Source organism: Macaca fascicularis, chromosome 13, assembly GCF_037993035.2.
Source record: "Macaca fascicularis isolate 582-1 chromosome 13, T2T-MFA8v1.1".
NCBI classification, from domain to species: Eukaryota; Metazoa; Chordata; class Mammalia; order Primates; family Cercopithecidae; genus Macaca; species Macaca fascicularis.
In genome coordinates, this window is record NC_088387.1 from 68,286,417 (window position 1) to 68,358,505 (window position 72,089).

Genomic DNA, 72,089 nt, shown 5'->3' on the forward strand with positions numbered 1-72,089 from the left:
TGGTTATGGCATCCCTAGAAGCAAATATACCTGCTACTCTGCATCATTTAGAAGTATGATATGAACTCAGGAACTAAAAGGAGATTCATTTTAATAAGATACTTTTAGATTCTTAAAGAGATGTTAGAAAGGGATTTTGGACTGTTGGTTCCTTGCTGGCTATTAAAATAGTGTGACTAACCTTACCAGTTTGCCCAGGGCTGAGCAGGGGATCAGTTTCGTTACACTTGTGTTTCCTAGTGCCTATCAACCATGACAATACTTGTAAGAACTATGCTAGCTTGGAACTCTGATTCTTGAATGAAAACAAATATTGACTGACTTATCTGTGGAAGAAAGGATCTGCTTTGAAATAATAGGCCACTCATTCCCTTCAATGGAAACAATACATTTTTCTTTAGTTAGAAAGTATTTTCTAATAGCAAGAGGCCCATGCATTCCAAAAGAATTTTCTAATAAAATATCTTGTTCAACTGGGTTATTGTCAAGAAGCAATAACAGGGTTACCTGTGCAGGAGCTGCAGGCATAACTGTGGGTATCAGGATAGGACAAAATCCATCCTATTTTTAATGTTGCACATTCTATGCTTTGGTCCAAAATGAACTGATATTTTGATAATGTCATTTTAAAGAGCTATCACAGAGTATTTCACAAACTCTTTGTAGAGATTCATATTTTTGGTCAAAAGTGTAAGTTTGATCAGGACTAGGGGCAAGCATTCTTGAAGGTCAATATATATCTTTATTCTCTGTATATGTATTCTCTTTATTCCCCTCAAATACAATAAGAGTAATAGCATTAATTTAGATTCTGAACAATATTCTGAAGACTGGCTAATAGCTATTGCATACTTTTCATGTTAAAAATAAGAAGCATCTTTAGTGCAGAATATTAACTGGTGACATATAACTTCAAGGCACCAGGTCATAACTATCCCATTTAATAAATGAGACCACTCTTGCCTTTGAATTGAGCTGAAAGCTGCACTGATATTCACACTTGTGTCCATTGTTTCCCTGTTGTAATATGTGACTCTAGAGTATGCATCTCTTTCTCACATGACAGAGACATGTCTGTCTTAGTTCTTTTTTTGCTACTGCAGTAAATTGGGATGTACTGACCATCAGCCTTGTTAGGCGGCATTCATTGCTCTAGACACCTGTGCTAATGTTCTACTGACCTCTATGTTTATGAAAGAATGATTGATGCGATGTCAAAAGGCTATAAAATATCATCAAATTCTTTCCTTTTCTGGGCAAAAGCTCATGGTGAAGGCAATGTTTATGTCTCTGATTTTCCAAATTCTAAGTCATAGCCAAAGCTCCCAAAGTTACTAAGTTTAAGATTCCATTTGAACTTGGCTTTGTACAATACAAAACTACCCCATATTTAAAAATCACTGTCACAAAGTAATAGATAAGTCCGAAGCAGATAATCCTCCCCTAGCACACAACTTAATAAATAAGCCATGCAACTCCCTGCATAGGCATGCATAAGAAATCTATTCTATTCAGTCTTTTAATTTCCCCAGTGTTCACAGCCATGCTTGCATTTTCAAGAGATAAGCCCACATACTTTTTCCTTAGGAAAAAAAAAGATTTGACTAAAGCAAAATGTGTTCTGTGGTAAATCATTATTTTCAAGCAGTGCCTTTTGTTTACTTGTTTTTCATATTATCAGAGGGATAAATCTTAATCCTGTGTAGAGCATGGCTGCTGATCATGCAAAACTGGAGCTGTCTTAACATGAACAACTGTCCTCCCTCTAACGCCAGGGCTGGCCTTTGAGCGCCATCCAAGAGGATTTGGGGAACCCCAAGTCTCCAAAGCAGAAACAAAGGGAAACACTTGCCCAAGATTACTTTACTACCAAGCATTTAATTATAACTTGAATTTGCACAATACTCTCCCTTTTAGCAGTGATTTCACTGCTAAAACCAAGTGGTATTATTTAAAAAAAAGTTTCCCGCTGCCTAAGTTCAGAGGGTAACCCAGGAATGGATGCGTTTGCAACAATGAACATAGCATCTCTTTTTTGGCAGAGCCTCTGAAGGCGTGATCTGGGGAGTTAAGTCTTCTTTGGAGCACTTTTTTTTTTTACTTTTTTTTTTCAAATGGAGTTTTGCTCTTGTTGCCCAGGCTGGAGTACAGTGGCATGGTCTCAGCTCACTGTAACCTCTGCCTCCCAGGTTCAAGTGATTCGCCTGCCTCAGCCTCCTAAGTAGCTGGAATTACAGGCACCCACCACCACACCCAGCTAATTTTTTGTAGAGGTGGGGTTTCATCATGTTGGCCTGGCTGGTCTCAAACTCCTGACCTCAGGCGATCCACCTGCTCAGTACTTCCCAAAGTACCGAGATTACAGGTGTGAGCCAACCACACCTGGCCTTTTTAACTTTCTTTAAGCAAGGATATTCATACCCCTTCAGTGGTTGGTATTGAATTCTTAAAACTGTCAATGACAATCAAAGTTACCTGTCAGAGCAGAAAGAAACAAAAGAAGGCCGGGCGCGGTGGCTCAAGCCTGTAATCCCAGCACTTTGGGAGGCCGAGGCGGGCGGATCACAAGGTCAGGAGATCGAGACCACAGTGAAACCCCGTCTCTACTAAAAATACAAAAAATTAGCCGGGCGCGGTGGCGGGCACCTGTAGTCCTAGCTACTCAGGAGGCTGAGGCAGGAGAATGGCGTGAACCCAGGAGGCGGAGCTTGCAGTGAGCCGAGATCGCGCCACTGCACTCCAGCCTGGGCAACAGCGTGAGACTCCGTCTCAAAAAAAAAAAAAAAAAAAAAAAAAAAAAAAAAAAAAAGAAACAAAAGAAAAAAAAAACCAAAATCTTACATTATGCATTATCTTTTTAAGAGTGGGCCTGTGGCGGCCAGGCATGGTGGCTCAAGCCTGTAATCCCAGCACTTTGGGAGGCTGAGGCAAATGGATCACAAAGTCAGGCAATCGAGACCAGCCTGGCCAGCATGGTGAAACCCCCACTCTACTAAAAATACAAACATTAACCGGGTGTGGTTGCACTTGCCTGTAATCCCAGCTACTCAAGAGGCTGAGGCAGGAGAATCGCTTGAACCTGGGAGGCAGAGGTTGCAGTGAGCCAAGATCGTGCCACTGGACTCCAGCCTGGGCAACAGAATGAGACTCTGTCTCAAAAAAAAAAAAAAAAAAAGAGTGAGCCTGTGGCTGAGGCTGGCATGTGGGCATCAGTGGAGGTGGAAGTATTCATGTTAAAAAAAAAAAATTTGTTTTTTTTTGAGGTGGAGTCTCGCTCTGTCACCCAGGCTGGAGTGTGGTGGTGCAATCTCCGCTCAGTGCAAGCTCCACCTCCTGGGTTCACACCAGTCTCCTGCCTCAGCCTCCCGAGTAGCTGGGACTACAGGCACCTGCCACCATGCCTGGCTAATTTTTTGTGTATTTAGTAGAGACGGGGTTTCACCGTGTTAGCCAGGATGGTCTCAATCTCCTGACCTTGTGATCTGCCCACCTCGGCCTCCCAAAGTGCTGGGATTACAGGTGGGAGCCACCGCACCCGGCCGGTTTTTCTTTTTTTTAAGACAAGGTCTAGCTCTGTCACCCACACTGGAGTTTAGTGGTACAATCTCGGCTCACTGCAACCCCTGCCTCCTGGGCTCAAGTGATCCTCCCGCCTCAGCCTCCTGAGTAGCTGGGACTACAGGCCTGTGACACCACACCCGGATAATTTTTGTATTTTTTTGTAGAGACAGGGTTTTCCCATGTTTCCTAGGCTGGTCTCAAACTCCTGAGCACAAATGATCTGCCCACCTCAGGCTTCCAAAGTGCTGGGATTACAAACGTGAGCCACTATGCCTGGCCAGGCAATTTCTTATAAAGTTAAGCCTTAGGATTACCTTATGACTCAGCAAGTCCAATCCTAGGTATTTACCTATGAGAAATGAAGTGTATGTTCACCTGAAGACTTATAGTTATCATGGCCTCAAACTGGAAAAACACAGAGTCCATTCCCGGAGGGTGGTAAATAAGCTGTGGTAGTGCTGGCTGCAGCAGCACAGATGCTAGCATCGGAATGATACAGAGAAGATTAGCACGGCTGCTGTGCAAGCATGACAGGCAAACTCGTAAAGCATTCTTTTAATTTTTTAAATAAAAAAAGAAAACACAAATTGTGGTCTATCCATATAATAAACAAATAAAATATGGATAAACACAGCATGGATGAATCTTGAAAACATTACGTCAAGCGAAAGAAGTCAGATACAAAAGAGTGCAAGTTGTATGATTCCATTTCCATGAAGCTTTAGAACAGGCAAACCTACTCTATGGTACTAGGAATTACAACAGTGCTTGCCTCTGGGTGGTGGTGGTGAGTTGACTGGGACACACGGGAACGTTTAATGCTGATGGAAATGCTTTCTGTCTTGACCAGCATTGTGGTTACGTGGATATACACATTTGCCAAAATTCATCACTCAAAGCCTATGCATTTTATTGTATATAAGTGATATCAATGTGAAAAGAGGAAAAACCAAATTAAAAATAGTTCAGATTTTCTATTCTTTAAGTTCCCTAATTGATTAATGTGTGGAGCAGTCAACACATTAGTGAATCACTATAGTGTGGAAAAATTTTGCTGTCAATCTAATGGCTTGTTTGTGCTCACCAGGACTCTTAATCCATCAAAAAGAATTTAAGACCCTAATAAATTAGTTGTAGCATTAGAAGAGGACACACAGCTACAATTCCTTACTTTGCCAGGATTGACAGATGCTAGTTTGATAAGCAAAGGAGCCATCAGTTCAAGTAGCTGGCCATTCATTAGACCAAAGTAGGGTTTAGGTGAGTGGCATCTTCTAATTTGTTGAGAGTTGATAGGCTGGCAATTTCACAAACATTTTTTTTTCTTCACTTTTCATCGACACTACTTCTATATCTAAAATCATGGAAGCATTAGATGTGTCTCCAGTACACTATGCGTTTTGCTTCTGAAAGCCATGTCTGAAAACTCTACTGCAGGTGCTTTGGCTGGTAGGAAAGGCACAAGACATTTGGTTTCTCCTTGAACAGATGTGGTGAGTAAGTGATCCTCTTAGAGTCATGAGAATTAAGGAGATCTAGGAAGATAAAACCAGAACAGCGAGCAAGCTCCAGCTGTGTTTAAGTTATAGGTTTGTGACTCTGGGAGTCTCAGAATCCTAAAAGAAGACCTGAAGATACATATGAATTCTGATCTGTGGAGATGAACTATAATAAATAAGGGTGCTTTCTCTTTAACACTTAAAAATGTTTCAATTCCTTATTTAATATTTGGCTACATTTGTCACTGAAATAAAGTCATATATTTGGAGACGATTGGGCTCTGGAAGTTTTGCTAGGTTATGTTCTTTCCTGTTTATTTCATTAAAGCACTTGTCAGTCTGTTTGGGGGTTTCATTTGGAACCGCAGGTGTGTGTTGCAAACCAGACATAAACTAAATTACAGCATAGGCAGAACTGATCCCTTACAAATGGAAAATGCATATTTTCAGCTGACCTGCTCCTCAGGTAACAAGATGTGGGAGAAAAATATTTATTGGAAATGATGTAATTGCCACCTTATTCTTTTTAAAGTTGCAAAATTGTAATCAAACGGCATTGGTGGGAGAGAATAGCAGAGAAAGAGGAGGGGAATGTAAAGATCTGATCCACAACGCAGCTCCTTGAGAAACACGTGAAAGCTCTGGGGAGGTCAGATGAACTTTCCTTGTTGTGGTTGATGGCTAGGGTGGGAGGGGAGAAGCGAAAACACAGGAGGTGAGGCTAACTGGAACACAGAGCAGTAGTCAATGGGATGGGCAGAGGCCATGAAGCCCCAGAAACACCAGCAGTGTCATGCTGTGTGTAAAATGAAACCATTGTGGTGATTGGTTGCACAACCAACTTGCAATTTGAGGTTATTCAATTTTTTTAAACAATAAAAGCTAAAAACACTTGAGCAGTAATTCAAGGGGACTTAACGAATTACAGTGAGAAAAGCCATAGATGAAAACATTTGTGTAAGTAACTCTTAAAACTTAAAAGTAATTGAAAACATGACATCTATACAATAATTTACAATAGAGTTAAAAGCAAGGTTATGATTTTCCTGGGTGGAGCTGGTTTACATTTGGTTGCATACTGACACTTGTTTTTATTACAAGACCTGGTAAGAAATAATGAAATACCTGTTGAGAATTTTAACATGATGAAAGCAGTGTGAACAGTACAATTTAGTGAATTGCATAGATTTCAGAATGAAGAGCTTCTCTTATGAAAGTGTAAGTTATTGAAGACTAATTCAGTATTCAACATTATGTCAAGTAGGAGGGTGAAGAATGAGTGTGCATGTGTGTGGGTTGTCAAACTTTTTTTTAAGGCAAAATATTTAGTGTAGTGGAAAGGAGTTACCAAACCTTTAAAGTACAGATTGTTCTTTCTTGTTAAATAATATTTCTTTTGAAAAGTGAATTTAAAACAAGGTGTTTATACACAGGAAAATTCTCTAACCTGAAATATAGTTTGATGAATTTTTGCATACATAAATATTTATATAATTATCACTCCAGAAAGTTCTCTCATGTCCCTTTGTAGTCAAAACCCCTTTGTATTCAAAAGTTACCTCTCTTTGATTTCTATCATCATAGATTAATTTTGCCTTTACTTGAACTTCGTAAGAATGGTGTCATTCAGTTTGTACTTATGTTCCATATGATGCTTTCAGAATTCATCCATATTTTTTGCAAGTCTCAGTGATTTGTTCATTTTATTGTTGTGAATTATTTTATTAAATTCCCAATTTGTTTACCTATTCTCCTGTTGTTTGAAAAGCTGATTTGTTTTCAGTTCGGGGCTATGAGGAATGGATCTATATAACACAGTGGTATAAATCTTTTGGGGACATATGTGCTCCTTTCCAAGTCCCACCCTGTGGGGACTTGGTTCTTGCGCCTTTTCCCCCATGCTCCACAACCTCACATTCCCTTCCTTTGTGATTCTGGTTAGACTTGGGAACTTCCACCCAAGATACCAGGTGCCAAACATAGAATACCATTCAGGGAACCAAATTACAAACTTGAAAATGAAAAATCCGCATAAAATGTGATTCCGCAAACTGAGAAGCTTTATTTTATTTTAATGACCACCAATGGATAGCTGTTTGGCCAGTTTTCCTGCAGTGGCGCTCAACTTGCCCTCTTCCCTGTATTGCAGAGCGCTAATACACATTCTGAAGCTTCAGTCTGCCACAATGAGGAAGGAAGATTTGCTGTACTTCCCGCTGGGAAAGGCAGTGCCCAGTCAAAACATCTCGATTGTCCTCTTTCCCATGCATAATTTCAGATGACTCTTCTGATTTTTGGCAAACAGCTGCTGAGGCCCCTTACTGAGCTCGCTAGACTTGGGAACTCTTTGTACGTCTTAAAGCTGCTAACAGCCTTTTGTCATATGTGTTTTCTCAAGAAGTGGCCTCCCAAGATACGAGTTCTCAAGGCCCTCGTTTCCCCTGTTATGCAGGCAAAACTACAGCCCTCATCTCTGGGGCCCTTCCAGGGCATTTTCCGATGCTATGGCCAGGCCTGGGCTAGCTATGCTCAATGAAGGTCGCTGCTACTCCCAAATCAAGCCTCATTCCAAAATCAAGCTGAGGAACCATTTCACTTAGGAGACAACCTTCCGTTTTATCTCTATGAGGAATGACACTGAAGTTTTGAATGTGATACCTGGACACAGATACTTTCTAGTTTCCCTCATTTTTGATAAAATCCAGCTCTTTAAAGGGCTGCTTTTTTTTTTTTTTTTTTTTGTCCCTACTCGGAGAACTTCTCTGTGGACCCGAACACAGAGTCTCCCTCTGTCGCCCAGCTGAAGGGCAGTGGCGCAATCTTGGCTCACTGCAACCTCCACTTCCCAGATTCAAGCGATTCTCATGTGTTAGCGTCCCAGTATCTGGGTCTACAGGCGCCCGCCACCACGCTCAGCTTATTTTTTGTATTTTTAGTAAAGATGGGGTTTCGCCCCTGTCTCTACTAAAAATACAAAAAAAATTAGCTGGGCGTGGTGGCGGGCGCCTGTAGTACCAGCTACTCGGGAGGCTGAGGCAGGAGAATGGCGTGAACCCGGGAGGTGGAGCTTGCAGTGAACCGAGATGGCGCCACTGCACTCCAGCCTGGGCGACACAGCGAGACTCCGTCTCAAAAAAAAAAAAGAGATGGGGTTTCGCCATGTTGCCCAAGCTGGTCTTGAACTCCTGTGCTTAAGCAATACATCCACCTCGGCCTGCCAAAGTGCTGGGATTACCGGCGTGAGCCATCGCGCCCGGCAAGAACCTCTTTGTGGACCTGTACCTTTTTGGTTGTAGAAAATAATTCATCTGTCTCAATTCAAGTAAGGAAATAAATGGACATTTCTAGGTTCTTCTAATTTTCTTTTATCTACTCAGTATTCTGTGGGATTACAATTTGTCTTTTACTGTGATGAAACATTAAAATTTTTCTTAAGATATTTTTCTGACCCAGTGTAATTTTCAAATAAACTGACGCATTGCATTTCCTCCCGTTCAGATGGTCAAATTCAAAACTGTAGTGTTACTTCTCTTAAAGATAAAAAGGGAAGGCTCTCTCTTAAGTGAAGAGGTCCCATAATATGAAGTGGTCCTTTGGAATTAATTGAATCAGTAGCAGCAACTTGAGGCCTGACCAAAGGAAAATTGTAAAGTGGCTAGCGTCCACTGCTTTTTGATTCAGTGTAGCGTTTTCTCCCTTGAAAAGGTAACACTTCCTCACAAAAAGATCTGATGCTTATTAACATTAAGCTGCAAATGACTGAGAACTTTGACATATAGTTATTTTGGAGCATTTTGCATTTTAACACTGATCATACCCAGAAGACAAGTGGGAGGATGCTGGTTGTCAGCCAACATGACTATTCTTAGGTCAATGGGAGCTCTATCCAATAATATGCATAGATGTTGGAGTTGTGAGGCCTTTTGTAGTATGCCTGCTTAGTTACGACTTCACAAGAATGTTCCAGGCATTCTGGATTTCAAAACTTTGGGGCAAATATTCTATTAGTGCCGTTTGGAGAAAGAATCTATTTTCAGACTCAGTCATTTGCTTTGAAGTTCACTGTTCGTACTTGCAGATGACTGGTGGATGTAATATTTTCCAGGCATGGAAGAAAACCCAGTCCTGAGTCTCTAATGAACCTCAGTACAGATAAATGAGAAATAAGAATTGGATTGCTGACAAACTTGGGTTTCAGTCCTCGGTTCTTAGTTGGGGAGCTGGCCATTTTAATAGATGGGGGGGGGGGGGAAGACAAGGAAGTATCTGAGGAGCAAATTCTGTGTTCATTTTGTGCTTCATTGCTCACCTAAATTCTGGGTCACCAGAAGTGAAATGCCTCAATATCCCTCCCACACCAGGATTATATTCTGTTTGCCATTTCTACAGAATCTGTCTTTTCTCTGAGTTTTCAGTCCCTTATTTCAACTCGGGTAGTGCCATAAAAACGTTATTAATATCTCTAGTTTGCAGATGTGAAATCCAAGTTCTTTTATTTTGGGGTCCAGTTTGTTTCCCGTCACTGTGTGTTCTTTTTCAAGTAGTGGTATAAAATAGTTAGACATTGTATAGTACCTTAAACTTTAAAAATCACTTTTATATTGATTGACTGTTGATCGCTCAAGATGAGGAAAAATGAGACTAATGTTAAATATCCAGCCCAATGTAACACAAATCATATGTCAGGCTCCACTAAAGTGTTGGTCTTCCCACTGGGCACCTGTCTTTATACTACAGATAAGCAGGTCTTCTCTGTGGTAATCTAGGTTCTTTGAAAGTTCTTTATGAATGTGCATACAGATAAAAGTGTCAAAAGATGAGATCTGGGTGTTGAGGAAAATAAAAGATGGAAAAGAGAGAAGGAGGGGCTGATCGTTTCAAGAGGCAACTGAGTATAGTGAAATAAACACTGGTCTGGGGCTAAATATTAACAACAGGAGCTATTATATATTGAATGGTTTCTATGTGCTAGGCAGAATCTGAAGCCCTATGTTGATTTTCTCCATGAATCTTAATAGTAAGCCTGTGATGAAGATCCTATCACCATCTCCGTTTTACAGATGAAGAAACTGAGGCTTGGAGAAATTAAATAGGCCATCCACGTTTACACAGTTAAGTACTGAAGCCAGGATTAAAAGCATCATGCTCTATTGCTTCTCATTATTTGAATCCCATAAAAAAGTTCTTGGTCTTGGTCCATGTTTACTAAGCAGAGGCTAGGCTGGCTAGAGTTTATCACTTCTTTGTAACACTTATATTTGAAATCATAAATCAATAAACTACTCCTCTGATTTAATTAAAAATAATAGCTAACCTCTACTGAGTGCTTACTAGGTGCAAGGCTTGGTTCCAAGCACTATACACATTTAATCCTCACAACAGTTATCGCTCATTTAATCATCACCACAATCTTTGAGGAGGTTACTACCTATTAATAACTCTATTTAACAAACAAGGAAATATAGCCCAGAAAGGCTCTGTCCTTGGCCCAAGTTTGCAGAGCCAGCAAGTAGTAAAGTCAGTCTGAATCCAGGCAGTCTGGCGTTCATAACCACTCTTCTGTACTGGCACTATCTTTATTTTATTTTATTTTCTCCTTTTCACATGGTTATGAATTTTCTGAGGTTAAATCAGGATGAAGAGAAAGGCCCGGCATGGAAATAGAGGTGCCTGAAGGCCAAGACAGGAAAGAGTCACTTTCCCACCTCCCTCTGGGAAGATCTCACTGAGTCTGTGTATTCAGTGGGTGTGTCGCCTCTTACATTTACTGTTTATGACAAATGACCAGAGGATCTTATGGGCCTGGGTAAGGTAAGTCTTTCCTAAGAAATAGTCTACTCATGGTATGATGGCCCATTTGATGTCTGAGCCTGCAAGTCCAGGAGAGAAATTCTGAACCAGGAAATATTTTTTAAGCTAATGAATGTCACCCTCTAAGGTGTTTTAGGAGATGGCCTGCTGATTTCCCTGGAGATACTCTGGGCCCACAATTGGCCATATTTTAAAAGATTCCCCATGTGTTCCGTCAAATATAATGAAGTACAAATTTTGTCGTGCAGATGTGATGCTACAAGATCTCAGAAGGCACGGAGTGTCAGGTGGGTTAGTGACAGCTTCAATTATATGGAGGCATTTGAATGGAAAGGGAAGGGATGAGGCTCGAGTTGAAGATGAGGCAATGGTGGGTGAGGGTGGGGGACACAGGCATAGAGAGAGAGGTCGCCTCTAAGGAGACGTCTCTGCTTGGGAGCAGTGAGAACAGGTGAGCAGATAAGGAGAGGCTAGATGTTGGAGGGAATAGAGAGTTCACAATTAACATTGGAGAGAACAAGGAGCCAACATCAGGATGAAAGGGGTGTTCAAGGGAGATGATTCCAGTAGGAGTGTCTGGTGGTGTATTTTTGGAGGGCAAGTCATTTGTTCCAAGAGACGTTCGTAGAGTAAATTTAGAAACCTGAGAATAAAAATTGAGATTAGAAGGCCGGGCACGGTGTCTCACGCCTGTAATCCCAACACTTTGGGAGGCTGAGGCGGGCAGATCATAAGGTCAGGAGATCGAGACCATCCTGGCTGACACAGTGTAACCCCGTCTACTAAAAATACAAAAAAATTAGCTGGGCATGGTGGCAGGCACCTATAGTCCCAGCTACTCAGGAGGCTGAGGCAGGAGAATGGCGTGAACCCCAAAGGTGGAGCTTGCAGTGAGCCAAGAGTGTGCAGCTGCACTCCAGTCAGGGCGACAGAGCGAGACTCTGTCTCAAAAATAAATAAATAAATAAATAAATAAATAAATAAATAAATAAATAAATAAAATATAGGGACTGTCTTCATTTTATTTTATTTACTCTTTTTCGATGTTGCTTCCAAACATCCTGCTCACCCTCGTCAAGAACTTTAAGGGCAGAGGCCAGGTACACCAGGGGTTGGAAAAACCACACTAGGCAAAGAACTTGCATCAAAATCGGGACTGAAATACATTAATGTTGGTGATTTAGCTTGAGAAATCTGATCATCGGATATCATGGAGTCTGGCAAGATGGCTTCTCCCAAGAGCATGTCGAAAGATGCACAGATGATGGCACAAATCCTGAGGGATATGGGGATTACAGAATATGAGCCAAGAGTTATAAATCAGATGTTGGAGTTTGCCTTCCGATATGTGACCACAATTCTAGATGATGCAAAAATTTATTCAAGCCATGCTGAGAAAACTACTGTTGATGCAGATGATGTGCGATTGGCAATCCAGTGCCGCGCTGACCAGTCTTTTACCTCTCCTCCCCCAAGAGATTTTTTATTAGATATCGCAAGGCAAAGAAATCAAACCCCTTTGCCACTGATCAAGCCATATTCAGGGCCTAGGTTGCCACCTGATAGATATTGCTTAACAGCTCCAAACTATAGGCTGAAATCTTTACAGAAAAAGGCATCAACTTCTGCGGGAAGAATAACAGTCCTGTGGTTAAGTGTTGGTTCAGTTACTAGCAGACCAAGTACTCCCACACTAGGCACACCAACCCCACAGACCATGTCTGTTTCAGCTAAAGTAGGGACTCCCATGTCCCTCACAGGTCAAAGGTTTACAGTACAGATGCCTACTTCACAGTCTCCAGCTGTAAAAGCTGCAGACTTTTCCTGCAACCTCAGCAGTTCAGAATGTTCTGATTAATCCCTCATTAATTGGGTCCAAAAACGTTCTTATTACCACTAATATGGTGTCATCACAAAATACTGCCAATGAATCATCAAATGCATTGAAAAGAAAATGTGAAGATGATGATGATGATGACGATGATGATGATGATGATGATGATGACTATGATAATTTGTAATCTAGCCTTGCTGCATGTAACATGTATACTTGGTCTTGAATTCATTGTACTGATATTAAACGTGCATGCTGGATGTTTTCAAGTTGTGCTTTAGAAAACTTTAATAATATTTAATGAGTAAATACAGTTACCATACTTTTCAATTGAAATGAAGGTTTTTCATCAGCGTTAAAAGTGTAAGAAAAATAAAGTTGTCATTCATTACTTTAAAAAAAAAATTTACTCTTTTTCACATGGTTATGAATTTTCTGAGGTTAAACCAGGGTGAAGAAAAAGGCCCAAAGTAGAAATAGAGGTGCCTGAATGGCAAGGCAGGGCAGAGCCACCTTCTCACCTCCCCACCTCCCTCTGGGAAGATCTTACTGGGTCTATGTGCCCCATGAGCGTATCCAATCTTGCATCTACTGTTCATGAGAAATGAGTATTTGTAGCTGTGGACTAATTTAGTCCTACTGAGCCACTAGCCCATTAGAGTTGGAACTATTGCGCCATCCTAGGATTGCACTGAGAGCTGCCCTTATTTGGGTAGAGCCATTCTCTGCCCCAGGGCCACTGAAGGGAGACCCGTGGGAAACATCTGCTCATTGACGGTTTGCTTTTGTGCTGCAGAAGAGGGAGAGGACAATGTCATTTTGTTTTTGGAACTGATCCCAGGAACAAAGACATTGTACTTGCTTCTCCTTCTCTCAGCACCTGTTGCTGGATGACTGAGATTCAGACCTGTACCTGCTTCTACCATTCCTTTATGCTCCTTGGGCTCATAGTCATAGAGTCTGGCTTTTTCTGGAGCAGACTCATTAGAATGGCCATATCCTAATTTCTGTCTTCTGGCACCTCTAATTGTTTACTCTTTAAATGCTGGCATTTTCTGTCCAGTGTTTTAGCCTCAGTCATCTCCTCCCCCGACACTTTCATGCTCGGCGTGAGCTCTTCCAGAACCAGGTGTTCACTACCATCCATGTGCTGGTGACTTCCATGGCTGTGTCTCCTGTCCAGACTCCCTTCCCAAAATGGAGTAAGACTGGGAGTCAGGAAAGCTGGTCCCAAAGCACCACAGGAGCCAGTCACCTTTGTCCTTTTCAGAGACAAAGAGTGCAGCCCATCTTTGCCTGATCATAGTAAAATAAATGGCCATGATTATTGGTGGGCGGGGGTAGGGTGGAAGATGAGTAGACAGGGATGAATCATTATGAATCCATCTCTAACACTGGAAAGACAATGGCTAATTCTGCAGTTGGTTGAATCCACAGATGCAGAACCTATGGATACAGAGGGCCAACTGTGTATATTGTATTTATGTAACTCTTTTGAATTTTTACTAAATAAACACACCCATGTAACCATCACTTAGGTGAAAAATACATTACCCCCACCCCACAGGCTTTCCTCTTGCTGTCTTCTGGTGAGGACCTCTTCCCAAAAGGTAACCTATTCTATCTTTATATAAGATTTGTAGCAATGGAATCATCCAGCCAGTGCCATATTGTGTCTGGATTCTTTCTCTCAACATTATGTTAGATACTTGTGGGAATAACTGTTGTTCACAAGTACAACAAGATCAAGAACAAATTCATTCTAAATATGCCCAAGTTATGTATCCTGTTTGTTGATAATGAACATTTGTGCTGTTTTCAGTTTCTGGTTATTTCAAATTATGTACTATATTCTTGCATGTGTCTTTGGTGCTCGTACACGTGTATTTCTGTTAGCTGTGTAACTTGAAGTGGGAGTGCCAGGTCAAAGGGTATGTGTATTTTCAGATTTAGTAGATAATGATAAAATGTTTTCTAAAGTGGTTTCATCCATTTGCATCCATACCAGCAGCAATGGACAATTTCCATTATTCTACATCCTCACCCACATTTGTTATAGTCTATTTTGAAACAAAAAATAGCCAATTTGGTGGTGTATAATGACATTGCATTGTGGTTTTAAAGTAGATTTTTGTAATTACTATTAATATTATATACAATTTTGTATGTTCATTAGTTATTTGGATATCCTCTTTTATAAGTATCTTACTCATTAATTAAGATTGGTTGCTGGGTTTTTAAGTTGATTTTCAGTATTTTTTCATATAATCAGAATATAAGTCCTTTGTTGAAGATCTGTGTTGCACATGTCTTCTATTTTTCACTCTCTTAAAATTGTCTTTTGATGAACAAAGACTGTCTTCTGATAAAGAGAATAATATATTCCAATTTATGATCTTTTCCTTTGTGTTTAATTTTTTTTAATGTTCTGTGTAAGAAAGGTTGTAAAGGTATGTTCTTATGTTATTGTCTAGGAGCTTTGCTGTTTTATCTTCCACATTTGAATCCAGTCTATGTGGAAGTGATGTGTGTGTGCATGACATGTGGTGGGGGATTAAGATTCATTTTTTAAAATAGGGATATCGGCCAGGCACGGTGGCTCACGCCTGTAATCCCAGCACTTTGGGATGCCGATGTGGGCAGATCACTTGAGCCCAGGAGTTCGAGACCAGCCTGGACAACATGGCGAAACCCTGTCTCCACTAAAAATACAAAACTTAGCCAGGAGTGGTGACGTGTGCCTGTAGTCCCAACTACTTTGGAGGTTGAGGTGGCAGGGTCACTTGAGCCCAGGATGTTGAGGCTACAGTGAGCCAAGATTGTGCCACTGCACTTCAGCCTGGGCCACAGAGTGAGACCCTGTCTCAAAAAAAATATATATATATATCATTTATTCAGAAACCATTTAATGTAAAGCTCATCTTTTCCTTAGCACACTGAGGAAGTGTTCTCCTTCCAGATTGCAGTGGCTATTGTAGGCCTTTTGAATTTTCCTACTAATTTTTGAATCATCTTGTCATTTTTCATTGAAAAATTTCAACAAAGATTTTTGATTGTGATTGTATGGAATCTATAGATCAATATAAAGGAAAAATGATACCTTTGCAATGTTGAGTCTTCCATTACTTAATTATAAAATTTCCTTTTCCATGTAAGTTTTTATTTTCTCCCAGTAATGTTTTATTGCTTTCTGTATTGAGTTTTGCACATCTTTTGTTAGACTAATTTCATGGTATTACTTTTTAAAATAAAAATATTATTTAAAAATTATATCATATTAAAAAGTTTTATTTTCAAATTCCTTTTGGCTGGTAGGTACAGTAATCTTTTCTTACCCATGTTTTTGATTTCTGGGGTTTCAGTTACCCATAGTCAACTGTGGTCCAAAAATATTAAATGGAAAATTCCAGAAATAATTTATAACTTTTAAACTGTGTCATTCAAAGTGATGAAATCTTGTGCCAACCTGCTCTGTCCACCCTGGGATGTGACTCATCCCCTTGTCCAGCATGTCTGTACTGTCTATGCTACTTGACCATTTAATCACTTAGTGGCTCTCTTGCTTATCAGATTGACTGTTGCAGTATCACAACAGTTGATATGTTCAAGTAACCCTTATTTTATTTAATAATGGTCCCAAAGTGCAAGAGTAGTAACGCTGGTAATTCAGATATGCCAAAGAGAAGCCATAAAGTACCTCCTTTAAGTGAAAAGGATAAGTTTATCATAGGTATGTAGGTATAGGAGAAAACATACCACATATAGGGTTCAATACTATCCATGTTTCAGGCATCTACTGTGGGGGTTGGAATGTATTCTCTATGGATAAAGCAGGAAGGCGGGGGGCGGGGGGGACGACTGTACATAAAAATACTTTTTTTTTATACTTTGTATCAGCAACTTTGCTAAATTCACTGATTAATTCTAATAAGTAATATATGTATTCTTCTGGATTTCTACATGTCATCTGTGAATACTGACAATTTTATTTTTCCTTTCCGTTTCTTATACCATTTATTTCTTTTTCTTGTTTTGTTCCATTGGTTAGCTCAAGGTTGAATTAAAGTGGTGATGGCTGGCATTCTTGTTATATTCCAGATCTCAGGGGTAAAGCTTTTAATATTTTGTTGTTAAATATAGTGTTTGTCATAGGTTTTAAAAATATACACTTCATTAAATTAAGGAAGTTTCTTTCTAATTTTGCTGACATCTAAAAAAATCACAAATGGATGTTGAATCTTATTAGATATTTTTCTGCATCTATTGGGATGAAAATATGAGTTTTTTTCTTTATTCTGTGGATGTGATAAGTTACATTGATTAATTTTCAAATGTTAGACCAACCTTAAATTCCTACAATGAACTCAGTTTGATTGTGATGAACTACCTTTTTCATATGTTGCTAAATTCCATTTATTTAGAATATTTGCATCTATATTCATAAAAGAGATTGGCTTGTCTTTTTTCTCTTAATATCCTTGTCAAGTTTTGCTGTCAATGTTATGCTAGTCTTGTCAAAGGAATTGGGAAGTATTATCTCTTTTTATATTTTCTAGAAAAGCCTGTGTGATATTGGCATTATTTCTTCCTTAATTATTTGGAAGAATTCACTAGCGAAGGTCTCTGGGCTTTTTCTTTGTGGAAGGTTTATAAATTATGGATGCTTTTTAGAATAGATTCCAGTTCAATGGTTGACGTGGCTTAAATATTTGTACCCTCAAATCTCGTGTTGATATGTAATCCCCAATGTTGGAGGTGGGACCTGGTGGGAAGTGCTTGGGTATTGGGGGTGGATCCGTCATGCCTTGGTGCTGTCCTCTCGATAGTGAGTGAGTTCTTGTGGTATCTTGTTGTTTAAAGGTGTGTGGCACATCCCCCTCCCCACTCTCTCTCTTGCTCCTACTTCCACCATGTGAGATGTTTGCTCCCCCTTCATGATGCACCACGATTGTAAGCTTCCTGAGATCCTCACCTGAAGGCAAGCAGATGCTGGTGCCATGCTTCCTGTATAGTCTACAAAACTGTGAGCCAATTATCCTCTTCTCTTTATAAATTACACAGTCTTAATATTTCTTTACAGTAATGTAAGAATGGCCTAATACACTGGTAAAATTCTCTATATCCCAATCTATTTTCACAAACATATTAAACAGTTATTTCAACATCTAACTACAATATTTGGATTACTCCTGGGTCTGCTCCTATTGTATTTTAACATTTTATGCTTATTTGGTCTTTCTTCTTGCTATGCCTGTTGAGTTTCTGTTTAATGTCAGGCTTTGTGTATCAAAATCTATAGGTAATCTCTTCTTTGGAAGAATAACACATCCACGATTTTCTTTCAGCCAGCAGACCCTGTTAGAGTAGCAATAGATCTCCTTGATCCAATTAATGATGAACATGATTTAAGCCTGGGTTTCAGTAAGATTGGTAACAATGCTCCTTTTTAATATTTCTAGTTCTGGTAATTTATCTTTCTTTTTTTCCCCACTTGGTCAGTGTATTCGTTTCCTGTGGTTACTGAAACTAATTACCACAAACTGGATGGCTTAAAATAACATACATTTATTCTCTCACAGTTCTGGAGGCCAGAAGTCCAAAGTTGAGGTGTTGGCAAAGCCATGAACGCTCTGAAGGCTCTAGGAGAGAAACCATTCCTTACCCTTCCAGCTTCTAGTGGCTCCAGGCATCCCTTGGCTTGTGGCCCCATCAGTCCAGTCTCTGCCTCCATGGTCACATTGCCTTATCTTCCTCTCTCTTAACACTCCCACTTATTCTCTCCTGTAAGTATTCATGTGATTGCATTTAGGGCCCACCTGTGTAATTCAAGCTAATCTCCTTCCTTCAAGATTATTAACTTGATCACATCATTTGCTTCAGATTCAGTCTTTTGCTGTGTCAGGTAATATTCACAGACCTCAGAGATTAGGTTACAGACAGGGCTTTTTGGGGGACACCATCCAGTTCACTATAGTTAGTCTATCTAAAGATTTGTCAATTTCGTTGTTTTATTCAAAGGATTATTTGTTTCATAGATTTTTTTCCCCATATAATTTGTTTTCTATTTTGTTGATATCTGCTGTAGTCATTTTTTTTTTTTTTTTTTTGAGATTGTGTCTCGCTCTGCCGCCCAGGCTGGAGTGCAGTGGTACGATCTCTGCTCACTGCGATCTCTGCCTCCTGGATTCATGCCATTCTTCTGCCTTAGCCTCCCGAGTATCTGGGACTACAGGCGCCCGACAGCACGCCTGGCTAATTGTTTGTATTTTTGGTAGAGATGGGGTTTCACCGTGTTAGCCAGGATGGTCTCAATCTCCTGACCTTGTGATACACCCATCTCGGCCTCCCAAAGTGCTGGGATTACAGGTGTGAGCCACTGCGCCCGGCCCTCTAGTCTTTATTATTTACTTTCTTTTGCTAGCTTTAGGTTTGTTATTTTTATTTTAGTGTCTTAAGAGAAAAGCTAAGTTTACAGATTTAAGGCCTTTTTTCTTTTCTGAGAAAGGCTTTTAAATCTATAAAGGTCTCTCTAGGCATTGTTTTAGCACTACAGCCCATAAATTTCTGAAGTATCACTTGCTTCAAATTCTTCTCTAATTCTTTTTGTAGTTCATTTTTGACCCATAGATTATTTAGGAGTATGTTGTTTAATTTCCAAATATTTGGGAATTTCATATTTAATTCTGTTGTAGTCAGAAAATATTTTATGATCTTATTTATCCTAAATTTATTAAAACTTATTTTATAACCCAGCATGTGGTAGACCCTGAAGAATGTCTCATATATGCTTGAAAACAATGTATATTCTGCAGTCATTGGGTAGATAATTCTACATATCACTTAGGCTAAGTTTGTAAATAGTATTATCTAAGTCTCCTATATGCTTAATGAATTTCCATTTGTTCTGTGAACTATGGAGAATGGGATATGACAATCTCTAATTATTATTGTTGTCATTTTTCTTTTAGTTTTTCGGATTTTGCTTCATATATTTTGAGATTCTGTTGTTAGGTGTGTAAACATTTATAATTGTTTAAAAATTATATGCTTTCACAATTTTATCCTCAATGTTTCTTATTTTAAAATCTTTTTGTCTGATAATAATATAGTCACTCAGCTATCTTATATTTACTGTTTGTAATACTGGTTTATCTTTTCTTATCCTTTTGTTATCAACCTACATATGTCTTTGAATGTGTGGTATCTGTCTTAAAGAGAGTATATGCAGGTTGAGCATCCCAAATGTGAAAATCTGAAATCCAGAATGCTCTAAAATCTGAAACTTTTTGAGTGCAAACATGGTGCTTAAAGGAAATGCTCATTGGAGTATTTTTTATTTCAAATTTGTCATTTTGGATGCTCAACTGGTAAATAATGCAAATATATCCAAATTGGAAACAATCAAAAATCCGAAACACTTCTAGCCCCAGCATTTCAGATAAGGCATGCTCAACTTGTAGTTGCTCCTTGCTTTTTTAATCAGTCAGGCAATTTTTGCCTTTTAATTAAATAATTTAATACATTATTTTTAGTGTAATTATTAATGTGATCAGATTTACATTGGACATTTTTCTTTGTTTTCTGTGTCTAATGTATTTTTTGTTTTTCTGTTCCTGTTTACAGTTTTCTTATGTTCAGTAATTTAATGTGTCAATTAGATCTATTTAGTAGATTTATTTAACTTACATGCATATATGTAGTCATATACATATATATATCTATTTCTTAGTGGTTGCTCTAGGGATTACAATATACTTTCTAATTCTTCACAATTTACTTTAGAATAATATTGACTTAATTTTGTTAAAAAATAAAAACCTTGAGTTCCAGTCCCGCAGAGAGCGTGGTGAGTTGCGGAGTGTGGCATGCGTGTTCCTCCAGGGCCCTCTGGGCAGCAGGTGAGTTGGGAGGCCCCAGGACAGGCTGCACCCTCTGCCCTGCAGACACCCGGGGCCTTTGCTTGGCTACCCACTGGCTAGGCCCAGGCCGTGAAGCAGGGCGAGCCTGTCTTCCCCACCTCACCTTGGCGACTAATGGTGGTGGCCTCTCCAAGCCCGGACCCCACCAGCCGCTGCTGGGTATCCCAGCTTAACCCTGCTGGGCCTACGTGAAACCCCCATCAAGCTACCAGGATGCAGCATTTTTTGGTGGCAGTGGGAGTGGCAGGCCTGGAAGCATGGTGGCCACCCAAACGCCGTGTGGTGAAGGCCATTAGGGTATGGCATGCCTGGAAAGGTGGTCTATGGACACAAGCAGGTTTGGTCACCTCTTTAGGACATGGAGTTGTGCAGATCTGGGTCCCCGGTGACAGCTCTGTTTCAATGGATAAGATCTATTGTTATGAGATCTTTGGGGTGTCGCTTTTCTGGCTGGGAAACTCTGTGGCCAGTGGTGCCTTTACCTGAATTTTACTTGGGTCCACTGGGCTTGTTTCGCCCACTTGGCCTAGCAGGCTGTGCTCAGCTCATGCTACCAGCCTGGATCTCATGCCTCCAAGGGAGACTGCAGGTCAGTCATGGAGTAGCGAGGAGTGTGTGAGTGAGTGTGGGGTCACACAGACACACCTACTGCTGCCATGGGGTGGGTAGCTCCCGATGCTGGCATGGGTGCTGGTTCTCTGAGATGCTGTGGCTGGACCAGATGTACTACGAACAGCTTCCCTGGCTGGCACTGGGGAATGTGGTAGTGCCCAGAAGATTGGAGATGCCAGGAACCACAGGTCCCAAGGAGGGAGTCACAGCCCTGGCTTGGGGATCTCCCGGGTCTGGGCTCCCTGAAGGGCCGCAGCTCTTCTTTCCTTCTCTTTACGCACGATGTGGTGAGCAAGGGGCATATTTCAGCTCTGCTCTTGTTATAACTCTTTTAGCCTTCCAATTCAGGAGGTCCCAAGTTCTTGTCCTACGACCGGGAAGAATAAGGTATGCAGATAGCTGGAGGGTGAGCAAGATGAAGAGGAGATTTATTGAGCAATAGAACAGCTCAGAGGCAACCCACAGTAGGCAGCTCCTCTCCATAGCCCAGGTGTCTGTTCAGCTCTCAGCAGAGAGGGTAGCTCCTTTTTCCTTTCTGCAGCTGGTCATCCTGTCATCTCTTCAGCTCTCAACAGACAGGGTAGCTCCTCTCTGCTAGGCAGGTCATCCTGATGAATGTCCAGCTCTCAGCAGAGAGGGTAGTTCCTCTTTGCAGCTGGTCATCCCATCATCTCCCCATCATCTTTCTGTCCTCTGTTCGAGTCTGTCTGAGTCTGGGGTTTTTATGGGCTGCAGAGGAGAGGATGTGTGTGCTGATTGGTCCATGGTGACTATAGATGGGCCCAGAAAAAAGAACCACAAGTTCCCCCTCTGGGCTGTGGGACCAGTGGCCCAGACCCCAGGCTTCAGGCCCTTTCCGGCTTGAAAGTGGGGCTTCACTGGGGACCCACCCCTTTCTTCCCAGGAGCCTGTCTGCCTCCTGCTGCTGTTCATGGTGCACAGGCTGTTCATGCCAAGGGGCACCTGCAGGCCAGTGCTGGGCTGTCCTCAGCACCCCCTTGGCCTCCCTCCCATGCTTGTGGTCACCCAAAGTCTGCAGGGGCTGAGGCTGCAGGGGACTTATATGTTGGTACTCCCCCAAGCGTATGCACCCCCAGCCACGCTGTGACAGTGTCTGGGCTTGACCCTGCCCTTGGTCCAAGATTGGAGTGGGTGCCAACAATGAGGAGAAGCCAGGCTGCAGGAGCAGGCATCCTTGAGCCTGCAGGGGGAAGGGGGTGCTTGCTGGGCCCTGAGAGTGCAGAGATGCCTGGGTCCACAGCCATGTCAGGTTGGCTGCAGCTGCACCTAGGGAGCTCCTGCCCTGCCAGCTCTGAAGGGGCAGGGCGTCAGCTTGTCCCGGCTCCTGCAGGCTTTGTGGAGTGTGCAGCCCTGGCCATGCCTCCCTGCAGCCTGGGGCAGGGGTTCCAGGTCCTCGCTGGGCCCAGGCTGGCATCCAAGGCAGAGGTGACATCGCCACAAGTTCTTTTCATGGTCCTGGTGCTCAGCGGCAGTCCTGGGTTCCCCCTCACTTGGCTCATAGCCCTGCTCCATGTGGTGCCTCTGGGAATGGTTTGGGGACCCCAGGGTTGACCGTTGGGAGCATCAGGCTCGGCAGTCACCCTGACATGGGGGGCAGACCCTGGGGACATTGCCCCATGCAGAGCCTCCTCCCAAGGCGCAGGAACCCAGCATCATCGGCAGGATGGGTGTCCCCGACTTGTTTTACTTACCGGTGTCTCTAGTGTACATATGGGACAAACGAATCCTAATTTACAACATCCAGTGTTTGTAGATGTTAAAGAGGTTGCCAGTGTATGTCCAAAGTAGTTAGTAAACTAATATATTTTGTACATTTTGTTTTAAAAGTCCTAGGAAAGATTGTCTTCTGAAAATGTGAGCATTCTTGCCCACTGAGTTGATGAAGATGGGAAGGGTTCTAGGCCAGAATATTCATATTTGGAAGACTTTCAAATTATAACTGTTGTTACATGTTTGCAGTTTATTCAAGACTGCTGTGTGGAGTGGACAAATTAACCTCTTACTTGAAAATCCAGTCTGTCTAGATGTTTAGAGGTGCCCAATGTATGTTAAATGTAGAGGTAGTAAAATACCACTTTGTAAATATCTTTTTGGTAAAATTCACAGAAATTGTTATCTTTTGGAAACTGAATTGTGAAGCCACCTTTGTGAGCAGTATAGTACTGTCTATACTTGTTTAATGATTCATAGGAGGTGGGAGAGAAGAAATTGCTAAAGGTAATATGCTAGTGTGTTCATAATTGGACATTTTCAGACACCATTTTTTGTGTGTGTTTTGTGCATTTTGTTTTGCTCTGTATATAATGTATATAATGGACAAATGAGTCCTAATTTTGCAAAATTTAATCTCTAGATGTTAAAGAGGTTGCCACTGTATGACAGAGTACTTCGTAAAATTAGCATATTTTGTAAAAAAAAAATTAAAAAATTAAAACCTTGGGTATGGTGGCTCATGCCTGTAATCTTGGCACTTTGCGAGGCTAAGACAGGAAGATTACTTGAGCCCACAATTTGAGACCAACCTGGGCCACAAAGCGATATCCCATCACTACAAATAATTAAAAAATTAGCTGGGTGTGGTGGTGCACACCTGTGGTCCCAGCTATATGGGAGGCTGACTCAGGAGGATCACTTGAGCCCAGGAGGCCGAGTCTGCAATGAGCCATCTTGGTATCACTGCACCCCAGTCTGAATGACAGAGTGAGATCCTGTCTCAAAAAAAAAAAAAAAAAAGGAAAAACAAAACAAAACCTTGCTCCAATATAGCTCATTTTTCTCCCCATTACTTCATACTGTTATTGTTACATATATTACATCTCTATATGTTATAAATTGAACCATACAATGTTATAATTCTTTTTAGAATAAAAATCACATATTTTGTCAAGGAATTTAAACAAAGAAATGAGGAAAATATATTAATAATCTTTCATGTTAACTCATATATTTACCATATTCAATGCGCTTCATTTCTTCTTGTGGATTTAAGTTATTGTTAGGTGTCATTTTCTATCAGGATGAAGAACTTTAGAATGTCTGGTAAGGCAGGTTTCTAGGAATAACTTTTCTGTGTTTGTTTCTTGGGAATGTCTTTATCTTGCCTTCATTTTTTAGATAGTTTTGCTGAGTATAGAATCCTCAGTTGGCATTTTTTCCTTTTCTTCAGCGTATGGACTATTCCCCTGCTTTTGTCTCCCATTGTTTCAGATGAGAAGTCAGTTCATATTAATGGTCCCTTGTACACGATGAATTATTTTTGTCTTTCTATTTAAATGAATTATTTCTCTCTTTCTTTTTGGCTTTCAGTGATTTGAGTATGATGAGATAGGTGTAGGCATCTAAATTTATCCTACTTGAGATTTGTTTAGATCCTTAGATGTGTAGATACATTTCTTAAAAACATTTTTCCCACAAAATTTTTAAAAATATTGTTTTTTTGCCCCTTTCTCTTTCTCTCCTTTCTTCCTGAGATTCCCATTAAATGTATGCTGATATACTTGATGTTGTCCTATAGGTGTTGAAAGCTCTATTCATTTTTCTGTAATCTTTTTTTCTCTGCTCTTCAGATTAGATAATTTCTATTGATTTATTTTCAGTCACTAACCTACCATTGAGCTATTCTAGTCAGTTTTTTATTTCAGTTGTACTTTTCGGCTCCTCAATTTTCATTTGGTTCTTAAAAAATCTAAGTCTCTTTATTGAGATTTTCTACTTATTGCTTTATTGTTAAACAATAGGTTGTTTAATTTCTTTGATAACAGTCATCACTCATGGAAAATATATTACTGAATTAGTTATGTCCTTCCTTGTATACTGTCTGTACTCCCCACCCCACCCCCACTTCAATAGTATGAAAGCTAGGTATCTTATTTGTCCTGTACATCCCTCCTTCCCTAGCACCTGCGTAATGCCTGGATCATAGTAGGTGCTCAATAAGATAGTTATTAAGTGAACACATGAGAACTTCACAAGGTAGAGTTTTTTAAAAAAAACCCTGTGTTATACATGAGAAAATTCAGAGAGGTTAGGAAACTTGCTCAAAGTCACACAGCAAATAAATGGAAAAAACTGGTAATTTGCCCACAGAGTGTCTTTACCAAAACCATTTGCAAAGCTGCTGCCGGAAAGGAAGGCATGTCACACTGAAGCCTAACAGGTGTGCTACATAAAAAGTTTGCTATTTGTACTAGTATTTACTGATACTCTGCTAATGTAAGATGCAATGAGATATATAAAACAAAAGCAAAGAAACCAATCTCTGGTCTCACTGCAAAAGGAAAAGCAAAGCAAAACAAAACAAAACAGAAGCAAAGGAACCAATCTCTGGTCTTACTGCAATTGTCCTGGGTAAATTATAGCATACCCAGGAAACTTACTTTTCTCAGATACTGCCAACTGCATGGAAAGTCAAAAGAGCTGTAGAATTCATATATACACACACACACCTACCTTAGTGTGTGTGAACACGAAAAACGTTAATTCCTTAAATATGCTTCCTTTCATTCATTTAACATATTTATAATAGCTTCTTTGCTGTCTTTGTCCACTAAATCCAACATCTGGAGATATTCAGAGACAGTTTCTATTGATTACTTTTTTCCCTGAGTATAGATTGCACTTGGCTTATCATTTTATGTCTCATTTTTTTTGTTGAAAACTGGATGTTTTAGGTAATATGTGGTAACAATTATGAATTCTGATTTCCTGCTCTCTCGTGTCAGCTAAAGTTGTGTTGCTGTTGGTTTAATAATTGCCTGGGATTTGAAAGCCTTGTCTCCCCCACTGTGTGTAGCCACTGATGTTTTTGCTCATTTTTTTTACGTTCTCATTTTCATTTTAAGCATGGCTTCCTAGGGGTCATATGTGTCTGCATACATAGCTTAGTGGCTAGCCATCGATAGAACAGAATTTGTGTTAAGACTGTGACTCAAGACAGAGTGACAACCATGTGAAGACACGTACAAGCCAATGAGAGAGGCCTCAGAAGAAACCACCCCTGCTGACACCTTCATCTCGGACTTCTAGCCTCCAGAACTGTAAGAAAATAAGTGGCTATTTTTAAAGAAAAAAGCCTTCTGTCATCAGCTGGAGTGAGTGTGTATGTGTGTGTATGTGTGCGTATTAGAGCACAATCAAAGTTAAAGCTGTATTCAGGTCTGCCTTGCTTTTACTTTCCTCTGGCTCATTTTGTATCTCCTTGGTGCATACATATAGCATCAGGATTGACCAGGAATGTGTTGCTAGCTTGGGCCGTCTTTGGTCAGCACTCACATGTACATAGCTTCAGCCGAGAATAGGTTTGTCCTGAGGACAACTGCAGCTTTAGCCAATGGAACCATTTACCCTTCCAGATGGCCTACTGCCAACACTGTCACTTTCACTGCCACCGCCACTGGATGTGGACCTCTCTCATCACTCCTCTTTGATGACGCTGCGTGTCCTCACAGCCAGCCTCACCTAGGCAGAAATTCCTCACTGATCTAGTTGTAATAAGGATGGGAGCAGCTTTCTGGCTCCAAGGTTTTGCTTAAAGGACTGTAGGCTTATATATCTCTTTAAGAGGGGGGGAAATAAATTTGTCTTTGTGATAGGGTTACTGGAATTAAGAAATAAAAATAAAGTTAAGTTTAAATTTTAGATAAACAATAATTTTTGATATAAGTATGTCCCAAGTATTGCATAGAAAAATCAGATAAAAATTGTTTTTTAAAAATTTGAAATGTAAGTTTTCTGAGTGTCCGGTGTTTTATCTGGCAGTCCTACTTTGAGGAGTTCCAAGGTTTATTACAGAGAAAGTAATATTTCAGCTGAGTCTTAACAAATGTGCAGGTGGTGACCAAGGGTGGGTCACCTTGCTGTTTCAGAAAGGCCAGGACTGGTCCAACCCACTGGAGAGACCCATTTTGTTTTATGGCATATAGCTGGTTGGGGACTGGGAGCTATAAAACTTTAGGCTTTTTTCTCTCCCAAAAGGCACAGCACGAGCAATGTAGCAATTATAGACTTAAAGGCACAACATTTTACAAGGAGGCTAAGAAGAATTATATTTAGAGTCGGGAAAAAAACAGACTCCTTTGGAAAGTTTGGTATCTGGTCTGAGCTTACTGAATTATTTTCTAGGTTCCTGGGACAGGAAAGTCAGAAATGACTATTCTCATTTGAAGTATCAGGATTAAATGTATTACCGTGTGTCTCAGGGCCAAGTAAAGGACCTGGATAAGAATGTACATGTTAATGAATTAATAATGAATGTGTGAAGGAATGAATGAGTTTCTCTTGTGGAATAACTGATTTCCAGTGGATATTTTTTCTCAATCCCATTAAAGATTCTTAACTAGGGTCTAGAATTCCTTAGGAATCCATAGATGGGTTTCACAGACCCTGAGACCTCCAAAATTGTATTTGAAAATTTCTGTGTATGGATATATGTGAAATTTGTCTGGTTATAGTTGTGCTATCCAATATAGTATCCACTAGCTATGTGTGTTACATATATATATATACACATGTAGAGAGACAGGATCTTGCTCTGGCACCCAGGCTGGAGTGCAGTGGTGTTATCATAGCTCACTGCAGCCTCAATTGCCCAGTCTCAAGTGACCCTCCTGCCTCACCCTGCCATAGTGTTGGGATTACAGGCATGAGCCACTGCACCTGGCCTATGTATGCTATTGAACGCTTGAAATGTATCTAATATGAATGAAATAGACACCAGATTTCAAAGATTTACTACAAAAAGGGAGTAAAATATCTCAATAATGTTTTATACTGATTACATGCTGAAATGATAACTTAGGTGTATACAATATAGTGTTAATATCAATTTAGCTTTTAAAATGTGGCTTCTTGAAAATTTACCATGATATACGACTCACATTATATTTTTATTGTATAGCACTGCTGTTTTAGTCTGTTTGTTCTGCTATAACAAAATACCTGTGACTGGGTAATTTACACATAATAGAAACTTATTTATCACAGTTTTGGAGGCTGGAAGTCCAAGATCAAGGTGCTGGCAGTTTCAGTGTCTGGGACGGCCTCACGTCTTATTACTATCATATTGGTGATTAAGTTTCAACATATGAATTTTGGAGGAGACACAAGCATTCAAACCATAGCAACTATATTAGAAGGTTTATCTCTTTCCTAAGTCTCAAAGGAATCTGTGACCAGATATGATTAAGAGTCATTGTAGGTGGTTTACATCTGACCTACGATCAAGCCACATTACTAGATGTTCATATAACAGGATCACATTATCTTATCCACTGGAATTACTTCACCATGGGAAACTATTGCATTTGTCATAATAATATTGTTTAGTCTATTGTACGTTTATCCATTCATTCAATAAACTTGCAGATACTGGTATAGGCCCTAGGATATAGCAGTGAACAAAACAGAGAAAAATTCTGGTCTGGGGGAACCTACATTCTAGCTGGTGGTAAGCCAATTAAAAAACTAAGTATGTGGTATGTTAAAATGATGGTAGATGCTATACAGAAAAATAAACCAGAAAGAAGGGGGAGGGAGTGCAAGGATGAGGATGGAGGTTAGCAATTTTAAGTGGGATTGTTGGGAAAGGTCCCATCAAAACAATGACATTTGAGCTAAGACTGGAGGCAGTGAGGGAGTGAGTTGTGTGAATTACAGGGAACAGAACATTCCAGGCGGCAGAACAGTAGCTACAAAGGCTGGAGGCAGGAGCAGTCCTGACATATTCGTGTAACAGCAGGACAAGACATCCCCTTTGTAAAACCACACATACAATTTTTTGTAATACCAGTGCTAATTTAGAACTTGGTTTTTCTGCAGAACTGGGATGTTGTATCCTCTCTGGTAACACACATGTATGTGTTGCTGAATAAAGTCTTCTCTTTCTTTTGACTCTCAGGAAGCTTGGAAGAAACTCGATGGGTCCTTATGAACTGAATCCAATGTATTTGTATTTTTGTCTTCGCCTTGCTTTGTCTTTCTGCTTTAGTTTGTATTTCCCTTGAGTTTCATGCTTTGCCCTCTTATTTATAGTTGACCATGAATTCTGGTGTATACATCGTAGGAAGCCATACCAACTGCTTGAGAGAAAGAGGCAGTGAACATTTTGGGAAGCAAAACCCTGTCAGTGGCAGGATCCATAATTTATCACTGTTAATTCACTGATTCATTCCATAAATTTAGCAAATGCCAGTTAGGTGCTACTGACTGTGGAGTGAAAGAAGCTGCCACATGTAAAAACAAATCCACTTTTAGATCATTGTGACTTTAAAATGTGTTCAGTTGTTGGCTGGCTCACTCACACATTTGTGGCTTTATATTGTAATATTATTGTGGGTCTGTTGAAGGTTGAAATCTGATTGTAAATCCCTATGTGAAAAAGCTCTGTAAAGTCAGTTTTTCCTCTTGATGTGTTCTCTGATGGCTGCCCGTAGAGCTTCCATAGGTTGCATTCAGCCATAGGGGTTGGGGCCAGCCATCCTTTCAAATGACCATCAAATTAATACAATCCATGTTTCTCATTCCAAAGATGTTTGTATATCTTTCATGGAGACACTAGGGACTCCTTATCACATGCTAACACTGTTTAGCGTTTTTGAATTTGGTGGTTTTTCTTTGGTAAGTGTAGCAGATGGATTGCGAAGGAGTGAGGTATATTTGTCACAGTGGGTGGATATTTTCTGATGGACATTCTGCATTTGAGATTAGTTTGTTTCTTTTACTGTTGTCATACATGCATTCCCTTCTCCTCTTCCTCAGTAACCAGGGCGTATTTTTGTAGATGAAAAGAGAAAAAATGATGACAGTTTTGGGTTTGTAGAATCTCTGAGGTCATTTGTACCTAAAGAGATAAAAAAGTGTATTAAGTGTGCACCTGCTGAGGTACTAAAGGGAAGCAGAAAGTGCTTGTCCTTCATCTTTATTCATGAAGCCCTTGAGGGTGACGGGAAAGGAGACTGGCGATTAGGAGGCCAAGCACACTTGTAGACAGTCAGACTGTGCAGACACATTTGGGTTGGCGAGTCTTGGCTGCTTCTGTTCATGTGCATTCAGGGCTGTGCCAAGCCATCTACCTTGGTGTGCTCTGCATTATTAATCTTTCATCAGGGCACTTATTTGTATGCTGCAGAGGAGGCCAGGTTGGCACAGTCTCATCTGCACTGAACCCTGCCTATTCACTGCTGTGACACCAGGGCTCCCAGAATGATGCAGAATTGAGCAAGCACAGCTGGAAGACAGCAGATTGTCTGAAAGTAGGAAAAACATGCGTTTAGTCAATTTTAAATTAAGAGGCTTTGTTTACGTTTTCTCAGCTCCTTTTACAGAGTTAGTCAAATTTTAGATTCCCTCCAAAATTAAACAAGTGTCAGGAACAGATGGTGGGTTTATTTTACTTCATTCAACCTGCTCAAAGAGTGTGAACTCAGGGACAGATCACTGTGACACAACTTTTCATGTTAAATTGTCAAAAGAAAGCTTGATGTATGAGTCCCTCAAAAAGAATAATTTATATGCATGTGAGGTGATAGCCTACGGGTTGAATTGGTCCTGACCAGACCTGGCATTATCCTCTTGTCCTGAGAAGACAGGCTGATGCCAAAGCCTACCAAATAGGAAGGTAGAAAGTCAGATCTGGGCTCGTATTAATAGTTCTGGCTTATATTCTATCAGCTTTCACGTTGGGGAAAAGATTTAGTAAATCTCGATATTACGGCTAAAATGAAATGCTTTGATGGTGTCAATGATCTCCGAATTAATGATTCCAAGTTTACTTCCCCTTTCAAGCCAATTTCCCGTGGTCTTTTGGGGTTAACTTTTGTGTATATTTTACAACTGCTATGATCTCATTGGTGGGAACAAGGGAGGGAAAGGCGGTCTACTAGAGTTTCAAACACGTTGAAAATCTTGTTTTATTTCTTCTCATTTGAGCTTGCCTTTGAATTTGGGTAAGGCTGACACTGTGGGAAAACATAAATAATTTGGACAAAGTTTGACTTGTGATTCTGTAGACATAGTTCCTCTCTTTTTATAGATATGAATAATTGTTTTTCAATTACATGATCATATAATCACACTGGAATATTTTCTTTGTTTTGGAGATTCTTGTCATCTAAATGAGGCATTCCATTGGGAAACTAATAGTGGTTAAAATAGAAGTAATGATTTTTTAATGGGTAATTTGAGTCTCCATTCTCTACTTCCCACCCTTTCCCCTTGATAGCATATCATGAGATTTTTAATTATCCAGATAATTACTTCAATGCTCCACTTAATACTGCATTTGCAGAAACAGGATATTACATCAGGTTTTTAGGTAAATGTCTGAATACTCCAAATCTCTGCTGCTTGTTTTACTCTGTTACTAATGTAAAATGACTGTGGAAGTCAATTTCTAATTAAAAATAGAAAAACAGCCAGATCAATAGATGCCCAGTTGCTTGGTGTTTAGTTCACACTTTTCCCAAACTTTCCCATTTCTCATGGAACCTAATTAGCTGATGTTCTTTAGCTACACAGCAAGCCTTCAGTAATAATTTAACTTAATAAGTTGCCAGATAATTCTTATGTGAGGTGAGTGATTGGTCAGGTGTTCAAAGCTTTTCTTAATCTTGTTGTTAGTGTCGACAAGCATCAAAAATGTAAAGTTGGGCCAGGCACAGTGGCTCCTGCCTGTAATCCCAGCACTTTGGGAGGCCAAAGCAGGTGGATCACCTGAGCTAAGGAGCTTGAGACCATCCTGGCCAACATGGTGAAACCCTGTCTTTACTAAAAATACAAAAATTTGGTGGGTGTGGTGGCATGTGCCTGTAATCCCAGCAACTCGGGAGGCTGAGGCAGAAGAATTGCTTGAACCTGGGAGGTGGAGGTTGCAGTGAGCCAGGATCGTTGCATTGCACTCCAGCCTGGGAAACAGAGTGATACTCTGTCTTAAAAAAAAAAAAAAAAAAAAGGAAAGTCAATGTTAAAGAAATATCTTCATTAATAATAATAAAAAGAAAATATTTCCTGATGTTTTAAAGCATGTATCCAGGGAAATATTCTCATTGGTCATCATCATGGATTTATTGGGCAATGTATGCATTTTTAGTACTTTGTAGCATGCTAAAGTAAAAAGATGTAAGATAAATGGCTAGTGGAGGATATTCCTCTATGTAAAGACTCGCCTGAACATATTAATAAAGTAATTTATCACGGAATGATTATGTGTATTTCTAATTACAACCAGTTGTGTGTGGCCTGTCCTCAGTTTGATATTTATTAAGAGTAAAACAACATGAATTTCTTAATTCTTTTAAGAAGGAAAAAATAAAGACCATCAGAAATAATTAGCTGGCTTGTACTTAACTTTGAGGGGAGCCCAAGTCATGATATACAAAAGAAGTAGGTGTTTCCTAATTACAGTGGTCCCCCTTATTTGAAGGAAATATGGTCCAAGACCTCCAGTGGATGCCTGAAACTGTGTAGAGTACTAAATCCTGTATATATAGTATAGGCTATGTATTTTCAATCTGATAACTGGGATGGCTACTAAGTGGCCAATGGGCAGGTAGCATATACAGTGTGGATAGGTTGGGCAAAGGATAATTCATGTCTGGTGGAGGGTGGGGTGGAAGACAGAAGAGGATGGTGAGAGATTTTATTGTGCTACTCAGAACAGCACAATTTTAAGCATGCACATTTTTTACATCTGGAATTTTCCATTTATTATTTTAGGACTGCTGTTGAACATGGGTAACTGAAACCTTAGAAAGTGAAATGCTGGATAAAGGGGGATTACTGCATTTGTTTGCCTAATTATGAATCTGGAGTCCATCATCATTAAACAAAACTTGGTGTTCAATTCATGGATGTAAATATACTACATTGTGTGTGTTCATGATTGACATTTCATATATTTTAAGCACTTACCCTAAACAAAAGTTAATAATAACTGCTATTTTATGAGTTACTTACTGTGTACAAGATACTGTCTTAAGTGTCTATTGAATCCTCATGGTGGCTGTAGAGACTGTCATTTTATAGGTGAGGAAATCAAGGCTCAGGGCAGAAAAGACACTTGTCCCAAGTCACACTGCTGATCAGCACATTGAACTCAGTCTGTCTGGTTGTATTATGCTGCCTCATTGGGAATATAATCCATGATAAAAAATTTACTTTAAATTCATTTACATAGTAATATAGAGTTTTACTTTTCTTATAGTTAGAAATAGATAGGATATTATTATTGAGTTCTGCTTGTCCCCATTTAAGTTTTTCTGAAGGTGTCAGCCTATTTTGTCAAAGCTACTAAGGCATCCAGTAACTTTGCTCAGCTGGTGGAGAAGAGTCAAGGGAGAAGCTAAAATTTCTAACAGGATACTGAAAAGTCTAATTACCACAAATATCTAAGAATCCTTAGAAAAAAATGGTAAACTAGTATTAAAAAGTAGAAAAACAATAGATGTTGGTGTGGATGTGGCAGAAGGGAACACTTACATTGCTGGTGGGAATATAAATTAGTACAGCCTCTATGGAGAACAGTATGTAGATTCCTTAAAGAACTAAAAGTAGATCTACCATTTGATCCAGCAATCTCACTACTGGGTATCTATCCAAAGGAAAATAAGTCAGCATATGAAAAAGACACAGATACATGCACATGTATGTCTATAGCAGCATAATTCACATTTGCAAATATATGGAACCAACCTAAGTGCCCAGTGACCATCGAGTGGATAAAGAAAATGTGATATATATAGACCATGGAATACTACTCAGCCATAAAAAAGAATGAAATAATGTCTTAGACATACAGAGTGATATAATGGACTTTGGGAACTCAGGGTTGGGGAGGTTGGGAGGGGGTGGGTGACAAAAGACTACGTATTGGGTACAGTGTACACTGCTCAGGTGATGGGTGCACTAGAAGTTCAGAATTCGCCACTTATAGAATTCATCTATGTAACCACAAACTACATGTACCCCAAAAGCTATTGAAATTTTTTAAAAAATTGGCAAACTGAGTTATACATTTAAAAAAATCCAGTAAATTTAAGTGAAATAAAGGGAATTAAATAATATTTAATTAAAACAGAACTCTTTTTAGACAATTGTCAGTTTAAAGATGATTTCTCCTAGCAAATGAAATCTCAAGCATTTTAAAGGGGTTTTAAAATGGTGACTTATAAAAATTACTCCACATACTTAAAAATCTCAGTTTCCTTCTGCAGTTGAGCAGTCCTCATATGACAATTTGCAAATGGGCTCAGATTTTTCCCTATGGATCTTGCTATATGTTTGTAGCAAGTTTGTTAGGGAAAGAACAGGATAGAATATTATATAGGCAAATAACTTTTCACATTATTCTCATGTAGCCATCATTTTTTAAAACTAAACTTATTTGATGTTTTGGAAATGTGAAAGATAAGTAGACAAATTAAGCATGGATATTCAGAACTTTTGGAGGAAGTTTACTTTTACTAAAAGTAGTCATTCATGATGATGACAATGTTAAAATTATGTATGTTCTCATTGATAAGATTCAAGATGGAGAGAAGATTGCTCTTGGCATTGTAGAGGTAGCCATGAGGAAAGGAATGATGATTTAGACAAAATAAAAATATATCAACAAATTTAAGAATAAAATTGGGCAGCCTTTTCACCAAAGATTAACACAAGGAAGGACGTGGTCATGTACAATTGGCTCCAGATTGCGGGAGGCCCTGGAGGTCAGATTGAATCCCATTTTGACTCTGGAAAGTGATTTATTGAACATCTACCATGTGAGTCTGTTTTATTTTAGCAGATACTGAGATAAAACAATAAGGAAAATGTGGACGTTATGCCCTTAAGGATATTTTAACCCAAAAGCATATGTCAGGATAAATGTTGAGAAACTGGTGTATACACATACTTCCTTCATATGCATGGAAAGGAAGAACAGAAATACGTGGAAGGTCACATGTATAGACAAAAAGAAAGAGGAAGAACCAAAATGACCTATCTAGACACTAGGCTTCTGTGCAGACAGAAGCTCTGTCTGGAGCTTTTAGCTCTATCTGGAGATGAGCTCAGCTGAAGAAAACTGCCTCCCTCAAAATCATGTTCACTCAGTTACTGGCCTCTGTCCAGTAGCTGAGTAACACTTGAGTATAAAGACCTGGCTCCCTTGCTCCAACTTAGGACAACTTAGAAAAGCCATCCCAGCTCCAGAACTTCTTGAGGGGTAGGTAGAAGCCTCTGTTGGTCCTGCATTGAAGGTTAACTTCTCCCTCTGCCCAAATCCGCCTCCTTTCCTATGTTTCTACAAGTGTTAATCCCAAGAGCTCTTTTTAGTAAACATACAGGTTGCCAGTCTCCATCTCACCATCTTCTTTCTGGAAAACCCAACCTGTGATAAGTTCTTGGGTCTGTTAATGACACTGCCCTTCTTTTCCGCTCCTCTGCTTCTCTGTGACTTTCTTTCATCTGCCATTCTCTTTGTTTATTTGTCTTTCTGTTGTCTAGTCACTCTTCTTTTTTTCTCATGCTCCTGTCTTTCACCAAAATGTATGCCTAAAATGTTTATTTTAATTATTTAGTAGTGTTTATATCACTCTATTTTAAAAAATAATCGTTTTCTATTTATTTCTTTCATAGAACACTCTCCTTTCATTCCTTCTAGTTTCTCTTCAAAACAATCTATATTCCAACACACTCTTCATAAAAAAAAACAAAACTCAAAAATTAGCCTAAATAAACTACTGACTCTCATTTTTGAATTTACCTATCTGACCCTTAACTAGGGTGACAATATGAGTATATGCTGTTGTCTCAGTACTGTATATTTATTAATAGCACTCCACCCTCAAAAGTGTCCGTTTTAAATAAAAAACTGCTGAGATATTTTCTTTACTTTTAATGGAGTTTTGTAGGTTTTGGCTGACTTGCAATTGGAAAAATGCTCCCCTCTTCTAGTTTAGGTGGCACATTTGTTTAATAAAATCTTAAGAATGAAATCAAGGTTTATGTGTCATTATCTCAACCCCCTCCCTCTCCACCCCAGTACCTTTGAACTGATTCAGAAATAAGCCCTTTTGGAATTAAACACTTTAAATGTTGTATAAAAATTTTGGTTTAAAACAGTAACTCAAGAAAGGATGCCAACAGTCTTTTTATTAGTTTGATACTTTCTCTGAAGATTCATTCCTGTTAATCATACCCACAGATGGGCTCACTGAAGAACTGCTTCACACATTAAGTCCAAGGACAAAATTCATTCATTCAGAAAAAATCCATTGAGTGAGAAAGACGGCCGGGTCCTGCTCTTTAGGCATATAGTGGTGCCCTTGTTCAAACAAATAAATGCATGAGAGCATTTCAGATTATGAATAGAACTATTCACGGGATAATGAATAGTTGGGATTCCATGGGTGGGATGGATGATGAGGGAGGGCCTCATGGAGAAGGGGGCATTTCAATTGTGACCTAAACGTCAAAGATCTAAATGTAGAGTGTTCCCAGGAGAGGGAAGAGTGCATACAAGACCCAGAGGTGGAAATGAATGTTTGATTGGAAGGCAGTGAATAGTTGGGATAGTGGGCCTGGTAATGTGGAGCCCTTCTTGGATTTTATTTTGGGTAGTTTAGAAAGCCATTGGGATGCTTTAACCAGAGTGCAACATAATGTACTTTACATGTTTAGAAGATCACTCTGGCCACTGGGTGATGGATGGACTGTAGTGGGGCGAGAGTGAAAGCTGAGGGACCATTTGGGCTCTTGTAAGAATCTCAGTGATGACGGTGGCTTGGATCTAGGTTGGCAATGGAGGACATGGAGCCAACATGACTTGCTGCTGGGTTGGAAGTAGGGAAGAAGAAAAACGGAAGCTGTGTTCTAGACTTCTGGTTTGAGCAGCTGGTAGGTTGGATAGTGTCATCATAATGAGTTGAGAAAGACTGGAAGAAAGACTAGGTTTTCTTTTCTTTTCTTTTTTTTTTTTTTTTTTTTTACGAGAGGGGATCAGGTAAAAAACAAACAAACAAAAAACAAACTATCTTTGGGCTGTTTAAAATGTAAGATGTTTCTAACCAGATTTTAAATGAGATTTTTCTTGTTGTTTTGGGATTTTAACTGAAGCCCAAAGCTAAGGACAGTAGATGACCATTGCCCCCCATTTTTTTGGGGGGGTACCAAATTTCTTTATTTGAAGGAATGGTACAAATCAAAGAACTTAAGTGGATGTTTTGGTACAACTTATAGAAAAAAAGGAAACCCCAACATGCATGCACTGCCTTGGTGACCAGGGAAGTCACCCCATGGCTATGGGGAAATTAGCCTGAGGCTTAGCTTTCATTATCACTGTCTCCCAGGGTGTGCTTGTCAAAGAGATATTCTGCCAAGCCAGATTCGGGTGCTCCTATCTTGTGCAAGTTGGTCACGTGGTCACCCAATTCTCTGATGGCTTTCACCTGCTCATTCAGGTAATGTGTCTCAATGAAGTCATACAAATGGGAGTCACTTTTGTCAGTGGCCAGTTTGTACAGTTCCAGTAGTGACTGATTCACATTTTTTTCCAAATGTAAAGCACACTCCGTCGCATTCAGCCCGCTCTCCCAGTTGTCATAGTCTGGTTTCTTGATATCCTGAAGGAAGATTCGGCCACCTCGTTGGTTCTGCAGCTTCATCAGTTTCTCGGCATGTTCCCTCTCCTCATGAGATTGGTGAAGAAAGTATTTGGCAAAGTTCTTCAAAGCCACATCATGGCGGTCAAAGCAGTAAAACACGGACAGGTAAATGTAGGAGGCGCAGAGCTCCAGGCTGATCTGGCGGTTGATGGTGGCCTCTGAGTCCTGGTGGTAGTTGTGGCGCACCTGCCAGGTGGACGCGGTCGTCATGGCGGTGGCTAAGGACAGGCGGCGGCGGCGGTGGCTGCGCAGCGCTGGAGCGGCAGCGGGGGCCTTGTGCCCCCCATTTTTAAAAGAGGTGTTATACCCACCCTCACATGGCATGTTAAAAGGTGGCTGAAACCAGGCCTGAGCTTTCCTCTAGTATCTGACAGAGGATTCTTTAAAGGTAGTTCATGGAAGTAAGATGCTATTCTCTCTTTTTTTTTTTTTTTTTTTTTTTTTTTTTACCCTGTAAGCTGAGAAAGGGACTTCAAGATCCCCTCAGAGAGACTGGAGATGCTTGCCAGAAGGAGGGCACTAGCTTGCTCTTTGACCATCAGTAAATCAACTTTGCAAGTACTGTATTCCTTCATTCGTCCAAGTATTCTAGGCTGCAGCCTGTGAGGAAATTGGGGACTTGTGCTTGTTGTGTGTTATATTTATTATCCTATGCTTACGTATACCTGTATTGTAAGATACAGCTTTTACTGACCCTAACAGAAATTTCAGATTGACTGGGTAAGACAGAAATGCAAACAGGTAGGTATTCTTATGTAAAATCAATGGTGGGATCTTAGCATTGATAATTAAACCAATTAATTATTGTCTTTTAAATAAGATAACTGAGGGCCTCAAATGCGAATTGACATGTCCTAGGTTTCAATCTGTTAAAAATGCAGCCAGGACAAGAACCCAGATATCCTGACTCTTGGTGATGGTTCTTGCATTAACTCTTCGTTAAGATGGAAGAAAAACAAATTTTCACTCTTTTAGGGGGGACTATTTAAACCATTTCTTTTAGAAGTAGGCCAATAATGTGGGTAAGAACAAGTCTTTTTTTTTTTTTGGTCTTTTGACTTTTACTCATTGCTGAGAGACACTTCTGCTTCTTTCAAATCTTTAAGTTCAGAAATTCTCTGAGATTTTGGTTTAAGTAGGAAAAAATAGTAGAAATACTACTGATTTCGTATTGTGTCTTCCCCTTCCTCCTCATATTTCTCTGTGTCCTCTCCCCTACATCCTCTTTTTTTTTTTCCTTTTGTTTTGCTGGCAAGCTGCAGAACCTCACTGTGTTAAATACCTTCTTCCTAAATTATGCCTTAGCTGCCCCTTTCATGGAAAAGAGAAGGAAATAGCATGTGTGTTTCACCATCACAGTGACATATTTCCCTTGGCATTGTATTTAATTAGATTACAGTGAATGCCATGCTGTGTGGTGCTGTGTTTTATTAAGGCCAAAACGTGGTTCCATGATAGAACATGCTGTAAGTCCTGCAGTGCAGTGCAACACGAAATTTGTAGGAACACCTGTGTCTGCTACATCATAGAGGGTAAATACGGGCCAAAATGTCTATGTAAGGGAGGAAAAAGCCAGAGGAGGTGCTATTATCCAAGTAAAAAGCACTCTCAGCTTGAAGCATAAAATCTAAGTTTATAATAGAAAATTTCAAACTTTTTAATAGTATTGGAATGGAGCATTTCATTTTAAGCATGATTGCCTGGTGCAGGCAGTGCTGGAAGGCTGAGGTCACTGAAGGATTCGGGTATTCATTTGTTCACTTGTCCATTTGTTCAATACCTATTTGTTGATCATCTGACTTTTACATAGCACTGAGGGGATACACAGCTTGTTTCCTTCCTCAGTGAGCTTGCCCTGCGGATCCACTTGTGAGCCTTATTTTCCTTATCATTGAAGTGAACCCTGGTTACAACAATACAGCTTTCAAAAAAGGCTCCATTGCAACAAATGTTTGTTGAACACTGGCTGGCTATGTGGAAAGAATTAGACTGGATTCTATCTATGTTCTAGTCAGAGCCTTAGCTGTTTCTTAAAATGAATATTTGCTCCTCCCCCTCTGCTTATTTTCACATTTTCTTCTTTGCCAAATATAGGAACTTCTTTGTGTGTGCCATGATTCAAACTAAAGAATATGTGGACATTTTAAGTCTGAGGTTACTGTATCCATTGGCTTTGCTTTATCTCCTTCCTCCAGGCCTAATTGGGTACTCATGAAAATATGCCAAGAGATAATAAAATGGCATAGGAATAAGCCACTTGTTGGAAATGTATTACATTCTTCGTCCAAGAACATCATACTGATTGCTGGTATCCATGGAGCATACTCTGATTTTATGTAGCTCCTGTTCAGTCCTGGGCTGAGCCTGCCATTCACAAGCCAGATTTGTTTTGCATCTGATGCTATTAAGAAGTCAGGGTGAATGATGCTTATTGCTGTGTGTAAGTTCTCAGTCCAGAGGACAGACTTTCCAGGAGATTTAAAATGAAGCACTGAAAGGCACACAATGTAACCACTACTTCAGGTCTTCTCTATCTGAAACCTCGAAACACATGAAATGGGGTTGTGTTGCTAGGTAGCACCTGTCCTGCCAAAAACTAATGGGCTGAGGATTTTTCCAAATGAGATAAAATCTCATTTCTTTAAAGGGTCGGTTCTGCTCTCCTAGAATGTTTCTGGAGAGGCACCTGGTAGCTCTCTTCAGTGGAAATTACATAAATAGACAGTTACCACAAGACTGTTTAGTGATGAGATGCCATTGCTTAGCCAGTAGGATGACAGAGTTTGAGCTAGCCAAGCAGCGAGTCCCATTGAGGTTAACCTTAGTAGATAAAGAGTAGCAGTTCTTATATTCATGAGAAGTTCAGACCAGAAGATGATCTATTGCTGCAAGTAGATACCACGAGAAAGAGGAGTTACTGACAGAATATGATAAATAACACAGCTAGATTATACATGAGAAGGGGCTTAAATCTTTCAAAAACTAATGAATAGATGACAATGATAGCTCAGTCAATGCCGATAAATAATAAAAAGTTGCTGGATAGTGGAATATGGGACTAATTTGTGCACCATTCAGCATATGAGATTAAAAAAGTCAAAGAGTCAAGTATATGTAACATTAAATATGAATGATTAAAATGAGGATGGAATGAAGTGAAAGTCAAGTCTGTATGTGCCATTAAATATGAACCTACAGCACCCATAGGCATTTTTTTCAATCTCTTGGAGGATCAAAGTGTACCTGCCTCTGAAAGCAAATGTGTATATATTTCTTACATGTGAAAAGAGTCAGTGTAAATAAAGAAACTTTAAAAATGGACAGCATATTCAGAAAGAATTGGTAATGTGACTTTTGATTCTGAACATTTGGATCAGTGTGAGCAGTATTGATATTTGGCTCTGAGAATGAAAGGCAAAGAACCAAAGAACAAAGGGCAGCCTGAGCTGGCAATGGACAAGAGTGGAATAGCAGATAATGAGGAGAGGAGTACAACTAGACATGCAGGGCCTCAGATGTCTGGGAGGATAACTGACAAGAAAGGACACAGTCAGGGCAAAGAAATGTGAAATCATGATGTCTTTGATGAGTCTTTTCCCCATCAGTCTAGGTATGCTGTAAAGCAGACCTAAAGAAATAAAAAAGCATCATCCAAAGGCCTGTCTTCGAATTCCATTAATGATGACATGACAGAAGACAAAACATCCACATCCATATGCAGACTCTTTGAAAACACTGATGAGTGAGATGTCATCGAATCTTTTAGTGCTTATTAAATTGTATGGAATAGAGTGTTTCTGTTAGAGGGAAAAATGTATATCCAGCTAGTTAAGAAATAAAGAGACAAACTAATTTGTATTGATCCAAGGAAAACCACTTATCTGCAACTAAATGACATGGTGGTTAGAATGGGTCTTTCTAATTAGTCAAATAAGAGCAGCATTGCCCATGTCTGGATACCCTAGCCTTTCTTCATATGTGTAAATTCCATCACCTAAAGACAGATATGAATACATTTTATCTTACAAGGATGATCAGAGAAGGCCCTCAGGAGAAACAAAATGTTTAGGTCTGGAAAGATAAGATGCTATTACCGCTGTTGCTTAAAAAGTAAAATTCTAGCTAATCAATCATTTCTGTTCCTTGGTTTATAATTAACCAGTTTGGAAGAGTTTCTTTCTTTTGCCACAAGAAATTGGGTAGTCAGAAGTAATGATGATTTCTGTATAGAGTTGCCCCTGGAACAATGCAGGGGTTAGGGACATTGACCCCCTGCACAGTTGAAAATCTGTGTATAACTTTTGATGCTCCCCCAAACTTAACTACTAATAAGCACTGTTGACCAGAAGCCTTACCAATAACATATAGTTGATTACGTTATCTATTTTGTATGTTATATGTATTATATGCTGTATTATTACAATAAAGTGTGCTAGATAAATGAAAATGTTATTAAGAAAATTCTAAGAAAGATAATATATTTACTATTCATTAACTGGAAGTGGATCATAATAAAGTTCTTCATTTTTGTCATCTTCACATTGAGTAGGCTGAAGAGGATGACGAAGAGGAGCATTGGTCTTGCTGTTTCAGGTGTAGCAGAGGCAAAACAAGTGGAGGAGGTAGAAGGGGAAGCAGGAGAGGCAGGCACACTCTGTGTAACATTATGGAAATACATCTTAATTTCTGTCTGACTTTTTGCTTTTTCATTTCTATAAGGTATTAATCCTTCTTCAATCATTTGCTTTAGTTTTAGTGCCTGTATCATAGAAAGGTCCATGTTGTACAAGAAGTTAAAATCAGTCTTGAATAATCAGAACCCTTCTGTCAGGTTTTCTGATGTCCTCTTCTTTCCTGGCATTGCTTTTATGTCTTTTTCCTCGTTGTCTGGCACTGATTCAGAAACGCTCATCTCCATTAAGTCCTGTTCTGTTAATTTCTCTTGTGTAGTGTCTATTTGCTCTTGAATTTCTCCAACATCCATATCTTGAAACCCTTTTTGCCCCACTTTTTTGCCATATCCACAATTTCTTTTGTTATTTTCTTCATAGGCACTGTCAGAAAGCCTGTGAAGTAATGAACAACATCTGTATATAGTTTTGTCCAGCAGAAATTTATGGTTTTGAGCTGAAGCATTTAACTTTTTTTTTTTTTCTGAAACAACAATGGTATCAAAAATCGTGGAACCCTTCCAGATTTTTATGGTGTTCTCTCTTTCAGATTTCTTTTCCATATGCAGAAAACTGAAACTGGACCCCTTCCTTTCACCTTACACAAAATTAACTCAAGGTGTATTAAAGATTTAAACATAAGATGTAAAACTATAAAAACCCTAGAAGAAAACCTAGGCAATATCATTCAGGACATAGGCATGGGCCAAGACTTCATGACTAAAACATCAAAAGCAATTGCAACAAAAGCCAAAGTTGACAAATGGGATCTAACTAAATTAAAGAGCTTCTGCACAGCAAAAGAAACTATCATCAGAGTGAACAGGCAACCTACAGAATGGGAGAAAATTTTTGCAATCTATCCATCTGACAAAGGGCTACTATCCAGAATCTACAAGGAACTTAAACAAATTTCTTACAAGAGAAAACAACCCCATCAAAAAGTGGGCAAATGATATGAACAGACACGGACATCTATGCAGCCAACAGACACATGAAAAAATGCTCATCATCACTGGTCATCAGAGAAATGCAAATCAAAACCACAATGAGATACCATCTCACCCCAGTTAGAATGGCAATCATTAAAAAGTCGGGAAACAACAGATACTGGAGAGGATGTGGAGAAATAGGAATGCTTTTACACTGTTGATGGTAGTGTAAATTAGTCCAACCATTGTGGAAGACAGTGTGGCCATTCCTTAAGGATCTAGAACCAGAAATACCATTTGACCCAGCAATCCCATTACTGGGTATATACCGAAAGGATTGTAAATCATTCTACTATAAAGACACAAGCACACTTATGTTTATTGAAGCACCTTTCACAATAGCAAAGACTTGGAACCGAGCCAAAAATACCCATCAGTGATCGACTGGATAAAGAAAATGTGGCACACATACACCATGGAATACTATGCAGCCATAAAGAATAATGATTTCATGTCCTTTGCAGGGACATGGATGAAACTGGAAACCATCATTCTCAGTAAACTAACACAGGAACAAAAAACCAAACACCGTATGTTCTCACTCATAAGTAGGAGTTGAACAATGAGAACATATGGGCACAGGGAGGGGAACATCACACACTGGGGCCTGTCATGGGGTCAGGGGCAAGGGGAGGGATAGCATTAGGAGAAATACCTAATGTAGATGATGGGTTGATGGGTGCAGCAGACCACCATGGCACATGTATACCTATGTAACAAAACCAGACATTCTGCACATGTATCCCAGAACTTAAAGTATAGTAAAAAAAAAAAAAAAAAATTTTTAAAGAAAAAAAAGAATCATTTTCGTGGAGTACTGTGTGTAATGAGCCTTAAAGTCCTTATGAGCCCTTGACCTGAATTAGAGATGTGTTTAGGGGCAAGTATACCACATTTTTTCAGTGTTAAACTCATGGGGTTCTGGGTAACTGGGGGCATTGTCCAATATCAAAAGAAGGTTAAAAAACAGTCTCTTACTGGCAAGGTACTTCCTGACTTCAGGAACAAAGCATTGATGGAACCTATCCAGAGAAAGTGTTCTCACTGTATAGGCCTTCTTTTTGTACAACCAAAAGATTAGAAGCTGGTGTTTATCTTTTCCTTTCAAGTCTCAGGGGTTAGCAGCTTTATAGATAAGGGAAGTCCTGTTATAAACCCAACTGCATTTGCACATAAACGGTAGAGTTAGCCAATCTCTTCCTGCCTTTAATCCTGGCATTTGCTTCTCTCTCTCTCTCTCTCTCTCTCTCTTTTTTCCAGAGTAGAACACTTTTGTCTGCATTAAAAACCAGATCAGGCAAATATCCTTTCTCCTCAATGATTTTCTTTATGGCATCTGGGAACTTGTCTGCTGACTCTTGGCTAGCAGAATCTGCTTCTCCTGTTATCTTGACATTTTTAAAGCCAAACCTCTTTCAAAAATTATCAAACCATCCTTTGCTGACATTAAATTCTCCAACTTTAGATCCTTCATCTTCCTTTTGCTTTAATTTGTAATATAATGACTTCATTTTTTTCTCAAATCATATTAGAGACCATAGGTGTGCCTTTCTTATAGCAATCCTGCAACCACATAAAAGCTGAATTTTTAATATGAGATAAAAATGTGTTTTGTAAAAAGTACAAGGGTTTTGTGCATGCTGGTATAGCTGCAGTGAAGGTGTCACAAATTTCCTTTTTGTTTTTTACATCAGTCATTATACTGGATTCATTTATCTCCAATTTGTGAGCAACCACAGCTATAGACCTCAATCTATGAAAAATATCAAGCAATTTAACTTTTTCTCATAATGTCATGACTTTGCTTCTTGGGAGCACTTCCAGCATTACTAGTGGCACTAGTTCACTGCAATAGCAAGAGAAGGCCAGGCGCTGTGGCTCACACATGTAATCCCAGCACTTTGGGAGGCCGAGGCGGGTGGATCATGAGGTTAGGAGTTCGAGACCAGCCTGGCCAACATGGTAAAACCCTGTCTCTACTAAAGATACAAAAATTAGCTGGGCATGGCAGTGTGTGCCTGCAATCCCAGCTACTCGGGAGGCTGGGGCAGGAGAATCACTTGAACCCAGGAGACGGAGGTTGCAGTGAGCCAAGATCATGCCACTGCACTCCAGCCTGGGTGACAGGGCAAGACTCCATCTCAAAAAAAAAAAAAAAAAAGCAAGAGAAGGTGGCTAGGAAATAATTGCAACAATATGAATTGTACTACAGTTACATTCATGTGGTTATGATTTAATACTACACCTTTATGTTTGTTTACATTTCTCTTGACTGAAAATGGCACCATGTATGGTCTGAAGTGTTTGTGTGCATATGTTTTGATAAATTTTAACTTTTTATAATAGATTTGTGTATATTTATGGTAGTAAATGATATACTAGTATCTACATATATTTTATGAATTTATGACATACCTAACTTTTTCTCAAAATTTTTAAATATTTCTAGGCTACAATATTCATCTGCAAGTTTTCTCAAATGGTGGTAAATCTCCAAAAAATTTTCAATATTTATTGAAAAAAATCTGTGTCTAAGTGGTCCTGTGCAGTTCAAACCTGTTGTTCCAACTACACGTGATAACAAAGCATCCAGCTGAAAAGTGATTCAGTCCTTCATCATTTCCCACCTTCTGAGAGAGGACTTGAGTTCAGAATGCTGACTTCTGTCCCTTCGTATTCTTTCAGTAGTTAGTATCTCCCTTTTCTCAGAGGCAGATATCTAGAATCATGGGAAGGTGAAAGAAAATCCTGGCTCAGTGAATACAAATACCTCTTTCACTACTCGTGATAAACCTTAACAACCCATCCTCCTTAGAAAACAAAACAAAGAAACAATCAAGCCATTTTTGTCATTTGTTCAGGCAGGGGAATCTTTCTCTTTGAAAGAGTGTGTTGGCTGGTATTACCAAGATTTGAGTCATCTGGTGTCCCTGGGGAAGTTGGAAGCTTAGATTCGTAGGGATGACAAGAACCACAAAGGGTAGTCTGGTTGCCCTGAGAGAATATATTAAACCTTGTATCAGGAACTTAGATTGTCTGTTCATGGATTTGTTTATTCATTCAATTATCTATTCTTGTAGGTGTTAGGGCAATAGTGTTGAGTGAAATCAGATGTGATTCCTGTCCTCCTGGAACACTAATTCTAGTTGGGGAGATAATATATACTAAACAACTAATCACATATATGAAGTATATGACTGTGGTAATAATGAAATGCTCTGAAGGAGGGCACCAAGTTTTGTAAGCACATGCAACAAAGAAGACAAACCTAGACTTGTAGGTTAGGAAAGACTTCATGGAAGGATGAATGGAAGTTAATCTGATGAGGTGGAATGGAGGAGAGTGTTCCAGACAGGAGGACTCTCACGAGCGTCATCCTATGGAGGGGAAAAGATTTTCTTAAAATTCTCCAGACACAATACTTGAAAGAGTAGTTTCTGGGGCTCCCTACTCTATGAAATCCTGGCTTTATTATTCACTAAGTGAACATTGATAGTTTCTCTAAGCCTCAATTTCTGAGGAAAACATTAAAAATGGTAAGAGATAAAAGTATCGACTTCATAGGGTTGCTTTGCATGAAATAAGTGAATGCATGTAAACCAGAAGAGTTTGTAGCTCATTTGAACTAATTGTCAGTTATTTTTGTTAGGTGACGACATTCTAAATTTGCAGTGTTTAGAGTCAGAAAATTCTTTTTTTGTGAAGTTTAAAGTTTTATCAAAGGAATATATATACATGGTTTAAAGAGTCAGAGTGTTACATAGCTTGTAATGAGAAGCAGCTGACCGGTCATCTTTACAGCCTGACATTTTGCATTCCCAGGAGGCAACTGTTTTTCACCTCCATGTTTCTAAATAAAATGCTGGTACTATGACTTCTTGAATTTTTAGTTTTTGATGTTAGCTACTTACTTTTATGTAAGACAAGGATTTAAACTACCACGTATGCTGGAAGTAATGACTATTTCTACATATAAGATATGTAGAAACTTCTCTCCTCTTGCTGTGTTTACAGTCTTAAACCTATGTTAATGTAAATTCAGTGAGCCAGGTAGTATACTATTATTAATTTTGCTTCCTCTATAATATTTTGTTTTTCTCAAAGTTAATAATATTTTAAAAATTTATATATTTGCTTATTTTTCTATGTATTAATTGCTAATTCAACCCCAAACCCTCCTTAGTTGTGCATAGCTTATTTCAATACATTTAAACATATTAGGCCATCCCAATTTTGTTTTTTTGAAAAAAATCTCCCCTAGAATTTTGGGTCTGCACTGATCTGTACTGCTTGCCCTTTAGACCTGAGGTACAGCTGTTATGCTGCATTTCCCTTCACCATCATGCTGAGGCTCCCTGTCACTTTCACTATTCTCTGGCTTTCCTTTTCCTTTGATTATGTTTATCATTCATTCTTATTTTTCTCTTTCATTTTCATTTCATTTCATATTCCAGTACATTCCTGAGAAAAGATATGCGAGAATACAAAATTTTGAAATGTTGAATATCTGAACATGCCTTTATTCTGTCTTCACACTGAATTGGTAATTTGGCTGGGTATAGAATTTTAGGTTGGAAAATTTTTTTCCATCAATATTTTAATGGTATTCCTTCATTATCTTTTATATGTAGGAGATGATATTAAGAAGTCACTGCCATACTGATTTAATTAATTAATTAATTAATTAGTTTATTTATTAGACAGAGTCTTGCTCTGTTGCCCAGACTGGAGTGCAGTGGCAGGATCTTAGATCACTGCAACCTCCACCTCCTGGGTTCAAGTGATTCTCATGCTTCAGCCTCTTGAGTAGCTGGGACTACAGGCATGTGCCACCATGTCTGGCTAATTTTTGGTAGTAGAGATGGGGGTTTCACCATGTTGCCCAGGCTGGTCTCGAACTCCTGAGCTCTGGCATTCTGCCTGCCTCAGCCTTCCAAAGTGCTAGGATTACAGGTGTGCCCAGCCTGATTTTTGATCTTGTGTATGAAAATTGTTTCTTATCCCTTCTCTGAAGACTTGTAGTATTTTCTCTTTGTTTTCCAAAATTTTCATGATGATATATGTCTGGATGTGTGCTAATTTTTATCCCTTGTACTGGATACTTTCAATCTAGAAAATTATGTCTTTTAGTCATGAGGGATTTTCTTGAATTATATTTTTGATTTTCTCTCCTCTGTTTCTCTCTCCTTTCTTTCTGGAATTCTTATTATTTGAAAGCTAAAAATCCTGGATTGATACACAAATTTTTATCTATTTTTCTTCCTATTTTCCATCTCTGTTGTATTTCTCTCTTTTGTAACATTGCCTCAAAATTACTTTCCATCCTGTCTGTGAATTTTTCATTTTTGTTGTCATACTTTTAATTTCTAAGAGCTATTCTTTTGTTTTTGAATGCTCCTTTAAAAAATGGAATAATACCTTTCTTGTTTTACGGAGACAACATATTCTTTTATCTCTCTAATGGTTAATTACAACTTTTTTTTGAAGTTTTCTTCTTCATAGCTCACAATCTGCTTTTTTGTTTATTATAGTCTCTTGTCTTTCATACAGAGCATTCCTCAAATATGTGTTAATTCTTGACTGCTTATATTTAAGTGTGAGGCTGTAGAGAAGACTGGAAACTGTGAAGAGATGAAGCTTGTCTGCTCCGGCCTTCAGTATAGGGAGATCTGGCTGAGCTCCCAGATCTTAACTTGGGAAGCCTCTGATATCAGTTATCAGTTTTATTAGGTCTGTTCTCTTGGACTAGTCAGATTTCTGAAGAAAGATCTTCCTATGTCCTCTGTGTCTGTGTTTATATTTGTGTATGTATCTGGTTGTGAGCATTCTGGCAACCAAGCAGAGGGAAAAGTCTGAGGGCCTTAACATTGGTATGTATATATTCACCTAATTTCCCTTATTTTAGTACAGTGCCCTTTCACTTAGCGAGCATGGTGTCTCCTGGTCCAGAAGTCCTCTATTTTACATTCTCAAGAGAATAAAACTTTAGTTTTCTACCAGAGCTGGTGAAGGGCAATCACCCAGTTGTATAGCGTGAAGGAAAGAAATTCTGGGTGTCATCTTATTTTCTCTGAAACAGTTTTTCATCCAGGCGTCCTATTTTTATCCTCACTTTCACCCTTATATCCAAAGATACATGGCACTACTACTGTCTGAGCCTTTTGGGAGTTTGTGGTATAAATTGAATTTTTTTGTTCTTTTCTTACCGACTTAGATTCAGGTTACTTAGGACCTAGTCAACTAGATAACTAACTTACTTGATTTTCTGACTTCCAATTTATAAAAGCATTCTCTCCTTTCCCATTGTTGTTTTGAGTGTACAACTTGAAATTGTCCTTTATTGTAATTTTATAGAGCTTAAGGGAAAGAGGAAAATTAAATGCATGTGTCCAATCTGCCATCTTTTGCTGAAAGTGAAAAGGTTATTTGATCTAAATATTTTCTTAGGTAGAGAGCACTTCACATATTTCGAAGTTATTTTTTTCTGCCCTTTCTCCTCCTTAATTTGCATATATTTTCATCTAAAAAAGATTGTAATATTTCAGTTTTACTTATTTTTAATACCATCAACACCAATAACATCTTCTGCTATATGGAATCAATGTGTTGAGACTTCATGAAAAGGCGAGTTCAAATAATATTCCGTATGTTCTTGCTCAATAGTGATTATTGGTTTTAATAAGGCTGTAATTATAGTTAAAAGAATGATAGTTAATTCTCTATTTCTCAGGGACTGATTGCCAAATTTGGGGATTACTTAGATTCCTTGAAGATTTTTATTTTCTTTTTTTACTGCTACTTTGCTTCTGAGCCCTTCAGTTCTCATTAAGAAGTCTGCTTCCATTAAATTAAAAACAAAGGATAAGAAGTAGAATAAGTTGTCCAATTATTGTCTTTGGTTCAGCTTAACAAACATTTCTCAAATGTTTATAAGTGTTGTGCTAGACATTGGAGTTATAAAAATGGGAATGATCTCTACCCAGGCTAGCTCCATTATTTGCAGTTAAATATTGAGGAAGTTGAAACTAAAATGGACAAGTATTTGTTTTTGATTATCTGTATATTTTATTTGATCTAATCTTCCTACTCATGTTAAAATGTATTTTTTTTTTGGTTAACCTTTTAACATTTTAAACAATGTTGAGATATATGAAGAAAAACTTAGTATTGCCTGCTCTCCCAAACCTTCCCTATTTAATTAACAAATGACCAAAATTCACCATGGAAATGCATATCTTTCATTCAAGGGTCTGAACATCATTAAATGTAAAAACACATTGTCTGTATTAACATTTCAGTACCTGCAGAGTCTCTCCTGTCAGGAGGTTTGGCAGGCTTGGACATGGAGAGAAGATGAGGCTCTTGCTCATCAGTAAGAGATGGTAAGGGATTTGTTGAAGGGGATTAAGGGAGAACATTTGAAAAGGAAGGCTGGGCATACAGATACCAGAGAAGATCACAAGTTTCTTGATGTTTTTATTCACTTTTTGATTTTTTAAAAAATATGTCATCTATTTTGTTTTATTCTAATTCTAGGAAATTAACAGTCCTTGAATGATCTGTGTGGCAATGCCCAACTAACTAGCATATTTTATTGACCAGAACATCTTTCCTGCCAACTACCCTGGACCGTTGAGGTTTATTGTGGATCATTAGTTCATGGAGGGAGGAGACCATGTGTATCTTTTATTCCTTTTATATCCCTTCTCAGTACTAACACCTGTCCTCTAGGCAGGAGTGCTGGAGCCTCAGTTAAGCCTGTTGACTGACTGACTGAAGATGTCCTGAAGTACTGCTTCATCAGTCAAGTTTCTTCTTGAATTATTTTAATGCTATTTTTACCTACTGAATTCTCAAATATGCCCCCTCTCCCATACCAGCTAATTGGTCAGGACTTTATTACAGAGAACCTTGCAGTTGGAATTGCTCCCTAGAAGCTGAAAATACTCCAATTAATGGTTCATGGGTTACTGGGTAGTCAGACCCCGCCACCTGCATTTACTTACATTATTGGGAGCCTGGATGTCAAAGGCCCTGGGAGGTTTTCTGCACAATATGTTTGGGAAGGTGAAGATCTTATGGTCCCTCACCTTTGCAGAGAAGCAGAACCCCTGAGAAGAATTTTCGGGAGTTGATCCTTCAGTGGAGATTTCTTGAGGGGTGATGGGCTCAGACATGCTGCCCTTTCAAATGACCCATTCTCCCACCTTTCCTTCTTAATTAAATAAATTATTGCACCAGAGTGGTTAATATCCAGCTTCCAGAGTCATTCTGCTTGGTCTCAAATTTAAATTTTAGCATTCACTAACTGGTTTTTGCAAAAGCAACCTTAGCCTTTCTGTACCTCAGTTTTCTCTTTTGCTTACTTGTAAAATAGGGATAATAATATCTACCTTACAAGGTCATTAGGTGGGGATTAAATGAATTAATACAAGTTAAATATGTAGAAAATAAGTATCCAATGAATGTTTAGCCATTATTATTATCATCCAGATAATATTATGACAATGTCTTGAAGAATCCAGGGGATTTGGAGAACCCCTGACCTTCAAGTCCCTCTGAATTGCTTTCCACTGGGAAGAAAATAAGGATCTGCTCTATGTAAACCCTCATTGTCACTAGCTCACTAATTAGGTTTCTAACTAATCATAGCCCAGAGGGTGACAGATAAAACTAGAGCATGGAAGAAGAATTTGTACCTAAAAATAATAAGAAATTTGGTAAAACGTATTGTTGCTGTGGAGGCAGCAGTGTATGCAGAAGCAGCAATGGACATGGGAATCAATGGCCTCTGCTTCTGGGCAAACCATTTAACCTCTCTTATCCTCTGATTTCTCACCTGTAAAATGAAGATAAGAATATCTGCCTGCTTTAGAATGAATGTTTGTGTTGCTCTAAAATTCATATGTTGTAGCCTCAATCCCCAGTATGATGGTATTTGGAAGTGGGGACTTTTGGGGGCCAAGTAGGATTAGATGAGACCATGAGACCATAAAAGTGGGCCCCTCATTATGGGATGAATGCCCTTATAAAAAAAGGTGGAGGCGCAGGATCTCACCCTGTGTGCATGCAACAAAGAAATGCCACGTGTGGATATAACGGGAAGACAGGCATTTGCAAGCCAAGAAGAGAACCCTCCCAGTTCTGGGGCATGGGAAGTCCAAGATCAAAGAGGTTGGGGAAGCATGCCTCATAGAACATTTTGAAAATTAATTACATACAAACATTAATTACATAGGCACACAGGGACACGTGCACATGCACACACACAGAGCTAATATTCATTGAGAGGTTAGCACAGTGCCTGGTATGTAATACATGTTTAATAAACGTTACTTATTTTTCTTATCATGCTGCACTATGAATAGGTGCTTGACTTTCTTCCTGAGTCTGGTCTAATCATCTCTTATATGAAGATCAGTGTATTTGTGCTCCTAAAACCACGAGAATTCAAAGAGCAATTAAGGCAAAACCATGAAGAATGCACCAGAATTGTGTGGCTATGGCCTGTAAGCATTAGTAGGTATGGAGGCCTCATCTGATATGTTAACATGGCAGAATAGCCCCTTTGGGCCATCTATTCCATAGATGGAATGTATGTAACTATTGATTTTAGGGTGATCCTGAGTACCTGGACAGAGTATAACAAAAGAAATAGTCCCTGAAGTTTTGCTTTCCAATTGTCTATTTCCTTTGGGCAATTGAATTATTACTAATGATCATTTTTTTCTAGTGTAGGTCTTATCCTACGCTATTAGCCATTCCCCTAGCTTAAAAACCTTCCCCCTTGCCCTTCTTCACACCTTATCTCCCAAAATGTCTTTCTAAAATGGCATCTTCTCAGTCCCTCCATGGGTTCCTTGTCCGTTGCTTATCTCTCAAATGTTGATGACCAGCAAGGATCCGCTGTCACTCCTCTTCTCTTCTCTCCTTATACATCTGTGTCAGAGAGAGCTACTTGTTTACCTCTACATCTAATTTCTCCTTTATATGAGGTAACAGAACCTCATGTTAGATGGACACATGCCTACTTGGGATAAAGATAATTCCCAGACTCCCTTGCAGTCATGTAATAAAGAAAAAGTTATTTTGTGTGGGACTTCAAGGAAGAATTTTCTTCTCCCTGTCTTCTTCCTTCTGATCTGCAATGAGGATATGATGGTGAAGCTCAAGCAGCTCCCTTGGGCCATGAGCTGACTTTGAGAGTGAAAGCCATGTTCTAGGGTAGTGGGGTAGAAAGAGAAGGTCCTTTTCAGAAGACGTCATATCAGCTCTAGGTTGCTCACCTACAAACTTGTTTTGTATGACAGAGCTAGATCCCCATGTTGTTTAAGCTACTGCTATTTTGGGTTTTTCTGTTACATGCTTGGCACAGGTGAACTTCAAGGAGGATGCAGGCATGGACAATGATTGGTGGAGAGGACGATGGGCTGAAGAGTAGAGGTCGTACTTTGTTTTGTGTGTACCATTTAAGGTTCTGAAATTCTTATGCAGCTGTAGGGATGTGAAAGACATTCTGTTATTGGCTGACATAAAACTTTCTGCCAAATTGGAGGCTCAAAGTTAGATACAACTTGTGAAGAAATGAGGTATTTATTGCACACATGAGTTAGTGGAGTAGGGTTCGTCTTGCTATACACATAGATGATATTTTGTATAAAACATTCTTTAACCTTCTTTATTTTCTCCTTAATATATCGAGGACCCTTTCAATGTTGATAAATACATATGTATATCATCATTTAAAATGAGCACATCATAGTCTGCTGGAATATATTTGATCACCTCCTTTTCTTCTTTACCAGCCCTTGCCAGCCAGTATCTCAGAAGGTATATTGGACACTGATGCTTGCTATCACTTGTACATACATTGTGTGACTTTTTCCCAAACTGGCTCCTCCCTGGTGGTTTTCAGACTAGTTTGGCGACTTACTTATGATCCTTGACTAGCTTTTAGTAGGCATTCTTCTGATGCTCATTTAAGCTTTGCTGATCTCATGCTGGTATAGGCTCTCTGAAAGGACCCTACCATCTCTGTGGTTCAAGGTCTCAATATCTCTGCATGACCTCCATTTTATCAGTCTTTGAAGGCCCAGCTCATATACCAGCAATTGCTTAAAGTCTCTTCTTACTCACTCTACCAAATGGAAGTCATCTCTCCCTTATCTTTTTTTTTGAGACAGGGTTTTGCCCTTGTTGCCCAGGCTGGAGTGCAATGGCGCCATTTTGGCTCACTGCAACCTCTGCCCTCTGGGTTCAAGCGATTCTCCTGCCTCAGCCTCCTGAGTACCTAGGATTACAGGTGTTCGCCACCATGCCTGGCTAATTTTTGGATTTTTAGTACACACAGGGTTTCACCATGTTGGCCAGGCTGGTCTCGAACTCCTGACCTCAGGTGATCCACCCGCCTCTGCCTCCCAAAGTGCTGGGATTACAGGCGTGAGCCACCACACCTGGCCCCTCTCCCTTTTCATAACAATTTAGCCACTTACCTGTGCTCCCTGTGTGACCGTGACGTTTCTAACTATCTCTTCAGGCTCGTAGCTCACCCTATCACCTCTCACCAGGCCTTTATCCTTAATGAAAGGACTGATGGTCTGCCTTACCTCCCAACTCCAGTGATTTTTTCATAGTCAGGGCTTGGGAGATGTTTGTCAAATGAGTGGCATCTCTGTTGATTTCCCTCACAATAATGTACTGTTCGTGATATCCTAGAATGTCAATGCCATTTAGAGATTTGTCACTGTAGTAAATCTCAAGGCCTTAGAGGTAAATTTTGTGTCTGAAAACCCACCTCCTATGCGGTAGAAGCAGGTAGCAGGAAAGCAGTTTTATAAATGACCTGGCTGGATTGTTCTGTGTTGTTTTGACCCTTCAAAAGACACAATGAAAGCAAGAAAAGTGGCTTTCCCAGTGCCTCAGCAGTTGGAGACTGTCTCAGGTTGCTCTTGCCTTGACCTCATTCACCTGTTGAGATTGTTAGCCCTAAAATGCTTAATCAGAAGTGTAATGTCTTAACATTATCAGGCAGGTCAGACTGACCCCGGCCAAATCTTTTCGACTGGCTGACACGCTAGGAATCTAGGGCACCGATTTCAGATATATTCACTGGCATGTGGGGCTTCAAAGAGATCGAGGAGAAATGGATTGTTTCTTTGCTGGGTGGGGATGTCTACAATGCTTAACAAGGCCAGTTCTGGGCTTTGCAGCCTGCTGGTGGGAGGCCTGGTGTGACAGGCAGTTAATGTTTAAGGACAATGAACTGTCTTGCTGTGTGATCACTGAAAGACGGTCTTTTATAGTCTCACTGATGAGTCATCCTCTCTGGGCAATCAATTTTTAGCTTGCTATACTTTCTGTTTTTCCTATGAATAAGTTTATTTATAATCTTCAAATCCTCTATTCCTGCTCGGTCTCTTGTTTTGAACTTTGGCTGGGCACTGGCTGGGAAACTTCAGGCTGTTCAGATTTAGGGTATGTATTTCAAAGTCAAATTGTCTAGACATCCGTTACAGAAGTTGGTGCGGCTCTGCTGAGCTTGTCACTTGGGAGATGAATTTCTTTATGGCTGGCCTGGCATCGTTAATTTTAGTAAGAAGTTTTTGCATTGTAGTTTTATACACGAATAGTCTGGAAGTGCTCCGCATTACTAATCCCACAGGCCTGGGAAAACGAAAGCCTCTGACAGCGTCTGTGACAGGAAAATATCACCAACTCCAACACCTGATTACTCCTTGATGTTTCCAATGAATCTGCCAATGCCTGAGCCATCTGCTCCACCTAGGCATTTTTTCTCACTTAATATGAGAATGTAAATATGCCAATAATGCTGAAAAGCATAACAACAGCAGTGAGGAAGGTGATAGTGGTGATGGCCACCATTTATCAAATACCAACTACAGACCAGCTGCTGGGCCAGGTGCTCTGTGTACGTCTGTGGTTTCTACCCCCCACTGCATGTTAGAATCACCTGGGGAATTAACAAGCAAAAATATACAGCAGTCCCACCCCATAGCAATTAAATCAGAAGTTTCTTTTCCAATATTACTTCCCAGAGTTCCTTTTCATAAACTCTTTTCAAAATTACCATGTAATTGCCCATGATTATTAAAGTAATGAATAATCCTGTTAAAGTATGTTGATAATAAAGAGAATAACAAAATTAAAATCATAGATGATTCCAACACACAGAAATGCTCTATTAACATTTTTTGACAACTTCATTGAGTTCTAATTGACACGCAGTAAGTTGCACATATTTGAAATGGACAGATTGAAAAGTTTTGACATTCCATTAACTTTTTGATATATTTCTTCTGATCTCTTTTTTTTGTTGTTTGTTTTTTGAGACAGAGTCTTGCTCTGTCACCCAGGCTAGAGTGCAGTGGCACAATCCCAGCTCACTGCAACCTCCACCTCCCAGGTTCAAGCGATTCTCCTGCCTCAGCCTCCTGAGTAACTGGGATTACAGGTGCGTGCCACCGTGCCCGGCGAATTTTTGTATTTTTAGTAGAGACTGTGTTTCACCATCTCAGCCAGGCTTGTCTCGAACTCCTGACCTCGTGATGCACCTGCCTCAGCCTCCAAAAGTGGTAGGATTACAGGTGTAAGCCACTGTGTCTGGCGTCTTCTGATCTCTTTTCTTCCTTCCCTCCTTTTGTCTCTCCCTCCTTCTCTCGTTGTCCCTTCCTCTTTCTCTGTCTAATACACATTTTGTATTCTATTCTTTTTAAGTTAACATTTATGATAAAATTTTTCTGTATAATTTTTTTTAATACATGAGTGTAATGGCTATACAATATTCTGTTGTATGGCTGTCATAGTTAATTTATCATTCATTTAATTTTGGACAGTTATATAATTTCTACCTTTTTACTATCAGAAACAAAAGTATAATGAACTATTATAAATTGTCCTCGTCAGTTTAGACTATTATATATAGAATTTTGGTTGAGTGTAAGAAAAAACTTTGTGCCTCAGTTTTCCCATCTGCAAATGGGGTGCATGTTGATACCTACCATATAAGGACGTTTGATGAATAAATGAAATATTACTTTTGCATAATAATAATATTTAGTGCGGCACTCAGCATTTTATTTTATTTTTTATTTTTGAGGTGGAGTCTTGCTCTTGTCACCCAGGCTGGAGTGCAGTGGCACGATCTTGGCTCACTGCAAGCTCTGCCTCCTGGGTTCAGGCAATTCTCCTGCCTCAGCCTCCCAAATAGCTGAGACCACAGGTGCCCATCACCATGCCTGGCTAAGTTTTTGTATTTTTAGTAGAGACAGAGTTTCACTATGTTGGCCAGGCTGGTCTCAAACTCCTGACCTCAGGTGATCCACCTGTCTCGGCCTCCTGAGGTGCAAGGATTACAGGCATGAGCCACTGTGCCTGGCCTCACCACTCAGCATTTTATAAGTGTTCAATTTATATTAGCTGTTGTCTTTATCATTTTTGGCATTTAGCTGTATGTGTGTATAGCCTTTCTCCCATATTAAGTGGAACCCCTTTGAAGACTAAAAACTTATGTTATGCTTTTTGTCTCCTTCAGAGGCGACTGCACAGTGGTAAGCACATGGCCAAGCTTATACAATTTTTGAATAAAGTCACTGAATCGATCCATTAGTCAATCAACCAATTCAACCTTTTAAAATGGGTTTTCAACTACCGTAGGCTCTCACAGCTCTCCTCCAGCCTGGAAATTTGGCATGGGCTTTGCCCGTATTTGCTCCTTGCTTCCTGTCATGCTCATTCCCTTTCAAATCATTCTGCATACAGGGAACCGGAGTTACAGGTGCCTGCGGTAGGGGTGCTCAGGAGGATTCCATGGCCTCTCACACTGAGCATCTCATATAGTTGCCCTAGGGAGGACTCAGACTCATCAGAAGTGGGTGGGGCTGGAGATTGGAAGGAAAAAGAATGAATGCTTTTGCCCGTGAGAGATGAGATCCAGGAAAATAAGGCAAGGGAAGAGCTGAAATATGGGTAGGGTTCAAGTCATGGTGAGCTCCGGCTTGACAGGAGTAGGAGTGAAGTTATTTTGCTGGCAGGGGTGGTGTTGGGGAACAATGGCTGGATGGTATGTTTCCCTCCTCATGTGGCTAATCTATGTAGGTTACAGAAGCTTTCCCACAGTTCCATATTATTGCATGACTCTGGATCTACTGATGGATGGGAGGCAGCCGTAAGCAGCAGGCAGCCCCCACTTGCCATTGGATTTGGGGTGTGTGCTAGGGCCAGGATTGGAGGAGAAGCTCAAGGTGATGAATGTTACCTCTTCCGGCATTTTGTTTTTTTCATCGCTGTGGCGGGATAATTAATTTGACTGCCAATTAATGTTTGTTCTCTATTTTTTCCTCTCCCTTGAAAGCAGGTTGCTAGGGCCTTAGTGAGCCTTGGAATCAGAGATTTTGAAGTTTTTAACTATGTGGAAAATAGAAGCTTCTGGGAGCCAATTTCTCCTTCTTCTTTTGGAACAACTAAACTGAAAAACAAGATTATACTTGCTTTTTTTTTCTTGAAAAGGGAGGGAGAGAGGAAAGGGAGGCTTCCAGCAATTATGGTGCCTCACTTTAATCATGAATCCACACCTGGCTTCAGAGCAGCACCCTAGAAGGTTGCAGTAGCTCAGAGGGGATGGCCATGTAGTCAACCTATGAAGGTGAGAATCTAGGCGCCAGGGTTCCCGCCCTAAGCAAAGATTCTTGGGCCCCACGCGTGACATGGACACAGAAGGCCACCATATCTCAAGGAATCACAATGGGCTTGATAGATGAAGACAGCATCAGTAGTCACAATGGACTAATAGTCCCTGCTGCCATTCCTGATACCACATAAGGCTTCTCAATTCTGGTGCATCTTTAGGAGAAGACCCATTGCCTGGATGTCTGACTGAAATTCCCTCTGGCCTGGTGAGATGGAGATTTGGAGTTGGAGTTAAGTTTACTATAACAAATTAGAGAAAGGTGTATTTCTTGCAGGCATGCATTTTCATGCCCACTGAGGTTTCATTCACTCTGCATCTCAGAACTGAAGATGGCATTTCCCTTCTTACATGGAAGAGTTATAGTCAGAATGAAAGTAAAAGTGGGGAAATTGTAAGTGCTGTAAATTCTGTGAGGGCAGGGATATACCCAGCACCTACGTCGAAAGCCTTCAATAAGTGTTTGTTGAGTAAATGATGAATAAACAAGTAAGCAAAATGTAAACAGTTATTTTCACTTGATGGGTTTAGGAAGGAAAACTGGAACATACACTGGCTGAATTTCTCTACTTCTGTGGCCCCTCTAGTCTTGAGTATTACATTCAACTCACTCATTTAACAAAGGCAAGCACGTGGCAGCACCAGAGGCTAGTAAATATCCTCTGAGGTCCCCATAATAACTGGCTGCCCTGAACACTGGAGAATAGGAGTCGAGAAAGGCAGACACATTCAGTTAAACTTCTCTAGGCTCACTGACTTGTCATTAGGTCTATCGCCTAATTTTCTTTCACCTGCTCCAGGTTCTTCTAGACACACAATCTAGGAGATGTGCCTGCCTGATACCCTCAGGTAGCAGAAAAGGTCACATCTGTGTCCTGAACCTATCACAGGGGACCCGGTGTGTCCTGGACCCAGAACTCTGTGGCTGGTATAAAAGCAGGCTTCTGTTTCTTGTTGACCTCTCTCATTTTCCAAACTGCATGGTACATAAAGCCCTGACTCAAGCCATTTTCCCCATTAGCTCTACCTGTGCATGAATGCCTCATTGCATTTCAAATGTCAAACTCTAATGGAATAATAGGCCTTAACCTAGAGCAGACAGTGAGGCTGATCAGGTGTTATAAAAGCATTATTAATGAAAATGAGAAAATGGCATATTTAAGAGAGTGTCAAACGAAGAGAACAGTGGGCCGGAATAATGGCTTTGCTGTTCATGAGAAACAGCTGCAAAGGCACAGGTCTGCTTCAAAACAGACGCAGGGACGCTGTGTCCCAGGGAGTGATGGAGATTGCACCTTTCATCACAGGAGGGCAGCACATTGCCTGAACATTAGCTCCTTGCTTCTCACTGCATCCCTGAGACAGATGTCACAGAGGGTGGGGAGAGATCGGCAGGAGGCTGTGTTTTGAAACCACCAGGAGTCGGGGACTGCAAGGCGAAGTGGAAAATGAGGGTGATGCAAATTGCTTTGGGACCAGAAAAGGCCCAGGATGGGCTTAGAACCAAGAGAGTTGAGTTGAGCAGAAAAAGCCCCAGTGAAGCACCAAAAGCAGGACGTGAGTTTGTCCATCTGCCTGCGCTTCCAGGGTGATGTAAGGAAAGTTCCTTGACCTTTCTGGCCCCAGTTTTACAGAGACAATGATATCTGTTCTGCCTCCTTCCGGTAATTGTTGTGCTGTCGATAGATGTGAAAGTGATCTCAAAATATATTATAAGTATATTTTAAATATATTCAAAATATAAGTATATAAGTGTATTTCGCCCAGAAAGTGTTTGTTTAACAATTTATCTAATAATTTTGCATCCATAATACAGGAGGCACTGTGTTATATGCAAAGATAAACATGTAAAAAACATGACTTTTGAATCTAGATGACTACAAGGTAAGGCAAGTGATGATAAATCCCTAAAGTGCAATGTAAAGAGCTATGAGACTTTACAGGAACAAGAAAGAGCTCATTTCTGGCTTGAGGCCCAACAGAAAGCTGCCTGTGGATACAGGTGGCAGGAAAGTGAAGACCATGGTCTGGGCAGATAGGGCGAGACAGCGTTCCAAGTGTGGGGAACAGAGAAAGACATGGAATGGAAGGGCCTAGTGGTGTTCATGGAGCGCAGAGTAATTGGTTGTTAGGAGGGAAGGGTGCCCACGGAAGTCAGTGAAAGATGAAGCTCAAATATGAAGAAGCAGCATGTCTATGAGGGTCATGAAAGCTGGGATGAGAAGCGAACTGTATTTGTTGCTAATGGGGACCTCTGTAGGAAAAAATTTTTTTTTGTCTTTTTAAAGTCTTGTATCAAGAATAAATGCTGTTTGCCTTTTTTTTTTTTTTTTTTTTTTTTTTTTTTTTTTTTTTTTTAGACAGAGTCTTGCCCCTGTTGCTCAGGCTGGAGTGCAGTGGTGCGATTACAGCTCACTGCAGCCTCAACCTCCTCAAGTGATCCTCTTGCCTCAGCCTTTCAAGTAGCAAGGACTACAGGTGCATGCCACCATGCCCAGCTACATTTTGTAGAGATGGGATTTCACCATGTTGCCCAGGATAGTCTCAAAGTCCTGGGCTCCAGTGATCTGCCCACCTTGGCCTCACAAAGTGCTACAATTACAGGCGTGAATCACTGAAACCTGGCTGGGGTTTTTCAAGTAACTTAATTTGGTTGGACAGTATAATGCGGACTAAAGAAAGACGGGAAGCCCCTGTTAGGAGGCTCTTGGAGTAGTCCAGATGTAATATACTAAAGGCTGGACTGAGATAATGATAAGAGAACAAAAAGGAAGAAATAAAGGCAAGAAATGGGAAAAAGGAAAAATCATCAAGTGCCCATTAGATATAAGGATCCAGGGAGAGAAGGTTGAGATTAGGAAGGGGAAGGTCCAAGAATGAGCCCGAGGAGATAAGGTGGAGTTAGACTCAGAAGAAGCTTTTGGGCCACTCTAAGTCAGACACTCTAAGATGTCTGACTCCTGTCAGTAGCTATGTGGAAATCATGAAGCTTCTAACTGACACAATGATGCCATCCAAGTTTTCTTTTGGGAGGATCCCATCTAGACTGGAGTCAGAAAAAGCGGTGGCAGAGAGAACTGTCAGGAAACGTTATTATCTATTGTTTAGATTTTAAAAAGTTGATGAAGGCCGGGCACAGTGGCCCATGCCTGTAATCCCAGCATTTTGGGAAGCTGAGGTGGGCAGATTGCTTGAGCCCAGTACTTTGAGACTAGCTTGGGCAACATAATGAGGCCACCAGCTCTACAAAAAATATAAAAATTAGCCGGGTGTGGTGGCATGCTCCTGTGGTCCCAGATACTCTGGAGGCTGAGGTGGGAGCATGGCTTGAACTTGGGAGGTCAAGGCTGCAGTGAGCTGTGATCACTCCACTGCACTCCAGCCTCAGTAACAGAACAAAACTCTCTCTCAAAAAGAGATAAAGAAAAGCAAAAAAAAAAAAAAAAAAAAAAAAAAGCTGATGGGATGTGATGATCATGTGATGAAAGGCAAAAAAGACAGAATTATTTCTGAGTTGGAACTTAGAAGGGAAAAAGAGGAGTTGAAGATGACTCAATTTTCTACCTGTGGAAAGTAGGTGTATGGTGACGTCTATTACTGGGAACCAGGGATGCAGGCAGAGGAATGGCTTTGTGGAGAACAGAAATTAATTCAGTTTTGGACATGCTGAGTTTTAAGTGCTTTTAAAGATCCAGGTGAAGATGTTCAGGAAGTAGCTAGAAATAAAGACCAAGAGCTCTTTGGTGACATAGGGGATGAAAACAGCGATGAGAGTCAGCAGCACAGAGGTATAAATAGAAACAGATCTCGTAGGATGAGAACAGCACCAAGCATAGGCTCCTGAGTAACTCCAGCCTTTATGAGGCATTTTAGAGTCTACACACAGCTGTAACAACCATTATGTCTTTTGATCCTTAGAACCCTGTAGGGTAGGTAGTGAAGGCTTCTTTATAGGCTAGGTCTCTTGGCAAGACAAATGTATGAACATGGGGAGATCCAGTGGCCTGATATTATAGTGATATTAGAACTTACTTTGTGGAGGAAATTTACCCATTTTTCTTGGTCATTTCTTTATTGCTTTGGGCTTTTGGAGGAAAAAATTTCCTCCTTACTCTTTGAGTTAAACTCTTTATTTGTTTTTTATTTAAAAAAAATTTTTTTTAGACGGAGCCTCGCTCTGTCTCCCAGACTGGAGTGCAGTGGCGCAATCTCGGCTCACTGCAAGCTCCGCCTTCTGGGTTCAGGCCATTCTCCTGCCTCAGCCTCCTGAGTAGCTGGGACTACAGGCGCCCGCCACCACGCCTGGCTAATTTTTTGTATTTTTGGTAGAGACAGGGTTTCACCACGTTAGCCCAGATGGTCTTGATCTCCTGACCTCGTGATCTGCCTGTCTCAGCCTCCCAATGTGAGTTAAACTCTTTATAAAGATCACTAGGAGAGAAATCTAAATGAGAAGACCAAGGGCCATAAAATGGATAGGATATTGTTATATTAGTCAGGAATGCTTTTGGCTGCAGGTAACTAACAAAAGTTGAACATAGGGATTTGTTTTCTTATATGAGAACCAGTCTGGAGACAGAACTGAAGGTGTTGATTCAGTAGTTCAATGAGAACTAACTTACTTGTCCTTTAACTTAAGGTTATTAGAGGACTTCCATGCTCTAAGCATCATGTCCCTTCAGTGCAGGAAAAAGGATGCCATCTACACTGATTTTTTTTTTTTCATTAGCAAATAATAAGCGTGATCAGAAATGCTACAGAAGACTCTTTCTTACTTATTGGTCAGAACTGTGTCATGTGATTACCCCTAGCTGTCTGTATGTTTAGGAAAGTGAGACTATAGCTTTCCTATTCTCTATAATGAAGCCAGACAAGGAAGAAGAAAGAATCTGGGAATGGACGTCTGGTTGGCCAACCAGCAGTGCTTGCTATGTAGGTCACCTAATCATGCCACCTTGTCTCAGTCATAGCATTTACTATTACTGTTAAAAACTGCAACCATAAACATAATAAGGCAATGGAAATAATTCCTGATCATTATCATAGCATTGTTTTACTTTTAAAAGATTTTTTTTTTTTTTCACATTTACAAAAATCTGCTTTCTTTCCTTACTGCAATCTTTTGAGGCTGGTGTTCTCTGATAGATGAGGAAACTGAGTACAGGAGTGGCTGAGTGACTTGCCTAAAGTTGTGAAGTTGGTTAGTAGCAGAGCTGGAATGACCTGATTCTAATAACTTCTCCTGTGTGGCCGGGGCATGAGTAAGTCATGACGAAGCTCTCAGCCCAGACCTCTTTCTATTGGACCACAAAGCTTTTCGTCCAAATGCTAAAATGGTTGCTCTTCCAAGTCCTGGGGCCTTGGCATCTTGGTGGATGAGTTAGAATGTGTGATCTGGGTGCAGCATGTCCTTCAGGCTTCCCACACTGCCTCTGGTCATAGGCGAGTAGGGACAGTAAGGTGCTAGAGAAGGACAAGCCCTCTGCTGAGGTCCTTTCCCCATTATTAGAATTCTTCCTCCATCACCTCTCCTTACAACTGGATAGATGCTGTAGACTGAGAGACAAACACAACTTTATTGCTCCATACATGTAATAAGGCATCTAGGAAACTTGCTAAATAGAAAGGAGGTATTCATTTGTGAGCAAACAACAACAACAACAGTGTAACGAAGCCACACATAAAACTGTGGCCCAGTTGCTGAGATTCTCTAGGTGTCCTGATATTCTCCAGGTGACCAGACTCAACCTGTTACGTTTGTCTGTAATCCCCAGTCCACAAGTAGTGGGACACCTAGTGTCCCACTTCGCATCTCTGGGAATTCCTGGGGAAGGGGCGTATATTTTCCCAATGATTTTTTTGTTCTGGCTTTTCTCTCTTTGTTTAATTATTTCAGTTTATGATTCACATCACCAAAGTAAATATATACCAAACAGTATATAATCCTATTATAAATCTTATCATTTGGTGCTGGTTAGTGCTCTATTCTTTCATGCTCTCAAAATATTGCCTCCACAGGGCTGTGAGTATTTCAGACTTTACCTAAGCTTTGGGGCCCTGCAGGGGATGACCTGGCTAGGACCAGGGTGAGGCAAGTACCGTACAACCTTAAGAGTGAGCACCTCCTAAAATTTTGCAGCCTAGGTACCATTTTTTTTTTTTTTGAGACAGAGTTTTGCTCTTGTTGCCCATGCTGGGGTGCAGTGGCAAGATCTCGGCTCACTGCAACCTCCATCTCCCGAGTTGAAGCAATTCTCATGCCTCAGCCTCCCGAGTAGCTGGGATTATAGACACCCACCATCACGCCCGGATAATTTTTATATTTTTAGTAGAGACAGGGTTTTGCCATGTTGGCCCCGCTGGTCTCTAACTCCTGACCTCAAGTGATCCACCTGTCTCGGCCTCCCAAAGTGCCGGGATTACAGGCATGAGCCACCATGCTCAGCCCCTAGGCACCACTCTCATCTCACCCTAGTCTGGTTCTGGGGATACTATCCCATCACAGAAAAGCAAACTACTTAAAACTGATTAATATCTGTTCTCTAAATCTCTAAGCCATTCTCACCCTCATAGCATTTATTTATCCTCTGCTGCACCAAGGCTGAACTATCTTTCTCTCAGCTCTTCTCTCTGGGGCTCGTTTCATATTATGTGTTCGGATACTGAATCCTGCCTCTCTTCTCTTCTCCTTTCCTCAGTTCCTTTCAGCTTAGCCAGAGCATGCTCCCTGGGCATCCTTTGTTTGTGAGAGTCCATCAAGATTTCTAGCTAAACAAAAATGAACTCTTTGTTCTACTTATGAAGAACATTGGTGCAGTCCCGTAATTGCAGGCTATCAATCTATAGAGAAGTGGGAGATCGGTGTATCTGGACCGTGTCTCTAGAGATGCTCAAAATCTGGAGACAGCTGACTGTACTCAGCAGGGGGTCTTTTTGCTGGGAAGCAGTGCAATGAGGTAAACAGAGCACTGGCCTTGAAGCTGACCAGCCTGGGGCTGTGGAGCTGGCTGGGTGCATGCTGGCAACTTACAAGTTGTGTGGGTTTGGGCCAGTCTCTTCACCATCTTGAGTTCCAGTTTACTCATCTGTAAAATGGTGTTGAAAGTATACGAGATCATATGTATGAAGTTCTTTCTAAACTGTATAGTACTTTAAATGCTCTTGTTATTATAGTGTAACAACGATAACAACAACAAACCGAAGGACAGGCTCCAGAGTATTTGTTAAAGCAAGTTTCTTATCGTGTAGGCATGGCTTGTGTGGCCGGGGTAGGATGACTTGGACTACGGTAAGAGTACTGGAGATGCAGCCGCAGGAAAACAGGATATCATGTTTTCTACTGAATGACCCACTGCAGGAAGTCTCCTGCTTCCCTCACTTGTCCGCGCAGAGCTCCTCTCTCAGGAGTAGCAATTAAGAAGGGTCTGAAGTGGCAAGTCCAATTAATGACTAATTGCTAAAAGTGTTAGAAGAATTTTAACCAGGCTCCTAATGATCACTTAAGAGACCATTAGGTGCATGCCTGAGGCGGTGGCGTAGCCTGAGGAAAACAAACAAAAACCTCTGATCTCCTGAGGAGGTCTCTCCTTCAAGGGCATTTTGAAAGCATCTCTCAACTGGAAGTCTGCTGAGATGTGGCTGCAGAAATAATGCCTAGGACTCCCTCTGTTTGTGTTCTGTCTGTGGATTTCATTTTTACTGTCAGCAAAAGGAACAAAGTGGAATTCTGTGCACTATTAAGTGCAAATTTAGAGCTGGGAAAGTGATTGACACTTGGCTTTGTTATTTCTCTTCTATTTATATGTGACTATTATTATATTCTGAAACAATGCTTTGACTACTGCAGCATGTCTTCCTTACTGGCCGATGGAAAACATGGAAAATTCTAGTTAAAAAATTATCTCCCTAGTATTTTCAATTAGAAGTGCTGTATTACAAGAAATTAATCATAATGAATGAAGCAAACATTTACTACCTGTGTTGGGAGTAGGGTGGGAACATGGCTTCTTGGGTATGGGGATATTCTTTAGAGCAACACATTTTAGGATCGTTGGGGGTATGGTTTAGCTCTGTGTCCTCACATAAATGTCATCTCATATTGTAATCCCCCCGAGTTGAGGGCGGAAAGTGATTGGATTATGGGGGCAGTTCCTCCATGCTATTCTCGTGATAGTGAGTTTCATGAGATCTGATGGCTTTAAAAGTAGCAGATTTTCCTGTGTTCGCATTTATTCTCTTTCCTGCCTCCTTGTGAAGAAGGGGCCTGCTTCCCGTTCTGCCATGATTGTAAGTTTCCTGAGGTGTTCCTGGCCATGCTTCTTGTTAAGCCTGTGGAACTGTGAGTCAGTTAAACCTCTTTCCTTTCTAATTACCCAGTCTCATCACAGGGGAGTCTCAGTGAGCAGTGGCTTGCTGAAATGGGGAAGAGACTTTTCCACTGTTCTCATTTTACTTTGGAGGCTTCTAATTAGAAATGACTGGGAATATTGTTTCTGGAATTTTTAAAAAACCACATATTTAGTTCATGGTGAATGGGAAAAGTGAAATTAATAAAATCGCGAGATAAGAAAGTGAGACTTAGAATATTAACCTTCTTATTTTAATTCAATGTTTCTTAACAGTGATATTTAAGAATTAACTTCTTTATTTTGTTTTTATTAATGCAGATTTTTTTTTCTGCCCTTTGGAAAACCTACTGGCCTATTTGCAAGTACTTATACTTGCCCTAAATATTCCCTGGTCGAAATGTAATAAGAGGCATATTCCTGTTTGTGGTTCAGGACTTAATACATGAGGCAAATTCCTTTATCATCCATGGGGGATTGAAGTATATTTGTTTTTGAGACAGAGTCTCATTCTGTCACCCAGGCTAGAGTGCCGTGGCGTGATCTTGGCTCACTGCAACCTCCACCTCCCAGGTTCAAGCTTCTTGTGCCTCAGCCTCCCAAGTAGCTGGGACTATAGGCACATGCTACCATGCCTGGCTAGTTTTTTTATTTTTAGTAGAGACAGAGTTTCACCATGTTGACCAGGCTGGTCTTGAACTCCTGGCCTCAAGTGATCCACCTGCCTCAGCCTCCCAAAGTGCTGGGATTCCAGGTGTGAACTACCATGCCTGGCCTGAAGTGTAAATTTGTTTAAAACCACAGTAGCAAAAGAGTCCAATGCATTTTCCATGGTCAGCCCTGCTTTATAATTAGGAATGTTGTGCATTAGTTACATTTTCAATAAGTGGGACTGAATTTTGGAGAACTGATAGACTATCAGAAGGTACTCAAAGCTGTGATTCAGTAAAATGCCTGCACGTAGAGGAATTACAAATGTGGCTAGAACCAAGTCCTGGTGATTTGAGAATATTGTATCATGTTTTACTATAAATGTTGATGTCAATGTGTTACAGCATCTGTAATTCACTTTACCCACTTCAGTGTAGATTGGGTAACAGTACGAATGTGTGTGAGTTAGTTTAAGCTGCATGTTTGGGGAAACCAGTGGCCCTAATCAGAAATTCATGCTCCAGGAGTGTCCAGTTAATAATTAATCAGAAAAAGCCATACTCCAGATGGAACTATTGGGGACTTCTGCTATACTTATTTTTGATCAACCCTAGAGGATTTGCTGACTAGAATAATAGATATTAGGCATGAGGTATAACAGGTGAAATTAGTGACTTGTTTATTAGCTTAATTGACATTTGTAAGGGGCACTTTTTGGTGAAATTAGTATTATTAAAGAAGTATGAATCAGTTAAAATTCTTTAAAGATACTCTCTACACTTTTACAAATAAAGTTTAACAGTCTAGCGAGCCCTCTAGGGAGATCTCATTATCTGATGCCTCATCACCTGTGACCAGAGGCAGTGTGGGAAGCCTGAAGGACATGCTACACCCAGATCACACATTCTAACTCATCCGTCAAGATGCCAAGGCCCCAGGACTTGGAAGAGCAACGATTTTAGCATTTGGACAAAAATGCTAAATTATTATTATTATTTTTTTCTATTGGTCTCAGCCCAGACCCAATAGAAAGAGGTCTGGGCTGAGAGCTTCGTCATGACTTACTCATGCCCCAGCCACACAGGAGAAGTTATTAGAATCAGGTCATTCCAGCTTTGCTATTAACCGACTTCACAACTTTAGGCAAGTCACTCAGCCACTCCTGTACTCAGTTTCCTCATCTATCAGAGAACACCAGCCTCAAAAGATTGCAGTAAGGGAAGAAAGCAGATTTTTGTAAATGTGGGAAAAAAAAATCTTTTAAAAGTAAAACAATGCTGTGTAGTGATCAGGGATTATTTCCATTGCCTTATTATATTTATGGTTGCAGTTTTTAACAATAATAATAAGTGTGATTGAGACAAGTTGGCATGATTAGGTGATCTGTGTAGCAAGCATTGCTGGTTGGGCAACCAAATGTTCATTCCCAGTCCCTTCTTTTACTAGAAAGTACAAGATCGCAGTCTTTTTCTATAAGGGACAGGATAGTTAATATTTTATGCTTTGCCAGTCAAATGGTCTCTTTTCCAATTACCCAATTCTGCCTTGTCCCATGAAGGCAGCCATGGACAACAGGTACAGGCAGGGCTGGTCTTTTGTCCATTGGTAGAAGTTTGTCAACCCCTGCAGATAAGTGTTTCATTCACAACAGGTGACTCAAGCGACAGTGGATTACTTAAAATGATGAACCCACAGAATGTCAGTGAGCAGATAGAGCAGACTGTGAGGAAGATTTTGTGATTACTTGATGATAAATGTTAGTATGTGTGTGGCCAAATTTATCCAGAAACTTGCTTCCATCATATACTTGAAACAGAAAGTAAGCCTCATATATCTGAAAAATGTTGGTGGATACTTACCTAAGGACTTCATGGTTGTATGTACTGAATTGACGTAGGCCATGACCTTGAACACCTCGGTCACGATTAGGATGCTTCTCTTAGATGGTGGCCCCACTCCTGCAATGATTCATGATTATGCTGGTACATGGTAGGTGCTAAATGCAGATTTGCTGAATTAATGAATGGATTGACCTTTTTCACTTGGCAGTTCAGTTTGAGGTGGATGTATAGTAGATGCCCCTGACAGCAATGGTTTAACTTAAGGTCATGGCCTACGCCAATTCGTTATATAACTTAAGCCTACGCTGAGAATGACCCTGTATGGCAGACACACTGGAATGTGTGTTTAGAGTAGAGTTCTGAGCTAAGGAATCCAGGAGTGGCCAACCCAGAAGGTCATTCTTTATTGATGAGGAACGCCTAAACCTTTGGGCAGTCCTGTGGAATGCGGGCTGTATAGGGGATTGAGGCCTTTTGTTTTTGGGTAAATGAAAATTGCCAGGTGGAGGTTGTTAGGGGAGGGTGTTAAGTAAAAATGCTATATAATTGGCAAGTTTTCTGCAGAGTGGCAGTTCTCCTGTCCAGCCTACCACCTCTGGGCTGTTCCCATATGTAAGTTTCCCTGAATAAACCCTATGCCTTGTTTGCCGGCTCTGGGTCACCTATTTGTCCTCTTGAAACTGGTGCCCATCCCTATTGTCCTCTTGAAACTGATGCCATCCTTAGTAGAGGTCCAGCACAACCATGGGCTATTTCCTGGGGTCCTGATGTACTTAGTATGTAACTATCAGTGTGACCACGAGAATTAGGTAAACATATGGATTAAAAATTGTGCACATTTACAGTGTTGACTTAGACATGTTGACTCATAAACATCATCTGATGGTTAAACTCCTGCTTAATATCAGTTGCATGGAGTCGGACAATGAGCTTTGTACACAAAACAAAAAAATGAGCTTTGTACACAGGTTATTTTTGTGCCTCATGTGGCTTAATTTAGTCAATATGATTTGGAGATGAAATTTTAGTTTTTGAAATGAGTGAATCCTCATTGTACACAATCTACTAGATGTAATTGAGATAATCGCTGATATAACTGGGAGAATGGGGGTGGCACCCTCTTTTTTTCTTATTTAGCTTTTTTTCTCTCTTCCTCTATAGCTGCCTCCCATTGCAATGAGGCTTTTCTTGTTTTAATATGTCTCATAATTTGCAAACTGAGCAAATCTTTATTAAGCAACTCTCATGTGCATATCACTGTGCTAGTTGCCCCAAAGGCACAAAGATTAAAAAAGGTAGTCCCCGATCTTAAGGTCAAGTGAAAGAAAGGAGGGAAGACTTTCCACTGGGGGAAAGCCCTTCTTAGAAGGCTTCATTGAATCTGGACCTTCAAGGATGGGTAGGGTTTTGATGGATGGTAAAGGCTTGCTGGTAGAGAGAACTGGATGGGAAGATTTAGAGTTGGGAAAGTTCTGGGTGTGTTTGCATGAAGATAAATAGTCCAAAGTTAGGCCTGGGAATGGGGGTTCTTTTTCATGTATATCTTGGGAACCTGGGGGTTGTGAGGGAGGATAAGAAAGCTTGGCAGGGAGAATACTATTGTGTTAAAGGAAGTGTTTGATGCAGCTTGAGTTTTAACATCTGCTGGTCAATTCTAAGTGGACAAGAGCCAAGATATGCATGGTGCTGAGTGGTTACCCAGAGTGAAGAGAAAGCTGTATGTGTAAAGGTGGCCCTCTCTAGAATTGAGGGGCTTGAGAGAGCCTGAGGAGACAGTGAGCTGGGATGCTGGTAGGCTGCTGGGACTTGGTCTCTGTTCCCTGGCTCCCTCCCATTCCTTGCCATCTGAGGCTGATGAGGCATGGCCAGTTTCTTTGGCAGTGTTTTTTTTTTCTAATTTTTATTTTTTAAATCTGCATGAGAATTTTCTGGGGTTCTTTTAAAAACTCAAGACTGCTTAGGTCCAATCTAAATCTAAATCAGTGAATGT

The 72,089-nt window shown here is 40.1% G+C and overlaps 1 non-coding gene and 2 pseudogenes across 1 annotated transcript; 2 read left to right on the forward strand and 1 right to left on the reverse strand.

The window, feature by feature from the left end:
* Nucleotides 1-4,016: 4,016 nt before the first annotated feature.
* Nucleotides 4,017-4,123, forward strand: LOC123568473 (U6 spliceosomal RNA). Its single transcript, XR_006691849.1, has one exon. It is a non-coding gene; the product is annotated as a U6 spliceosomal RNA (small nuclear RNA).
* Nucleotides 4,124-11,926: 7,803 nt separating this feature from the next.
* LOC102124467 (transcription initiation factor TFIID subunit 9-like) lies at nt 11,927-13,110 on the forward strand (annotated as a pseudogene).
* A 24,346-nt stretch (nt 13,111-37,456) lies between these two features.
* Nucleotides 37,457-38,179, reverse strand: LOC102124852 (ferritin heavy chain pseudogene; annotated as a pseudogene).
* Nucleotides 38,180-72,089: the final 33,910 nt, after the last annotated feature.